The following is a 72089-nucleotide window of genomic DNA, read 5'->3' as shown; positions in this document are numbered from 1 at the left end:
TGAACTTTAAGAATCAAGTTGTTGTTAGGAAGTTATGAAATCATGTAAACGAAGACAATGTTTTATGTCTGCTCTATTAACTTTCACTTCACCTTATTTTCTCACAAAATCTGAATTTTGTCACAGCATCAGTATTTGCATATGCTCTCACTTGCTTATTGACGAGGACTTCAGGACTAGACTGAGGCAATTTTCAAAGCTACCTTATGATAACATTGCATACATTTTCATTTCAATGTAGAAGGCTAGGTAGTTCTCCAAATTTCTTGAAAAAGGGTTTAAGAAAGGTATTTTTGTTCAAACTCTTATAAGATATTGATGTAACAAGTCAAATAATAGTGAAGAGAAAAATGCTAAATACAGGAAGAAAAATTCGTTCTTTTTTTTTCTTTTGAGTTTTATTTTATTATTCTTTTTTTGGTGTTGTTGTTTTGTTTTGTTTTTAAGGTTTTATTTATTTATTTCACAGAGCGGGAGAGTACAAGCAGGGAGAGCAGCAGGCAGAGTGGGAGGGAGAAGCAGGCTCTCTGCTGAGTCAGGAGCCAGATGTGGGACCCGATCCCAGGATCCTGGGATCATGACCTGAGTCGAAAGCAGCTGCTTAACAAACTGAGCCACTCAGGCATCCCAGGTACCTCGACTTATAAAGTCTCATCTATATAAGATGTCTGAATCAAATTATAAAAAATCTTAATTCCCCTAGCAAAAGTCTCTGCATGTATTTTATTATTCTTAATTTAATTTTATTTTTTCAGTATTTCAAGATTCATTGTTTATGCATCACACCCAGTGCTCCATGTAATACATGCTTTCCTTAATACCCACCACTAGGCTCACCCAACCTCCAACCCCTGTCCCCAAAAAAACCTGTTTGTTTCTCAGAGTCCACAGTCTCTCATGGTTTGTTTCCACCCCCGATTTCCCCCAATTCACTTTTCCTTTCCTTCTTCCAATGTCCTCCATGTTATTCCTTATGCTCCCCAAGTAAGTGAAACCATATGATAATTGACTCTCTCTGCTTGACTTATTTCACTTAGCATAATCTCCTCCAGTCCTGTCCATGTTGATACAAAAGTTGGATATTTATCCTCCATGATGGAGGCATAATATTCCATTATATATATGGACCATATCTTCTTTATCCATTTGTCTGTTGAAGGGCGTCTTGGCTCCCTCCACAGTTTGGCAATTGTGGCCATCGCTGCTATGAACACTGGTGTACAGGTGGCCCTTCTTTCCACTATATCTGTATCTTTGGGGTAAATAATCAGTAAATAATCAGTAAATAATTGCAGGGTCATAAGGTAGTTCTATTTTTAATTTCTTAAGGAATCTCCACACTGTTTTCCAATGTGGCTGTACCAACTTCCATTCCCACGAACAGTGTAAGAGGGTTTCTCTTACTCCATATCCTCTCTAGCAGTTGTTTTTTACTGTCTTGTTAATTTTGGCCATTCTAATTGGTATGAGGTATTAACTCAATGTGGTTTTGATTTTAATCTCCCTGATGGTTAATGATGATGAATATTTTTTCATGTGTCTGTTAGTCATTTGTATGTTTTCTTTGGAGAAGTGTCTGTTCGTGTCTTCTGCCCCAAACTACTAGAACTCATACAGCAATTCAGTAATGTGACAGCATACAAAATCAATGCACAGAAATCAGTTGTTTTCTTATACACTAACAATGAAAATACAGAAAGGAAAATTAGAGAACTGATTCCATTTACTATAGCACCAACAACCATAAGATACCTGGGAATAAACTCAACCAAAGAGGTAAAGGATCTATACTTGAGGAACTACAGAACACTCATGAAAGAAACTGAAGAAGACACAAAAAGATGGAAGAGCATTCCATGCTCATGGATTGGAAAAATAAACATTGTTAAAATGTCTATACTGCCTAGAGCAATCTATACTTTCAATGCCATCCCAATCAAAATTCCGCCTGCATTTTTCAAAGATCTGGAACAAACAATCCTAAAACTTGTATGGAACTAGAAAAGACCCTGAATTGCTAAGGAAATGTTGAAAAAGAAAAACAAAACTGGGGGCATCATGTTGCCTGATTTCAAGCTCTATTACAAAGTTGTGGTCACCAAGACAGCATGGTACTGCCACAAAAAAAATACACATAGACCAGTGGAACAGAGTAGAGAGTCCAGATATGGATCCACAATTCTATGGTTAGCCAATCCTCGACAAAGCTTGAAAAAATATCCAGTGGAAAAAATATAGTCTTTTCAATAAATGGTGCTGGGAAAATTGGACAGCTATGTATAGAAGAATGAACTTGACCATTCTCTTACACCATACACAAAGATAAACTCGAAATGGATAAAAAACCTCAACATGAGGCAGGAATCCATCACAATCCTAGAGGAGAATATAGGCAGTAACCTCTTCGACATTGGCCACAGCAACTTCTTTCAAGATATGTCTGCAAAGGCAAAGGAAACAAAAGCAAAAATGAACTTTGGGGAATTCATCAAGATCAAAATATTCTGGGGCGCCTGGGTGGCTCCGTGGGTTAAAGCCTCTGCCTTTGGCTCAAGTCATGGTCTCAGGGTCCTGGGATCGAGCCCCGCATCAGGCTCCCTGGGAGCCTGCTTCCTCCTCTCTCTCTGCCCACTTGTGATCTCTGTCTGTCAAATAAATAAATAAAAATCTTAAAAAAAAATCTCAGAAAAAATATTGACAATACCAGGGAAATGTCTGTTATTAACCATGTTTTTTGAGTACATGTGTATTAAGAAAACAAGAGAAAAAAAGACTAATGGAACAACAACAACAACAACAACAAAAACAAGAGAAAGGATGGAAGGAAAGAAAAGTGGTTATAGTAGTAATTCAATATTTTCAATATATCAGTTTTTGTCATTTTGTCACAAGCTATATATATATATATATATATATATGTAGTTTATGTATATGTTTTCAACATATCAGTGTTTGTCATTTTGTCACAAGTTATATATATATATAGTTTATATATCACCAAGATTCAATGGGGACTTTAAATTTGGAGGGCTTAAAATAAGATTTTTAGGTTCAAGACTAGTATGAAGCGCTCATGAACATCTACACATAGTCCTTTTTAATTCCAGTGTGTGTACAAATGCATACCTTTCCCTACATATACATGCATCAATCTGCTATTACACTGTGCTATGATCATATTGATGGTGTTATTGAAGCCAGACTTGTAGGCTCATTGGAGACAAAACATGGTAACTCTGCAACTTGTATGCATTTATTTTGATGCTTCCCACTATAACTGACATTATGATGCTTATAAAGATTGAATGTATGATTTTTGTCAATAGTGATACTTGCAGGCAATTTTCCATTTCAAATAAATACTGGATTTTGCCATTCTGTCATTTGTTTTTGTCATCATTATTGTGATTTTGATCATCAATATTTTTATTTTCATTTCAAACCCACATGTACAGTGAATATTAATCATTCTTCTTTTTAATGATTTTCGCTTTATGGATAGAAATTACTATAAGAAAATAATCCTTTCTCCGAGAAGTATCAGTCTTAACTTTGTTTGAACTGACTTTGTCCTTGACTTAATCTTGTTCTTTATGACCATGTTGGTTGAAATAATACATCCCACCACTATATTAAATAGTGAAGTCCGCTATCAAAACGTCTCAAACGAATAAAGATAATTTTTCATATACTCAGGTAGATCTAGGAGATTTTGTTTTATTGAATGCACCTAGTTCTTTCAAAATAATCTGGAGAATCTGAATGTTTTTCTCATAAGTAGGGTTGTTAAAGACATATCTAAATGTTATGTAATTTTTTAACTCATCAGAAGTTTGTTTTTATTAAATTTGGTATAATGTCCTAATGTATTATTCGCTCTCATTTGCCTTTTATTAAACAGGGATTCTTTTGAGTATAGGCAGTTTTCAAGGTGTGCGATCAATTTGTTTTAAGCAAATACTAAATACCTGCAGGAGCTTTCATCTCCCTCAACAAAATTTTTATTGCAATTTGCTTTTAAGTGGAATACTAATAGCAACTAAACAAAACACTCGGTGTCTGGGGAGAATAATGAAAATGTTGTTGATGTATTTAAGAATGTGATTTCCATCCTCACTGCTCCAGGTTTTTAACAAAGCAATTTCTATATAGAACAAATTGTCTTTCTCTAATGATCTTACTTTGTAAGTGAAGTTCTAAATAATTTCACTGTGTCATCATTCTCTATTGTTCTTTCTCTCTTTTTTTTTTCTTTCAAAAATGGGATCTGCTCCTTAAAGTGATATTTCATCTGCTATGGACAGGAGATACAGGCACCTTTTAATATATTGATATTCATCCGTTAGTGTTGAGTCCTACCTGAACATGAGGGAATAGGCTGGATGGCTCCTCTCTAGTACCCAAAAGAATACAGTTGGAATTTTCAAAAAGTCAAATTGATTTTTTGTTGTTTATGTTGTGGGTGTTAAGCACTGGAGGTTAAATGTAAACATGTCACAATATGAATCCTAGAATGAGAAATGAACCCTTTTTATTATTTTCTGTAAGGCATTTTGCAATTAGTACACCAAAATCTCCACAGTGTCATCTTTCAACAGTATGAGATCTAATTTTTCATTACTTTGCACTGATCAATAAATTATTTTATCCTTCAGTAGTGCCTATTGAAAGTTCTTTGTGCAAAACCATTTACAGTACATTAATGAAATTGTGAAAGATACAAAATAAACATTTCTCCAGAATGTTGCCTCTTCCATCCCCATCAAAGCTGCTTCACATAACACTTATACATATGCACACTCATTTTTGAGTGAAAATTTCAAATATATTAAACATTACATTATCTTTGAAGAACCAAAGGCATAATGTACTTTTAAAGTTTATAGAACCCAACATTTTTACATTGCTTGACCATTGTATCTTTTTTTGTCTAATTCAGAGTGACATAAATTCCTTTAAAACGCTGTTCTAGGTAATGGGGAGCAATCGATGATTTGGGAATTCATGAGAACAAGGACTATATCTGTGTCTATCACACTATCTAGTATAGTGCCTTGCATATTATAGATAGTCAATACACATTGTTTGAATAAATGAATGAGAGGAATAACCAGATCTCAGATTTGCTTCCAGAAGATTAACCTTTCAATAATGTATACAACAGAGTGAGGAAAATTAGAAGTGTGAAACTGTATAGGAAACTATTTTGACAGTTATGATAGTTGAGATCATTATAATAAGTGTCTTGCTTATTCTTAATGCAATGCCTACTCTGTTTATATGCATAAGTTTCATAACTCCATTAATAACAATGCAGATAAATTTATTTCCTGAGTTTTAGTTTTTCTATTCATACTTTAACAAACACATTTGGCATCCTGTTCTGATATCTTAGGTACTGTTTTCTGGGGGCTCTGAGTTCATATATCATCTCTGTTATTTTAAACTTCTCCATCAATACCACCAATGAACCATACCTAATGCCACAGACAAAACAAGATCACCAAAGAGCATTTACTCAATCACTGTCAAAGCCATTCTTTTTTTTTTTTTTTTTTTTAAGATTTTATTTATTTGACAGAGAGAGATCAGAAGTAGACAGAGAGGCAGGCAGAGAGAGAGAAGGAAGCAGGCTCCCTGAGGAGCAGAGAGCCTGATGCGGAGCTCGATCCCAGGACCCTGGGATCATGACCTGAGCTGAAGGCAGAGGCTTTAACCCACTGAGCCACCCAGGCGCCCCTCAAAGCCATTCTTACTGGAACTTGTTTTTGCTTCAATAGACAGGTGAGACAATCCTGACTAAATACTAAATTGCAAGTTAATGTGGAAAAATTGGAGGCCAAATAGAATGAAAAAAAATTGCCAAAGTAGAAGTACAAATTAAGCCAAATACCTAATGTTGTGTCATTTTCCTGCTTTAACTATCTTAGAAGTCTGTTGAAATCAATTAATTTCTTCAAAATACAGCTCAAATGATGTACTTGCATGGTGACTAACATAACATAATAACAATTAAAAAAAAAAAAGATTTCTTTCCAAATATCTACTACCGCAATGTACCTTTCCCTCAACTTTTGATTAATTTACTCAATCTTTCCTGCACACCTACCAAAAGTCAGTCACTATTCTGCATACTGGAGATAAAGCAGTGAACAAAACAGAGCAAAAATCTAATACCATGGAAACTGCATTCTAATATGAGAGGCAGACAATAAGCAATTAAGGAAATTTTATCAAGTAGTGGTAGGAACTATGGAGAAAAAATAAAAGCAGAGTACGAAGGTAAACCTTAATATAGAAGCCATGCCTCTTTGTGTAGTAATCATTTGTGTTTATGTCAGCAACATCATGGATAGACCGTAATAAAAGTCTGACTCAATGTTTTTTTTGTTTGACTGCTGATAGCTTTAAACCTCACATCCCTTCCTCCCCTCTGTTCCACATCTGGGCAAGCTCATAAAGAAGCACATTCTTTCCTTTGGCACCAGTGGGAGTTTCAAATCATGCAAGCCCCTACCAGCGTGCAGGAATCCCATCACCCTTAACCATCACAGAAACCCCAAGCCTGTCTCTTTCCCTGCTCCTGCAAGCTCCTTTTTGGACCAGCTTGGGAAGACTGTTCTGCTCTCCCCAGGAAGCTTTATTACCCTTTGTGTGTGGTATCATCAGTCTTGACATCCAAATCAAACTTTCAGTAAGGGTCCATACTGATTTTACAAAATGGTTGCAACACTTGTAGACACAGATGAGGTGAAATATGAGCCAAGATCCTGAAGCATGAGGTATCCTGGTGTTTGGGTGAACTAAGCATTCAGTCTTACCGGAATAAATATTATAAAGTGGTGGAAGATGAGACTGGAAAGAAGGCATAATATGCATGACTAAGGTATGACAGACTTCCTGATGAGCACCTTGGCCAGGATAGCAAGGTTGACAGGAGCACAGGATTTGGAGTGAGAGAACCCTAGAATGGAATCTAGATAAGTGACATTGGGAGACACAACTAATCTCATTGAGACTCAATTCATCTCTAACAGGTTACAGTGCATCCAAGCTTGTAGGCACAACATCATTTCTCCACAATACTGTCAGAATGGTTTTCCAAAATGCACAGACTTTTATGCAAATCTCTATTTAAAGCATTCAAATACTTCTCATAGCTTTCGGGAAAGTATTCAAGCACTATGTCTTAGCTGATTACCCAAACCGATCTCTTCCTGATACCTCATTTATTGACCAGAGTCATATTAAACTTTTTGAACCTACTAGACTGTGCTGTGTTCTCTTACACAATCAGTACTAATGCACCAGCTGATCCTTTGTCTAATATCTAAAACAGTCCTTATTTGCTCTTGAAGTCACCGCTACAGTGACCTTTTTTTTTTTTTTTAATTCTTCTTAGAGCACTCCACTCTCAGTCTGAGCTGCTCTTTCTTTATGCTGACACACGGCTTTTCATCATATTGTTTTTCATACTGTGTTAGAATGGATCAACTTGTCCTAAGAAGTAACTACCTTATTTTAAAACTGTATATATATTTTTTTTATTTCTCTCTCTTCCTAGTGCCTGACGTATAGTAAGTGGTAAATACAGTTTTGATAAATGAATGAACGGATGAATAAGCAATTCTGAAGTAACAAAATCAGATTTTGTTAGCAACAGGATGTGAAAAATGAAAGACACATAGAAGAACCTTTTTCTTTTGAGTGTTCCAGAGTGGAAGACGCCAGGAATCAGCTTAGGTGATATTCTATGTTAGATATAACAGATAGACTAATTGGAATTCAGGGCTTTAGCTCAAAGGTGAGGTCAGATACAAACTTGTGGCTTTGAGAATCAAGAGTTTATATGTATTTGGTATTTTAGGAATAACCAAGAAAATCTGCACGGAAAATAGAATGACTGTAAGCCATAGGAAATGTAGATATAAATATAAAAGCAAAGAGTGTCCAGTAAATTTGCCTGAGAAGAAATAGTATTATTGTGTGATTATTAATTTATTGTTTGTTTCTTCTTCAGACTAGTAAGAGGGTTCCCCAGTGCCGGGACAAGGTTAGGTACAGAGTAGAATACACAGTAAATATTTGTAAAGTGAGTAATTTTCTAGCGAGGTGAGAGAAAAGCTAGGAGATCATGTTGTAGGAACTAAGTTTTATATGCTGAGAAATTTTATTCATTTTTATGGTAAAATTAGTTGATAATGATGCTTAAATAGTATACACGAAATCTAAATCACTTTTAATGTGAAATTTATAATAAACTAGTTTCTTGATCTATTTGGCATGACCCAATTAATATAAGTGGTTTTCCCCTTCCTCTTCTCTAATGGCTAAATATAATGGTTATTTTAGCACTTTTGGCTCTCTCTTTCCTCTGGCCTTCAATTTTATTAAGAGAATTATACCTTATTATTTATGTGAAGTTGTTCTCTAAAATTTTGAAGATTTTATTTATTTATTTGAGAGAGATAGAACAGAGCAAGGAGGAGAGAAAGCACCAGTGAAGAGAAGAGGGAGAGGGAGAAGCAGACTCCCTGCTGAGCAGGGAGCTGGAGGTGGGGGTGGGTGCTTGATCCCAGAACCCTGGGATCATGACCTGAGCCAAAGGCAGATGCTTGACTGACTGAGCCACCCAGGTATCCTTATTCTCTAATTTTTTTTTTTTAATTTATATTCTGTATCTTAGTCATCGGTGATTCAGATGAAGCGTATTTATTGTGTATAAGCTGTATTTAACAAACAATAAAACATCAACATTCACTCATTTATTTTATTTTTTTTTAAGATTTTATTTATTTATCTGACAGAGAGAGATCACAAGTAGGCAGAGAGGCAGGCAGAGAGAGAGGAAGCAGTCTCCCTACTGAGCAGAGAGCCCGATGAGGGGCTCGATCCCAGGACCCTGGGATCATGACCTGAGCAAAAGGCAGAGGCTTTAACCCACTGAGCCACCCAGGTGCCCCCAACATTCATTTATTATTATAAATAGTCTCTGAGAAACAAAGTAATACTTGTCACTAGTCCAATAGATGTCTTAAGATTATTTTTTTTTAAGTGGCATTACATAATCTTTCAAAACAGGTATAGTTGTACTCTTCTCATGCACTTTATTTTTATTTTATTTTATTTTTCAGTGTTCCAAAATTCATTGTTTATGCACCACACCCAGTGCTCCATGCATTTTAAATTTCTATGAATATGGTTACTGTTATGGACTGAATGTTTATGTCTTCCCAAAATTTGTATGTTGAAACCTTGTTCCCTAGGGTGATACTAAGAGGAGGCAGAAACTTTGGGAGGTAATTAGGCTTAAATGAAGTAATGAGGCTTCTCCCCTTATGAATGGGATTTGCACCTTTAGAAAAATCATGAGAAAGTCTGCTTTTGGGGGGCTTTCAGCTATGTGGGGGCCCAATGAGAAGACAGCCATCTACAAACCAGGAAGCAGGTCCTCATCAGACATCAGATATGCTGGTGCCTTGATCTTGGACTTCTCATCCTTCAGAAATCTGAGTAATAAATATTTGTTTCCAAAGCCACCCAGTCTCTGGTCATTTGTTTTTATAGCCTGAACTAAGACAGTTACCTAATACAAACCTAGTCAACACCTCCCCTTTTCAGGTAAGGTGATTAGGCATCAGTTTGCCAGGATACATTTGAGTTCATTAAAACAAACAAACAAAAACAGCACTAGATAAACATGATAATTTTATCACGTACAGTATTTCAGTAAACACCTTGGAATTTATTCATGCCTCCAGTGTTTTGATAAATTGTTTTATTTGAGTAGACAATCTTATTTTCATATATTATCTAAAATATAATCCTCCTATCATTTAGGTGTTCAGTTTCCTACCTAGAAATTCATTACTATGCATAAATCTGAAATATTTTCATTGGAAATATTTTTCATTATCTGTCAGAGCAAGGAAACAATGGAGGATAGTCAACATTTACTTTACTAACATTTTCATTAATTTAGTTAATTAATCTTTAATAAAATAGAAACATTTAGTATTTAAAATTTTTAATAGGTAAGTAAGAGAACGAGTAAATTTTAGTCAACATTTACTTTATCATCATAAATTTTAGTGAATATTTTAATTAATAAATGTTACTCTCTTATTGAGTGTTTATTTTATGCTAAGAGCAATATGAGGAATGTAGAATATTTGATCTCTTTAAATCCTCACAAATGTCCCATAAGTAAAGAATTGCTATCATTTTTCTGATGAGGGAACTGAAGCCTAGAAAATTAAACATGCTTATTTGCCCAGCTCCTGTGATGGAACTGGGATTGGTACAAAGCTCAGTAAGTGCAGGCATCATTTCTGTTGGTTATTTGAATGTTTGTTTTGTTAACTTTTGGTTCACATACCTGTCTTAGAAGCTGATCCTGACACAAGGATTTGATAGATAGTAGATTATTTTGGAAGGGTGTTGCAATATGAACCTTAGACCTGGAAAACAGGGCTTTCCTCTAGTTTGGTGCCTCAAGGTCTTTTGGGCATTGGAGTGCTTTTCTCATTTTTTTCTCAAGTCACCCTCTGGTAGCTGGCAGTAGCCTGTAATAGTAGTGTTTATATGGGTAAAGTGCCACAGGTGCAAACTGCTTGGTGGCCAAAAATGTTTTCCTTGAACTTCTAAGTCTTCTTGGCACTGGAAGTTGACTGTTTTGGTGGGGTGTACTGAACTCCTCCAATTGTGAATCACCTGGGAGAGGAGCCCTGTCTGTCCTTTTGGCGAGTTTTCCAACTTTCAACTCTGCTTGTGTGATTGGTCAAATGTTCTGAGGTGCTCTGTGACTCCTTCACATAGTTGTCCCAGGGTCCTGGGTTCAGGAGGACAGCGTGGTGAATGGATTGATCCTGCTGACCAACATGGTATTTCTTTCCTGCTATAGAATGAGATTGGATGGCCAAAAGAGTAATTATATGCTAGTTTTCAGTGACTCTCACTTATATAGGACACAAGTTGATTTAGAACCCTTGTTAACCATAGTCCACTGTTAACTCTTGAGCTTCAGGTGGATGTGAACCCAAATGTCAGCTGTTACATGAAGGTCTCTGAGAATGATGTCACTTCTGAGGTTGGTGAGGGTGGCAATAAATATGTTTACCCTCTGAACCTCCTGTCGTGGGCTCTAAGAAGAGTGATACCACTTCCTCTGTAAGTTTCTTGCCATGGCTCAGACAATCAATTCATCAGGATTGGCTATTCCTCTCTCTTTTGGGGGCTTTAAACATATTTCAACCAAATGGGACTTTTCAGTTAATCTCTTCTTTTTTCTCTAGTCAATGTGGTGACATTATCCTCTTCCTGAGCAGTTTTAAACTATGATGAACTAGGGGTAGATATTCTTTTATGAATGGGACAACTCTTCTCGATCCATTCATGGGCCCCTTGGCTATCCTTCCCTGTAGTAGCTGTATGTGGAAGGAAAGGGAGTGAGCAAATTTAAGCTCTAGAAGAAGAGAGATCTTTTTGTTTCATTCAGTCCTATTTCTTCAATACTCAGAACACTGTTGAGCACATGGTAGTAGTTTAATAAATATTCATTGAATAAACAAATCTGATGAATCCTACTTGACCTGTCTTCAATTTACATTAATCCCACTTTATGAAATATTTTCTCTCCTGTCCTCTGCTACATTTATCCTTTTATGTTTTGTTCTTTGTACTGCGTAGATACTGGCTTGTCCGTGGTTCCATTCCTCATTTCTTAGTCTAGACACTCTCTTTAAATGGGCTCACTTCCTGATCTGTCTACATTACTTAGCATCTATAAGACGACAACTCTGAAATGTGTTTTTCTAGCTTAAAACTTCATTCTAATGTGTGGGTAGTATATAATGGATATCTCCACCTAGATATCAGACAGTATGTCATCTCAATACATTCAAACTCAACTCATTACATTTCTATCCATAACTGCTAATTTTCCTATGTTGCCTTCCTCAAATATCAGGTCAACAAAGCCTTTAACCTATAAATAAAGAGGAGACATTACAGTATATCTCATTAGCAGACTTAAAGTGAGATCAAGGAATATGCAATGAAAAACTTCTAATGTGATTAAAAAAATAGTCTTCTCAATATTATGAAGGAAAGAGTAGACTTGTCACATATGACATTTTCCTCTGGTACCCTGGCTCTAAATTTGAACTGAAAACTTGAAAAAGATAAGAAAGGGTAAGATTTAAATTGAAATGCCCAATGGAAGGAAGACCAATAATTCAGGGCTACTGAATTCATTTTATTATGTGATATAATTTGCTCTTTTCTCATTTTATCTCAGAAGTATATTTTCACAGTCCAGGAACAATTTAAAATACTCAATTGAATTTGATTTGATTCAATTAAACAAATAGTTATCTTCCAGGTACTTTCCTATTGCATGTGAATAGTACAGTAATCAAGACAGACATCGCTTTTATACTCATTGAAAAAGCTAGTAGTAGAGATGATTTAACATTATTCGTTCTGTGAGTTCAAACAGTGTAGCCAGCAAACTTCTCTCTCCCCCTTTTACCTATGTTTATTTTTTTATGACCATTCATGAAATAGTCAATATGACCCAGGAAGAAAGTGTTTTGATCACTTGCTCATGCCCAGAAACTGGAGTTGGCATCAATCCTACACAGATCACATAGACAGAGTGTAGATGAGGAATATATAGTTTCCAAAAGGAAGAGAGAGCATCTGTTATCAGGAGTAGCAATACTGTATTGGTGGGGGGGAGCACAATATATCTGCTCTGTTCTAACACTTCTATGGGTACCCAGAACCTTCCTTCCCATGAACTTCCCATAAATTCCATTTAAAAAATATTCTCTTTTAACCTAATGCAACTCTCCTATATATAGTTGAAAACTTACTCATCTTGTCCCCAGAGGAAGACGACACATGCCTGCCCAGTTTCACATCCAGGATGATTAGCATTCCTTTCATTCAGTTCCAGATGGAGCTCATCACAGTCCAGTAATCTGTGGAGAAATGATAAATCTTATAAACTCTCACACATCCAAAACACAGTGGTGCAGGATAATGCCAATAAAAGTTGCTATTGGGGGTATGGTACAGGAAAAAGTATCACCGTGTTCTTTCCGGTCAAGTATAACAGTCCCAAAGAGGAGTGAGTTCTGAGGAAGCCAGCTTGGTTGTCTGACCAAGAGTCTGTTCTCAGGAGTTGTCTCAAACTACTGACGATGTGTAAAATAAATCTGTGGAAGATTTTCCTTCAGGTCTGCTTCACTTTATTATATTCTTCCAATTTATTTGGAGGACTGAGGATTTTCAATGAGAATCAATAAACCTTGTGACAGATGTAGATTTGTCCTTTGTCTTGCAATATAAGTTTTCAATTAATGTTAGGTTGAATTGAAGGACTGGCAGCTTGAATCCTGAAAATTCTCTTTCCATCAGAAGGTATAATCCATGGTTATAGGGATTTTTGTTTGCTTTATTCACTAATGTATCAACCAGACCAGTAATATTACAGTAGTTTGATAAATATGTGTTAGATGAAAGAATTAGTTCTTTCTTTCTCTTGTTCTACAAATTCTATCACTTCTCACTAAATAGCCTTTGAATTGTTCATTTCTCTCTGTCTCCCTTTTTCACCCTATTCTCATTCACTATCATCTGCTGTTTGAAATCCTGTGTCAGCTTACTAAACAATCCCTTTTCCACAAATCTTGCTCAACTCCATTCCACTTTATACACAACAGCAAAGCTGTAGTTTTAAAACATGGATCAGACCACATTGATCCTGTTTTTATGGGGTTTCCCAGTATGTTTAAAATCAAGTTTAAAATTCCTATCATGTCCAGTTCCGTTTTTCCTCTCTGTACCTCTGCCCTCCCATTCCCCTGAGCTCTCTCTCTCTTGTTCTCAAGGTTGCAGCCCTTCTGAACTTCTTCTGGTTTACTAAATATTCTGCAATCTTTCAAATTTGTTCCTTTCATTTGCTATTCATTCTGTCTAAAATATCTCTCCTGACCTACTCCCACCTCTCCTCCCTTTACCCAGCAAATTCCTAGTTGTTCTAATCATCAGGAAGATCTTGACAAGCTTTAAGTTAAATTCCCTTGGTAACAAACCCTTAAACTCAATTTAATAACACCCATCGCTCTTATAATTACTTGCTGAATGTCTGCATGGCGGACATCTGTTGTGTTAGCCCGCACAGCACTACTTCTGGTACAGAATCCTCCTTTCCTTTTGGGAGTCATCCATTCTACTGACATTTTCATTGCTGGTATTTTATGCAGGGTGTCCTGCACCCTGTGACTGGGCAGGGCACATGGCTCAAACCTGGCTTTGGATCTTTGCTTTTCCCTCTACTTTGTAGTTTCACAGCAGAAATAGGTCTCTGCCTCAGGACAAGAGAGATAATTTGACCCCCTTCTCTCTAAGCAGCTTCCAAAAATGGTTTTATAAAAAGGAGACAGTTATTATTAATATTTTTAAATCAGAGGCTTTTGAGGGAAGAATTTGAGAGATTCCTGGGTGCCACAAAATGGAGTAGTATGCTTGTAAAATAAATTCAGATTTTTGAAATTTCATTTTTAATCGACTCCTCTTTTTAGCTTCTACTTGATAAAGTTTTAGAAAATAATTGGGATCCCATCTCCTTGCAGCATCCTCTTGCATTTAAATTGTTAGGGTATAAAGTGGTACTGAACAAATAGTAATTACTTAGTACATATTTTAAATTAAGAAAAACCAAATGAATGAACAATTTAGCATGTTTTTCTTTTTTATAGTTTCTTAGATACAGAGCAAGAAAACTCATTTTAGAGATTATTTTTCCATTCAGACAACATGAGGATATTTTTGTTAAGATCCTAAAAAATATATCCACCATAGGGAAAGATTAGAATATTTTGAGATATGAGAAGTATCCATTTAACTGTTATAATCACTATCTTTATTTTCCAGGCCAGAACATATTAATGATAGATTTTGTAGAATGGATATGATAAGCTAGATGGTTTTAAAGTCATCATTAATTTCATGGTTTCTCATTTATCACAGTAAGTTTTTATATCCTATTTCCCATATTCTGTCATAAATGCCAATTCACTTAATCAATTTTGCTACTATGTAAAAATCTGGTTCTATCACAGATATCTGTATGTTGTATTCAAATGTCAGATTGCATGGTATTTTTGAAATATACAGTACACAGGTCAAAAAGGATAGAATGCTTAGAAATCCATTTCTAAACCTCCCTTTCAAATACACAGGAATATGATCAAATAGGACAAAATATAAAGTTCCATAACAGCTCTAAAAATATAAGTGACAATCAAATATTTTTCAAAATCAAAGATGTTTTTAAACCAATTACATCACTGATTGGAACAGATTTTTTTAATAAATGTCATCAATGTTTTCCATATGTTCCATTTCTTAAAAAAATTCGTACATGTAACATTATTCACTAGTAAACTTAAGATTCTGTCTAATGATAGTACCTATGTTGCTCAAGAAACAAGGGAGCCAAGTCCTCCACAACTTTCCTTGGCTTTTTCTTCTTGGTCAGACAGAAATATAATTTAGAGATACTCTAATCCATACAAGCACTGAAGAAAATTCCTCATTGTCAGATTTTTAAAAAGTTACAAACACTCCAAATTATTCTCACCTTTAGAAGAAATGGAAACAGGAAATTATCCCCATAGAGTCATTTGGTTCAATAAATAATCTAATATCTCAGATATAACCGATATCATCTGTTTATACTCCATACCATCCCTAGCTTTTTAAGCTCTTCTGAAATTCTGAAACTTATATTTCCAAGACTGACTTGTCAGCAGAATTTTGGTTTAGGCTACACTAATTGAGAGACATTAGGGAGAATTGGAAGATATAAAAGAAGTATTATGCTTCCAGAGCAGTAGCAGATAGGACCAAGGGAAAACCTCAGACACAATGTTTATAGAGGTTTAGAGTTGTGATCTTAGGCCTTTGCTCTGATGCTCATGTAACTGAAATTTTTGATGCTAAGGCTCTAGTGCTTACTGATTTCATCAAGGCCAACAGTGATTCTCAGTGTCCACCCTCTAGTGTTGCCAATGGCTCTGGAAACATATAATTCCCTGTATTGAATACCTATTGGTTAAATGTCTACAGTCATTTGTTTCACTGGACAAATCTAACTAATGTGTACGTGTGCGTGTGTTTGTATACATATTTAAACATCTGCCCATATGTGTACATACACAGAGTGAAGATATCAGAGAAAAAGCCAACATTTCAAGCAGATCAGGATAGGGTATCAGTGAACATTAAGGCCATTAAGTACCATTTGGAAGAGACCAAGTTTCCCAGGGATCGGAGAGAGATTGGCCCAATCAATACCTATGATAAGATACTATGTGCCATGCACTCCTCTTCCCTCTTTCTCCTCTTTATGTGCTAACATACCTGCTTAATTGTTAAATTAACTAAATCGCTTAATTGATTTTGTGATCACAAAATGTATTGAATAAAAATAAATGTGTGTTTATAAATGGTCTATAGCTTTTTTTGTTATGTCTTCCAACATCCTAAACTCTGTCTTTGATATTACCCTGTTGAAGCTTTAATTTTTAGTGAGAGCACTTGAACATATCTACTTGAATTTAGCACATATACAGTGCATTAAAAACAAAACAAAACACCAGAGGTACGACAGATGAGAAAAAACGTATAAAATTATCAAGGCAGTATGATCATATCAAACAATTTTGAACTGAAAGAAATAATTCCAAATTATGTTGTCTCTGCAGGGAAAACGTAGGTTTATTTTTTTTTTCTTTTAAATATTCTATATTATTCAAAAAACTGGAGAGTTTTCAGTTCCACTTCAATTTAAAATATTGTAATATTGTGTACATGAAATGCCTATTTCATGTCTAATTGCATAACAATTTCACAATTTAAGTATATTTAATAAATGTCTTTGATACAGTTCTAAGATCCCGTAATTATAGGTTGAGTTATAATGGAAAATGTGCCAAAGTCAGGCGTGGAATGAGGCTTGAAGTTACTGTGTTCTGCCTGATGCTACAGGGTTAGGCTTGAGTTAAGAAAATTTGAATAGCATGAGTTAGGTAAAGTATTATACATGGGCAAAGATGACATAAAACAACTGTAGTAAAAGTATATTAAGGTTACCATTGTGAATACTAAACTACAATATTAAATGCGTATATTAAAATAGAGCTAAAGAGACAATAGGGTAATACCTACTTCGTGGAGTACTTTCAAATGCCAGTTCATTTTTAAAATTTTTAACTTTAATTTTTTTTTTAAAGATTTTATTTATTTATTTGACAGAGAGAGATCACAAGTAGATGGAGAGGCAGGCAGAGAGAGAGAGAGGGAAGCAGGATCTCCGCTGAGCAGAGAACCCGATGTGGGACTCGATCCCAGGACCCTGAGATCATGACCTGAGCCAAAGGCAGCGGCTTAACCCACTGAGCCACCCAGGCGCCCTAACTTTAATTTTTTAATTAAATGTTTAACTTTAATTTTTTAATTTTTTAAATTTTAACTTAATTCTTAATTTTTTTCATTTTTAAGATTTTTGAAGTTACTGTTATTTTAATAAAAGTGATTACTTTAATAAGTATGAGTAACTATGAGTCTTTAAGAGAGAATTTGATTTTCATAAACATCTTTAAAATCAGTTTATCAATTTCATAGCCAAGAACTAAAATTAGTTACAATATTACCTATGGATACCCATGGTCAAGGCATGTAAGCTACTTTACTTATTTTTTTAAAGATTTATTTATTTATTTATTTGGCAGAGATCAGAAATAGGCAGAGAGAGAGAGAGGGAAGCAGGCTTCCTGCTGAGCAGACAGCCGGATGTGGGGCTCTGTCCCAGGACCCTGAGATCATGACCTGAGCCGAAGGTAGAGGCTTAACCCACTGAGCCACCCAGGCACCCCATGTAAGCTACTTTAAATTTAGAGATTATAATTTTTAAATAAGAAAGAAATTATAGAGCAGTAAAATTTATATTTTAGAAAGCTTCTCTTTCTTATTAATAGCCTATGTCATGTTCGATTTTTATTTCCTTATAGGTGAACTCTGAGTACTCATAATCCTGAAACCAAGTTCCCTGCAGTTTGGAGTCAGCTTTTCTGGCAGCTTCAAACAATGGGCAGTGCCTCATGAGTGAGAACAGAGTATGAGTTTGCTAGGGCTGCCACAACAAAGTACCACTTACTGGGTGGGTTCAGTTACAGAAATTTATTTTCTCACAGCTCTGGAGACTAAAATTCCAAAATCAAGGTGTCAGCAAGGCTGTTTCCTTCTGTGGCCTCTCTCCTTGGCTTGTAGACAGCCACCTTCTGACCACTGTGTCCTATCAAGGTCTTTCCTCCTCCCGTGTCATAATAGTCCTTTCTTATGGGAACACCAGCTAGATTGGATTCGGGCCCACCCTAATGGTCTCATTTTAAATTAATTACCTCTTTAAAGGACCCATCTCCAAATACAGTAGCATTCTAAGATACTGGAAGTTAGTACTAACATATAGATTGTGGGATGGTACAATTCTGTCCGTAACATAGGCAGCACTGCATGATCAGATTTGCCTATCTCAGTTTTTTTTCTATTTCCTGGATTTTTACTAAAGCTTCAATAAAATCTTGAGGGAAAAGAAAAAGGGGGTCTTATGTATACATATATGGATATGTACTAAAACAGTTAACCTTGAACATAAGCAGAGCTCATATGCTTTCTACAAGTTTGGTCCTTATGTTACCATCAATACTTTATTAGTAAAAATTAGCAATGAAGGTTAATTCACTCACATCAGATTCCTGGTTATATCCCTATCCCTCACCATTCACAAAATATTATGTTAAATTGTCTTTTACAAGTATTACGTTGCCTTTTACAAATTTAAAGTATTAATTTCTAGGTCTTCATATTTTGGGTTTCTGTGGGTCTCAGATTCCTATCTTTGTCAGTTTATTTGTTTCGTCACTGTAGGATAAGGGATTTTATTTTAATTAGCAATCCATGCTGCTATAGATGGTGTTGATCTTTTTAATGCTGTTTTTGCACCTGTGTAATTATGGTAATAACAAAGCTGTTCAGTGGATTCTTCTCCTCTTTTCCTTGTCAAAGAATAAGGCTACCATTGATCTATGTTTTGGGGACAGTCCTGTGCTTTTGCTGGAAAACACTAGGCTTTAAGTATGTTAATTAGTAAGCTGTCCTCACCAGTTAGAAAGAGATAAAAACTCTCTCTCTCTCTCTTTTTTTTTTTTTAACATTTATTTTTTCAAAGTATTTCAACTGCTACTACATGGTGAGTCAAAAAAGTTAGATCTACTAGCTGGCAGAAAATTTCTCCTTCCTCTCCTCTTATGTAATGTGTAACATGTATGATATTATGTATTACTATATACTATAATAAATGTTTAATGTTTTTGTTATTTCCTTAGTAGTCATGGCCACAGGACTCCTGTGATAATAAAATGAAGACTGAAACCCATCTAGTTCAAAGAAATTGAGAAGAATTTACTGACTTCATGGAGGTCACCAACATGGTAGACAAACTACATAGTATTGCATTTAGGGTGCTTTTTTTTTTTCTTCCATGTTTTCATTTAAATTCCAGTTAGTTAACATGCAGTGTAATACTAGTTTCAGGTGTAGAATTCAGTGACTCATCACTTACATGCAATAGCATTTAGGGTGTTTTTTGACAAAAATACAGTCTCCGCTGGAAGGTTTAGTTGAGTAATTCCAATTTCTCTGCTCTGCATAAGCATTTCCATTGGTCTTTTGGCTACTCTTCTCCCTGCTCCAATTTGAGGTGGAGGGAGTTAATTCATTCACAAGTACCAGCTGTTGGTTTCCATTTCTCAAGTGGACGGAGGAAATTTTGGCATCATGTGGAAGAGATCTATCTATATGTATGTCTTTTCTCACTTATCCTGAATCAGTGTGAGTTGGTGACCTGGGTAAGACTTAACTTCTCTGGAAAGTCCAACACTTCCTTGGATGAGCTGTTCGTTTACCTGTTGGCCAGCACATGGCGTTCTCACACTGAGGTATGGTCTACAGCTGCAGTCAGGAATAAAGTGAACATTTCTTTCTCTTTTGGTTGGTGACTTTGGCTTCTTTATTTGGTTCAGAAATTAAGAGGAATGTTATGTATTGAATCTCTCAAACTTTAACTCCTTTAAAACTTCATTGTCTTTGAGAACATCTTTATCAATGTTTTTCCATCAACACAACAGCTCAAAGAGTGCTAGGTATAGTGAGTGCTGGGGAGGGTTTATCTGATAAAAGAAGGGAAGCAGAAGCAGTTAGTTATATAAGATGTGTATGTCCAGTTCAGAAATATTGTTCCCGAGAGGTTCCAACCAGTCAGTGTAACGACTTGTTTATTGTTGCTTTCTGGTGATTCAGAGACTGCTAAGATCCCTGGAGAAGTTTGTGATGGAGATGGCTGTTCTCAAAATCTTAATAGAAAGGCATCACTTAGACTAACATACCTTGCATTAAGTAATAAGAAACACACACACACACACACACATTGCATAAATCCTATAGATTATATAAAAGACAAAAGGTAAAGGTAAACCTTCTGTGAGAAAAGTTTATGAGATTTTCACCAAATCCATCCATCCTTAGATAAGGGAAGTCATGATGTTGGTGAACCTAGAATGCGGTATAATGTGGAGACTCCTGTGGCCAAGGCAGGATACGTGTTAGTGTTTTAAACTGGATGAATATAATCACCTTAACTCTATTTGAGTGAATGCTATTCAAGCTTACCTTAATACTCTCAATTTCCTATACTTAACCATAAATTTAATTCTATCTTGAAACTTCTCTACTGAGTATGGGTCTGGTACATGGAAAGTGCTTGATAGATGTTGAAACGAAGGAAAGAAAGGGGCAGGAAAGAGAGAGGAAAGGAGGAAAGCATAGTAGATTTTTATATGTATCTCTTTCCTTCCCTTCTGAGTTGCATAACACAAAAATTAGCTGAAAAGGTTTATAAACTTAAGTGAGAGTTTGAAACCTCTTCAAATGCATACAATAATTATTTGCCCTTAAATCAAGCATATTCCCATAGACCTCAATAATCATTAGAGATTGCATTTTTGAGATCTGGTAGTTATTACAGCTGAAGAACATATGAAAAATATTTTAATATTAATTTGCCATATATGTTTTCTTCTTCACAGTTTAACATGCCATAACATCTTAAAGTGGGTATATCTTTTTAAACGTTGAAGAAAACCGAGTGAGTTTTCATTTTGGCTGTCAATATAATACATATTTCAGCAACACATTAGGAGATTCTTTCTCCGTGAATTATCCCTAGAGATTAAAAATAAAAATACGGTGGCGTAGAAAAGCTGCCAAAGCACATTCTATGACTGTTCCTGGCTCCCGCTCTATTTTTTTTCCTATCCAAATGAAGCATCTTTTTGCCAGAAAGATACAGGTGTGGAAGTAGATCTCTCAGTCTGTGAACTCTTGGGTTTACATCTGAAGGATATATCCTATTTTAGAATATGTATTGATGGTTCATTAAAAAAAAAAAAAAGGAAAAACAGAAGTGGATGTTCTTCTGAAAATGAAAAAGAAAGGAAGCAGATGACACCCTTTTGCATTATAGAAAATGTCAGTGGGATATAGCTGAAATATAGCTACTCAGTTATGCTCAAATATTTGTGATGCAATATTGGGTGCAGTGATCCAGATACACATGTTGGGTGTTGAAAATAGATCTTAAATACAATCTGCAAAACCTGCACAATATTATACTAGTTCATAGTGATGTTTGGAAAAATCAATGTTTATAAGTGACTTGTGTTTTATGTTTTGCCAAGTATAATTAATGTGATGTTATAGTATTTTTGATGAACAGTCTAAAAACATTTTATTCCTGTGAAAAGAAGGGATGATTATAGTAGATCCTGGCAGAGGGAATGTGAAAATAATCATATCGGAATCGCAAGATCATTTTAGGCTTGGTTGGAAATGTGTTCTTATTTGTGGAAAAACATAGCAATTAAATTGTTCAATAGCTAATATCAGATTCATTAAATGTGATTATTTTTGATTCGACGGTCTTCTCCAATGAATTGCTTTATAAACAATATGTCTGACCATATATTAAATTCAGCATTGCCATACTTATGACTGCTATAGGCCAAGTATTACAGAAAGTAACATGTGGGATCCCAAATGGTCCATGGGATGAAATGATGTCTTTTTAAAATCTTTAGTTTGAAGATATTTTGCTGGTTCAAAAACAAAGACAAATAGGTTTTTATCTCTCTACTGTTTATTCACATGAGGTCATGGCCTTTATTTGACATTCAAGTCCCACTGCTTTTAGTGCCCAACTTATATTTTCATTTTTTATCATCCACTCATTCTCAAGCACATAGTTCTTTTCATCTTTACGATCATTATATTTTCAGCAGTGTAGAGACTAGGTCAGGTATATACATCTATTAACTGTACAAAAAATATTAATGCATATAATATCACAGCAGAGAAACCATAAAAACAGATAGAGGAGGAATTTACTCTTACCTGAGGGGATCAGAAAGTATACTTAGTGGAAATAATATTAGAATTGAGCTTGAAGGAAAATTTTATTTTGACCATCAAAAATCTTGGCAAAATAATATCTCTGACAGAGGAAAAGAGGCTGGATAAAGATGGAAAAGTGAAAATCATATTCTAGTTTGAAGTAAATTTCTGGGTTTTTTTGGGGGGGGGCGACAGAGGGCCGACTGGGAGATTAAATTGAAAATACAAGATCAAGATAGTGGAAGTGTGTTTGTTGCCAAGATAAATAGGTTGTCTCAGCAAAAAATAGTGGGAAGAAAAAAAGTTATAACTGTCTTTCATTTTAAAGGAAAGTAGCTCAGTAAACTAAAATCACATATTTAAAATTGTCAAAAGTATTTATAGAGCTAATTGTGTTTGAACATATTTTTCCAGGAAAGGTCTATCTAAAAGCCAACCAAATATGTAAAATGTTTATTAGAGTTGTATTTTAACAATAGCCAGTTGTCCAACTAACCTGTTTATGTTTCTTGCTGGAGTAGAATACAAAAAATAAATAAATAAAAGAAGAAGAGTTCATTGCAAGGAAAAAATACAGTAACTGTTTTTCTTGAGTGTAAATATGTTAAATTATATAGGCATGGTACCATCATAAGGGGAATTATGTGATACAGAAGAACAGAACTGAGAGTTAGGAAACGAGAGTTATTGTTAAAGTTCTGCCATTATACAGCTAAGTTAGCTTCATTATCCTCATTTTTATTATATATAAAATATTGACTTCAGTTTTCAATGACTATTTTTGAATATACATATTTAAGTAAAGATACTTTTACATACAAGAGTACTTTTTCTGTTTGCTTTTGCCACAGTGAAACTTAGCATTGAAGTATGCTAACATAAAAGTTTTTTACTGAACCTTAAGAATTATATAGATCATTGGTATTTTCAGTTTAACTAAAGTGAAAGCAAATTATGGGGCGCCTGGGTGGCTCAGTGGGTTAAAGCCTCTGCCTTTGGCTCAGGTCATGGTCTCAGGGTCCTGGGATCGAGCCCTACCTTGGGCTCTCTTCTCAACGGGGAGCCGGCTTCCTCCTCTCTCTGCCTACTTGTGATCTCTGTCTGTCAAATAAGCAAATAAAATCTTAAAAAAAAAATGAAGTGAAAGCAAATTAGCAAATTTTCATCATTTCAGAGCCTTCTATCTCAAAGACTGGACATAATTCATTTTATTCCCTCTAAAGAAAGTCACGTCTAAACTAAGAAGTAATTAGAGTTTATAAAGCCCAAATATAACCTGTTATACATTTATATGGGTATTTTATTAAAATATTTATTATCTTCAGATATACTTATTAGGATAATTTATTGATATATCATCATTCCTTTTCCTGAATATGAGCCATATTTTCCTTCTCCACCCCCAAGAAGCTTTTTTGATTGGATTTGGGTTACTCTGACCTAAGTAATTTTTTCCTGGCATGATTTGTGGTGCTGAAATGGAGAATTTATAGGGTCCTGGGGAAGATCCCCCAAATCGTTTTGCATTTTGGGACTTGAATCAGCCAGAGTCCCAAGTGGAAAGATATGACAGACAATTGAGGATAATTCTCACAGGATTTCTTGTCAGTGGCTAATCATGAAGGTGTGGATAAGGATGCAGGGACACCTCAAGGGACAGTGCAGAGACACAGGGCCGAGTAGTGCTTCTCAAACTCTCAATTCTATTCAGTTTTTACTTTCAGCCTCTGCGATGTTCTTACCCTCTTTATTTCAAACTAACTGTAAGAACTCTACCTTACACAGTGTCTGCATTGATTCTGCCTTTAATAAATGGTTATTTGAATTGAACCAGATTAATAACACACATAAATCAAAACAGCTCGATTAAAGCCTAACTCACTTGAGGCTTAGTTTAACATATGTAAGATTTTTCTTCTAATAGTTGAAAAGATAGAACAATATTATTGCTTTATTCTGCTAAGACACAGAGAAAAATGTTGCCTTAGAGGATGTTTAAAATGTGTTTGCACATTTAGCATTCAAATAACCATCATAATATGGAGAATCTGTTGCTGAATCATCAGATAGATACATAATGGATATATAAGACATCTTTTAAGGGGAGACAGTGAAATCTCCACTGTTATACCCCAGGATTACTATTCCTAATTAGAAACACTCTGACTTATAAGTACAAAACAACAGGCTTGGCCTTCAAGCACTGTAAGGAATGTGGTTATTTGTCTAATGCCAAGAGAAAATTTACCCATAATTAAATTTTATATTAACTATGTTGATAAAGTAGTTCTTTTTGTTTTCAAATGAAATCCCTTCCAAATTCACCCCAGCTCTCATCAGACACGTACTGTTTGTTCTGCTGTCCATTTAGTGAAGTAGATACGGCCTAGACATTTGGTGTTCAAAGTCATCCAATGTCTTTCCAACTATCTAATCTAGTTTTATGATTCATTAGCTTCCACTGAAGTCACTTTGCCTCTGTCTTTATTGAAAGATATAACTGGAAATGCTGTTGATATAATTCTGAATGTTTATTTGTATCAACTAATGTTTTATAACATTCAGTTAATTGATATTGGGTAAATATATGCCTTGATTACATATTTACATTCATTTTCTCATATGACATAGAGTTATTTTTATTCTTAAATATGTTTTTGTGAAATTGATAATTTGATACACATTCATGCTTAATAAAAGCTCAATGCAATGGGGATTTGATGTGGAACTTGATAGATTCTTTCAATTTGAGGACATATGGCACAATGCCATTCTGTGATCTCTTACATGCTGGTGTAGACTGTCTGGACTAGTTCATATATTCTAGACATTGGAAGGGAACTGAAAAGTGATGTAGCTCATTGTTGGTGAAAAAAGTTTCCAAGTGTAACCAAATACCTGTACTTTATCAGTGAAAGAGTCATAGAGTCCCTAATAGCTTTGAAACTTGATTTAAATTATGTTAAAGGAGTTAAAGGAGATTTTTGGCAGTGGAGTCCATGGTCAGGCATAGAGCAAAGTGAGATATGAAGGAAGCAAAACATAAAAATAGAAGAGTGTATCATTTTCTCACTGCTCTCAATTTACCTTTTCCAATTAAAATTCCTTTTTTATGAAACATCTTCACATTTCTATCCTTCTTTTTCTTCATTTTCACATTGCTGAGTATCCTTGTGTTTTCTAGTTTGTCTCAGTTTTTGAATCTTTTTCTTAGGAAATGATTTCATATCATTTTTTTTTCTCATATGAAAGGCTTTCTCCCAATTAAAGGAATTATAGGATGGGGAAAGATTGTTGGAGAAGCACTAAGATCTTCTCACAGCTTTTAAAATCACAACGTGTGGGACAGGTGTTTGCTGCACTAATGAGGAAAAGTGGCCTTACTCTTGATGTGTGAAAAGCTCTAAGGACAAGACCAGCATACGTGCAGCAATTATCTCTCCCTCCCCAGACAGTGGAGAGAGTAGTGGAGGCTTTTGAAACAGGCAATTTCAATACCAGATACTGAGGAATTACTTCTGACCACAGTAACACTTTAAATATAACACTTTAAAAAGAGTGTTGACACATTTATTACCTGTATCAGAAATGATTGATCATTTGGGATGTTGAAGAAGTTTGCTTGGGGAACAGAGCAAGTGTGAAATATTAGAGTACTTGGAACCTACAACAGGTAAAGGCAGAAATCAGTATTTATTTCACTGTAACAGGTGGTTAACAGAGGGTGGTCAGACAAGAAGTGGGAGTCTGTAAAAAGAGTAACTGATTGACATGAGGGTCCGAGGGCTCCAGAAAGAAGAAACAGGAAGCCAAAGACAATCAAGGTGAAGGAATGATGCGAAGAGGGATACAAATTGAGACTGCATATCCTCACAAAACTCAGAAAATGATCTGCTATTTAAGCTCATTTTTTCTGAATTTCATAATCACAAGAGTATTAGACACTTCCCCATAATCTTTAGTTTTTTACTTCCTCTATGAACAGGAATGCTTAAGAAAATTATGGTCTTTATAAATATCATTCCAAAAGCAGCATTTTGCAGAACCTGTAAGGTTAATAAGGTGGCAAGGTCTCCAACTCATGTGAGGGTGTTTCAGTGGATGGGTTGAAGCTATTAACGGTGTTTGGATTCCTCTGTAAAGAGAAGAGATCATCTAGGTTATATTCTCCTGTCACTGAAATATTCTTTGGTGGATTACTGTTATGGCTGTGCCTTTATAATAACATTACTAACTGCGGGGGGTGGGGGGCCCGCATGGCTTTCCCAATGCCTAAATAGGAGAATTGCATACATTTCGTTTTCTGTTAGTAATGAGAAAAGTATACTACAACGAGGCAAATATACTAGACCAATACTTTACACATAGCTAGCCTTCCGTAGATATTATTGAATTCATTTAAATTGTTCTAGAGATGGATTAAACACACACACACATGCACACATACACATTCCCAAGAAGAGAATTTTCTTTTTATAAATCTGGTCCTTTATCACTAAATGTAATGCATATAATTTAGGCTTAAGTGAAATATCTAGAATATACAGTAAACTGCTCCTCCACTCTTTCTTGCTATTCTTATTTTCTATTTAATAGATGGAAAAACTGAAGCCAAGAAACTTAAATAATTCTCTAAATGTCTTACAGTTATTTAGAGTCATGGGCTAAATCCCTTTCTTTCAAGCTAATTTCCCTTTCTACTTTTACTACAATACCTCAGTCAGTATACAAGCAAATAAATAAATAAATAAATAAATAAATAAATAAATAAATAAATTTTGTCATTATTTATTACCATATTTTTTTCAAATGGTTTGCAAGTTGATGCAATAATAGTTTTTTCCCCTCTTAAACACATAAGCATATATATTCTCATTTTTTAAAAGATTTTATTTATTTATTTGACACAGAGAGAGAAATCACAAATAGGCAGAGAGGCAGGCAGAGAGCAGGGGGAGCAGGCGCCCTGCAGAGCAGAGAGCCAGATTCGGGGCTCAATCCCAGGACCCTGAGATCATGACCTGAGCCGAAGGCAGAGGCTTAAGCCATTGAGCCACCCAGGTACCCCTATTCTTGTTTTAATTTGAGACATGTTCTTTAGTATGGATTAATAGCATTAATTATTTATTTAGTGGGCATAGTCAAGGTTAACAACATACATACCATTTCTAAATACTTTTGGAAGTATTTGATGATAGGTATGGTCTAAGTTTATGACATTGGACATAAAGGTATTAAATATCATGAGTTACCTTTTCTGGTGGATTTGAGGATGGTGATATGGGAGAGAGAAGTGGTAAGAGGTAAGTTTTTCGCAAGAACAGTCCTACTACTATGCAAGGGCTGACTTCATTTCCAGAGTACCTTCCATGTAAGAAGTCACTATTTCTGCCCAAGAGCTTATGAATCCTTTCCCATAGCCACAGCTCGTAGAAGCAGGTTCTTACACAGAGTAAATGTGTCCTCCATAGACATATAAAACAGGAAGGTGCTGTAGTGACAGAGACAGGGCTTCTTTTTTTCTTCTTCCATTCTTAGAGTCAGTAACTATATCAGGAACTAACTGTGGTTGACAATGAAGGCTGTGAGAGACATACACGTCCTGGAGTCTGGTAAGATCAGAACATAGTGGCATCAAAACAGACGGGGGACAGTGCTGTGACCGTAACTGCTAGAAGAACCTGCCCCTCAAATTCCCAGGGATTTAAGACATGGTGATTTTGGTTTGTTAATTATTTTTAATGTGTTACATTAGTTTAGAGTATTTAATAATTAAGCCAATCAGAGAATTTCAGACAATCACACTTTTTAAATCTTATTCATAAGGATTAAGAGTTAGCCCTAGTTTCTTAGTAAAGGGTAACTGAAAGCACATCAAGATCCACTGAAAATCATTTTTTATTTGTGGCATTTATCTCTATGACATATATTTCTATGAAGTTCACGATGTTAGGTCCTTGTATTTGTTAAAGATTGACTGCTCCATGTCTTGTATAGGACTTGACATCTGAGAGTCTCTAACATAATGAATGAATGAATGATGAATGAATTACCGGGGCCAGAGTTACTCTTTCTTAATTAACCCTCAGGTTAAAGAAATCTCTAACCTTTAACATATTGTTAAATATATATAACTTATTTGGTAAACCCCATTACTGTTGTTATATTTAAATAAAGGAATACCAGGATGTGCAATTTCTGATAAAAAGAGATAATTATAAAAATAAATAAATTATGAAAATAATTTTATTTGTTTAGTATAAATACATTCCCAATACTGTATGTACTATACTTTTAAAATGTTGTTTATCTGAACTTCAAATTTAACTGGACATGTTGTATTTTATCTGGCAATCAGATTATTAGATTATTAGATTAAGATTTGGTTGGGGGGCACCTGGGTGGTTCAGTTGATTAAACATCTGCCTTAGGCTCAGGTCATGATCCCAGGGTCCTGGGATTGAGCTTCACGTCAGGCTCCCTGGAGCTTGCTTTTCCCTCTCCCTCTGCTGCTCCCCCTGCTTGTGCTCTCTTGGTTGCTCTCTCACTCTCTCTCTCTCAAATAAATAAATAAAACCTTCAAAAAAATGATTTTTTGTAGTATTAAAGTCAGGTAAGTAAAATCCTTTGTGGTATGCTGCCTTTGAAAAGACATATTTCTATCCGAATTTATTACGTGTCTTAGTCTATCACTCAGACATTGAGATACTTTCATAGATATTTTTAGACTGTGGAGGGGTTTTAACATTATTATGAATACTTGCTTTTCTCATCCGTTGATTTTCTGGTGCTTAATATGCTATTAATTATCATATCATTTTATAAAAGAATTGTTCTTTTTGTAACAAGAAAGACCATCAGGTTCAATGTATCTGTTTCCCAATGGAGCACACTTCATTACAAAGGAGTAAAGGGATTTATTTACAAGAGTTTACAGGTCTAGATAGTGAAAACCGAGTTTTTTACTCTATTTCAGTGAACTGTTCAACTCACTTCAAATAGTGATTGCCTGAATAAACAAATACAGTTAGGCTGAAATTAAAAAAAAAAAGTTTAATTAGTCCAATCAGATTCTTATCAAATATAGGGAGAAAAAAAGAGAAACAAAAATGTGTTTGGCTTGACCTATGTTCCAGAGTACGTGTTTCCTAATTTAATCTTCTCAAAATCCTGTGAATTAATATTAGCCCAATTTTATAAGTTTCTCAAGAGGATGAGAAAGTATCATTTCGAAGTTTTGAGAAATCATCCCCAAACACATTGTTCAAGTCCAGGTTTGTCTCTACCCCAAAACTGTCCTTTCCTCTCCTCAGAAGTTGGCATTCTAACATATCATCAGCTAAGAAAGTGTCAGGTTGTGTGGAGGTATACAATGAACTGAAATTACAGGTATTTTTCTGAATAGTTTCAGATGAAGAAAATATATAGAATTTGGCAGGGAAGACACCAGGAGACATCGTTGCACCAAGGAGACCTCATTTACTTCAAACAAAACAGCGCAGCTTTCCCTGACTGTTTACACCCTACTACTACTATTAGTTTTGGAAGCGACTTCCCAAGCAATTTAATTTTCTTTCCATGGGTGCAAAAGATTGTTCTACATATTATCTTTTTAAGTCACCATTTGACCCAAAGAGTTAGCACCATTCATTTTTAAGTCTTTCCTTTGAAGTTCTTTGTCTTTGCAAAGAGCAAATAAGACCATGTCACTTCCTGCTTAAAATTTTTTAGGATTTTTTAAGTGTTAGTGACAAAGTCACTTCCTGAAAGTCAACACTAACCATTTCCCACAGCTCAGACTGAAGCTTCTACACTTATGCCTATCCCTTTGGCATGGATGGCAATTGCTGGGTTTATCAAAGCTGTCTGCCTCCCACACTAAGTTTATTGAAGGAAGATACTGGCATGTTCATCATTGTGTTTTTAACATCTTGCATGATCCTAGTGCTTAGAAAGTGCTCAGATTAGTCCGTGAATGAATACTAAAAGTGTTCCAGTTAACAAAGTTTTTATGCATAGACATGCCTAGTTTTTAAAACTTCTTTTATGTGTTTCAACTAATAGGGAATAGTACTGTTCGGACTTTGCTTTTAATTCCCAGCTGAGCATTAGCTTTATATATTTATTTTATTTTATTTTATTTTTTTATTTCTCTAAGGTGGTTTCATCCTTGACATGCATTCTCTTATTTTTCTCTTAGTGTTTTTATATATATCTGAGTAGAAAAGAGTTATTAATGAAGCATCATAAGGATTAGCACTTCAAATAAAAGTTATTTTACATTTCTTAGATATTTCTAGGCTATTTTTAACAACCAGCAAGCTCTTCTTGGGTCATTTCATTACATAGTCACATGAACCATCAATTTTGAAATTTGCTTTAGATGCTTTTACTATTTAGAAATAATCTCACAATGAGAGATTGTTTAATGATAATGTGACGCCAAGTATATTGCACATATAAGATAAGTGGAACATTTGAACAAAAATGTTAAATATTCTCTTTTGTACCTTGTATCCCTTACAAAAACAGCTGATGAATTCAGAGTTAACATCTTCTTTATAGGCAAGTAAGAATCAACACCGGTGTTGCTGTAAAATGGCATTTATCTTTGTTTATGGTTTAGTTTTTCACACTCTGTGATATTTAAAAGGAATAATACTAAAAGTAAAAAGTTAAACTATATATGACTTTTTAAAGAATTGCAATAGCACATCACACAATAGTGCATCTCAAAACACAATGTGGCTATTTACAACCAGAGCCTAATATTGAATGTGATGGGCCATAAAATACAAGTACAAATCTTAGTGGATAAATGTACAGTCTCCTCAGTTCTCAGTTTCCACTTTGAAAAATTAGTGGCTGTTCAGAAATCTGGTTCCCTTCCAGGAGTGGGAGTTTTCAATTATTAGAGGATAGATCAAATCCTGTGATAATTTAGCATCAGCACATTTCTGATTGAAGGGTCTCTCCCATAAAGCATCTGACAAGGTCAAGAGGTTTCATTCCTTGCTGTTTACTCACAATTGATTTCTTTCCTCACTTTGCATTTTCAAGCAATTAATATTTTTCCTGTACTAAATGTATTCTACTCCTTGTTTTCCCCCATCAAATTCTCTATTTCACGAGTGAAGAAGTGGGAAAATTAAAAAAAAAAAAAAGAAAATATGAGAGAAATAAGTTGAAGTGAAAAAGAAAATAAAAAATGTTTCCTGTTTAAGAAAAAACACTTTTGTTTCATTTATCTGAATTAGTTGGGCAACATTCTAAAAAATTACTAATGCAATTTCCTCCGCTCTCATTAATTCAGGTATGTTTCTCATTTTTAATTACCTAAAGACTTTTTGAGTTATAACTTTGAAGCCACCTCTAATCATCTAGTCTATTATTTTAGAAATCCTTTAAAGATCACGTACCCTTAGACTCCAGCAAACATTAACATCTGGAGGTGAAAGATCTAGTGGATGAAATATCTATGAGACAAATTATAAGGGCATGTAATTAAGTAATTAATGGGAGTTGGTGGTTTTCATTCTGTCTGTCTTGTAGATAGACAGATCTAGAGAGAATGAGAGGTAAAGTGAGAGAATGGAGAAAAAGAAAGTGAGAGATACATACCCATGGATCAAAGCACAGAGAAATTCTGACTAGAATGGAAATTACATGCAATCTGTTCATCCTTATTTCAATCTGAGAAAATGATTTTCATTTAGTATGATGAGAAATTTGAGGATCTCGAATCTGCATATGACAAAAAGCAAGTAGGTTATTTTGTCCCAATATTTCCTCCTATGTAGAGAAAGTATTAGAAATAAAGCCAACATATGAGAATCTCTGTTCATTCTGACATTTTTCTATAAAAATTCCTGTGATGGACTGGTGGCAGAACTGACTTCCATGTTAAAAAGAAAAACCAAAAACCTAAATATATATTTTCTTTTAAATTAATGTTTTCTTCCAATTATCCAATGCTGATGTTTCATATGTTCAATGTTACATCAAACTTTTATTAAATATGGGAAACATTTTTATTAAAATAATTATATTTTATTCAGGGTGGTGATTCACCTAAAGTACATTTTAAAAAATACTATGGCAGATTATTTCTGAACTTTAACGTAACAGAGCTGGCTCATTTTTATTTTCCCCAACACTTGAAATGGTTGGTCCTGACTCCAGATAAATAAAAGGAAATTTATATATTAAGGAAAACTTTGTCAGCACCAGTTTCTATGGGATGCCACATTTATCATCTAATCTGATAGATTACTGACAAACAAAGTAATAATTCTTTACATTTTTACAGAGATCAGGATAGAAAACTTCTCCTTAGTGGAATCTATACACATCACTCAAATGCTCTGTTCTCATTTTCTCAAATTCACTCAGACCAAGCATTCCTTCTCCACTCTGAGAATAACTGTTGTTTCCACTGACTTAAATAGTTACTGTTGCATATAAAGCATCTATTGTTTATCATGGGAGTTGAGTTGAAAAATGTTGATTGGGAGATAATCCACATTGGGATAAGAATAGAGGAAACCATTCAACCACACACACACACACACACACACACCCCAATATTATTCTTTAATCTAACTATCATCTAAGGGGCTACGTACCTTAGACATCCCACAGTACTATAAAGTCAGGATTATCATGCTCAAATTAACCTTTCTGGGGCGGAGTCAGGGGAAAACAAAGTCCGGAGATTCTGGATGCTTTTCTAGATTCTGCAGTTTTAACTATTTCAATACAATCTTTTGCTGAAAAAAATCCTCCCAGTTCCTTTTCTCAGGACCTACCCAGTAAAAGAGAGAACACAAAGCATTTCTAAAGAGATTGGGTGTTGCAGAAAAGAGAAAAGCAACTGCACAGAAGGTAGAAACTACTTAGGCAAGCAAATGATTGGATCAATGCCTGGGACTGTGAGGGCCTGCTGGAAGTTAATATGAATGAGATGTTATGCTTCATTGACTAAGTTTACCTAATTCTTCTACACATCAATATTGCTTTTTATGATGCAGTTGCCTAACTTTGTTGCAATTTGCTATCTAATCTATAACGCTATTATTACCTTCAACAGTGATTGGGAAAGCAGCAGGAGCATGCTCTGATTAAACCTTAATTATTAGACCACCTTTGCTATATGCACTGTGAGAATGTATGATCTCTACCGCCCATATCGCTGCCAGCATCTTACTCAAAGCAGCAGCTAAACACACCACATCTGTTTAAAAGCCAAGCTATGTTAGTTTTCATAATGAACTGAAAAATCAGAGGTTTTTTTGTCCCCTCTTACCTTAGTGTAAAGAGAAGCCTTTAGTTAACCACTAATATATTACACAATGCCACAGAAAGTAGGAACTTCAGAAGTGAAAAATGTTCTGGTTTGTTTATTTTAGGATATAGCTAAAAGCTTGATTTTGTATTCTGTCAGTTTCTATAGTTAAAAGCTGCATTAATGTGGCTGAAATACTTTGAAGTAAGTGGAGATAAAACAAATCAGCAGGTATTTAAACTGAGGGTTATGAGGTGGAAAAATCACCACTTTCCCTTCAGGTAGAGGCCTGAAGATATATCTTTGTTAATGAGGTTTCATGCTGTCTTACTGGATCCTTAATCATTTAAAATGCAAATCCCAAAGAATGAAGTAAGAGCTATCATATATATGAGAAAGTGACTGATTTTTTTAAATAAATGATTATACCATCTGCTTCCCTCATCATTCTACTAACTGTGAAATTCCACCTGTGAAATTACATGAACTTGTAAACTATAAACAACACAAGAAGTCAGCAAATGGAGTATCACTTTTCTTGGATTCCCTGCCTTCTCTCCTCAGTTTAAAGTGTTTGTTCATATGGCCAGGCACAGGGAAATGTAAAAATTATCTCTTCTGAACAACTGACATTCTGTTACCAATGATTGTTATAAGATTTTCATCATAGTGATTTCTGAATGAACTAGAAGGACATTTATAAAGAATTATTTCCAAGTGACCTACTTTAGATATTTTGAATACTCAAAACAAAGAGCCTAGCCATGCCTGAAAATTTTTTCTGGTAATTCTGTGTGAAATCAGGAATTCAGGAAGAGATCTTTGTTTATGTTTTCAGAGAGTTTTTTTCAAGGAGAACTCAGGGTTGACTTACACTCTACTTTCAAAGTGTCCTGCCTGTGATGTATTTGAGGAACTTCTTGGTTTCTTTTCTGTCTTGTTTTTTAATTCTACTCCTAGTTCAGTTCATGACACAGTCTCTTTCTCTCCTGTCACTCTTAACAATTACTTTTAGGTCTGTTTTGAGTCTTCACTTACCTTCCTTGTGCCCTTATCTTCAACTCTGGAACCACCATCTTTTCTGTAGTCATTCTGACCTCAGCAAGGGCTGAGAAGACCATCTTCACTTTCATTGAAAATACCTTAGTTTCTCTCAATATCACTAACCCACATTAAACAACAAAGCAAAATGATATGAAGCAAGAAATAAACTAGACAAGAAAACCATTGCTAAAGCTGTGAAAGAAAGAAAGAAATACCGAGTCTACACAGGAATATCCTTCTGGATGTACTAGCCTTATTATCTGACCATGAAGTCCAACTTCTCTGTTCTGAGAAACGTGATTTCTTCAGGAGTGTTTTTTTGGTCTTAGAATCCTAAATCCTTTAGGACTTATGCTTGATCTATCATAAGTCCTTAATATATATTTGTAGAATAATTGAACTATTGAATTTTCATTAAATTTTTTACTATGCTTGTCCCAATATGACATATTAAGTCTTTTTTTAACTTATCATGACTTAAAATAAGTTAATGAACTCCCTAAGAGAAAGATTACTTGTTAGTAACTAATTCCTTTTGGCCAAGTGTATAGCTGTTTTCTAAGTCTTTAGAGAATAGAATAGTCAAAAAGCTATTTGGAATCAGGTAGGATACATATTGTTGAATTGTTCAAACAAAATCAAAGAATGGTAAAAATTGAGGCTGAATAATGTCAGTTTGACTGAGGTCATGAAAGGCCTTGTATTCCAGGATGACTTTGGAGTTCATTTTGATGAAAATCGACATTTATTAAAACATTGGAAATACAGAAATTTCTATCGCATTTGCAATTTTAAACAATCATTTATAATGCACTGTGGGAGAAAGAGTTGGCAGGGGCTGTGCTGAAGGCAGGTTAAAAAGCTATTTGGGTCATGATGGTGAGAAAAATGACTATGTATATGTGGCCATAAGTGTCAGTGAAGGGAAGAATATCTTAAGGAAACAGCTGAAGAGAGAATTTGATTTAACATTCTGAGAATGTAAATAATAAAATTATGCCTAGCTTTTCAAAAAAATAAAAAAAAGTCTCCAAAATTTCCCATTTACAGTGTTGTCCTACATATAATGTTTAGCTTCTAAGTCTTAGCCTAATACCTAAATAGGTATTCAATCAAGGCAACTCACAGTGTTTTCTTTTATTGGTTTTTAAATCACATTATATTTGCATTCAGTATTCTTCTTTGCAAACTGGCTTTCATCATTCTGGGTGAATGACAATAAAATAAATCTGACTCCCTCCCAAAGTGAGATATATATATATATATATATATATACACACACACACATTATTTCAAGTTTCCATATCATGCAATCTAATTTTAAAAACACTAAAATTATACATGTAGGTTATTCTGTACACTTTGATATTATTATCTAAAATCCAATGTTTTAAGTAATTGTATAAAGTAGTAATTATTTGTGTTTGTGTATGTGTGTGTACATATTGGGGTTTTATTCTACTTTTCATCAGTGTTCCTGACTTGAAATGGGAAGGTCTGCTTTTCTATTTATTTATTTTTTAAGTCTTCATAAGAAATATCTTATGTCTTAAAAATTAATGTGATAAATCTCTTGTAATATGACAAATAGTAACCTGTTTTAAGTACTTCTAAGAAAAAGAAGATGGAATGAATTAGTGCAAATGTACAATTATGTAGTTTATAAAATGCCATTTTAAAGGCTGGCTGTGCATTGATTTTTGTCATATAATCCCCAATACCATTTCCCCCATAAATTCGAAAACTTGAACTCTGATTCATAATGAAAGCTCAGAATTCTACAAAGTGGGTTATGTGAAGTAATAAGAAAAGCCCTATGTATGAATTATTTCTTAGTTAGAAAATTGCAAAACTGCTTCAAGCTACTTTCTATAGGATGTCAGGGGAAGGAAAAAGTAGGAAAAAGACTGATATAAAGTTGTTTTCATGTTTTCAATAAATAGAAATTGTTTCATTCTCTAGCATGATTCATGAATGTATGTATTAAATTAGTAGTAACTTACTGTCTACTCAGCATATGTCCTGGTGTGAGCATTATGGGAGCATAAACAGAGACAATGTCTCTCCTCATTAACTGGTAACATAGAAGAGGACACAAAATACTTATTGAACAAGAGAGATTGTCACATGCCATAAGAGACCCTGAAATATGTATGTCTTTAAAATTTCAGAGGAAAAACATCATTTTGGGTTAGGATGATGGCGAAAGAAACCTAAAGGAGGTAAGTAACATTTGAGCTGATTTGTGAAGGATGAACACAGTCATCAGTAGGAGATGGAAAAGAAAAAAAAAAAAAAAACAGCTTTCCAGTTAAATGGACAACATGAAAAATAAGTGTTGGTGGAAGAAGGTGGGGAAAAAAATCAGAAATGATGTGATGGCAACATAATACTTGAACTTTGCAAATGCTATAAAATGACAAGGAAAATGGAAAGATGGGAGAGTTACGGTGCCAAGGGTGACTTTCAGGGATAAATAATGAAGTGAGACTAAAGAAATCGAGGTACACATGGGAAACCATTAAAAATAGTAACTAAAAATAGTAATAGAAAGCTGAACACAGAAGTGAAAGAACTAGAATTATGTTTTAGGATGATTTTGTGAGAATAAGGAGAGAAATCAGAGGTCAAAAATAAGTTAGAAATTTATCGTAGTATCTAGATGAGAAATCTAGATCTAAACAATAATGGTGATGTTGTAAATTTTTATGAAGAAAGTACCACCTTTTGGGTGGATAATTTCAGTAGAGTCTACAATGAAGAATGTGTTGCTTTATATTTTCTACCGTGAAGAAGAGAACAGAATTGAGAATGCCAAATCTATGGAGGACCTGTATCTTACTGTGTGTTGAGAGTTGTTACTTCACATAAAGTTTTGCTGGGGAATTCTCCGTGCCAACAGGTCTCCATGTAATGCAGTTTGTATTAAAGTGTCATACATCCTGAGTGGCAAAGTGAAGCCAGTGTAGGAAAGATGCAATATTCATTCAATATTTTCAAATCATCCCCATTATTTAGCATTTTTCATAGGTGACTTGAAATATATTAATTACCAAAATACCAAATTTGAAAATCATTGTTTTCATATTTACCTAAGAGTTTTCAGGTATTGTATTTAAATTAACACAAACTGAGATGTTTTCTGAGGACCATAATGTTATCATGAAATGGTCAAAATAAAGTTCTTGGAACAGAAATTACGTGGTAATCTCTGCCTTCTATAAGTCACTTCCTATAGGCCACAAATATTAAGTATAAAAAGAAACACATCTAATTCTTCCAAAAATCTTTTTTTTTTTAAAGATTTTATTTATTTATTTGTCAGAGAGAGAGGGAGAGAGAGCAAGCACAGGCAGACAGAATGGCAGGCAGAGGCAGAGGGAGAAGCAGGCTCCCCGATGAGCAAGGAGCCCGATGTGGGACTCGATCCCAGGACGCTGGGATCATGACCTGAGCCGAAGGCAGCTGCTTAACCAACTGAGCCACCCAAGCGTCCCTCTTCCAAAAATCTATGCAAAATTATAGTACCATTCGTAGGCAACGCTTGAGATATTTACTTTCTATTGTTAATGTAAAATTATCGTCATGTGTTAAGATATTTATAATGGGCATCTCAACTTATTTTAGATGTCTTCAATTTGGAGATTTTCTAATGCTTAAAAACTGCATTTTAAAAACTCCTTTGCAACTAGGGTTCTAGATATGAGTCAGTTTTCACCCATTAAATGTGCTTTCAAAAGCTTTGGAAGTCAAAGCCAAGAAAGGCTTTCTTCCTTCCACTCTGGCTACCTCATTTCATTAGGAAGGCCATGGTTCTCTTGCTTCAGGATCCACTGCTCATTCTTTAGCTTTCCAGAGAAGTAGCAGCCTCTTGATCTTACTATTTACTTCATAGGTTACGACTGTGGTGTCTCATTTCAGTTTTCTGCCCAAGGCTTCTCTAGTAGTGGAGAAGGCTTTATGGCTCACCCTGGAACAGCCTTGTTTCAGAGTAGGCTAGTTCTAGGTTTGAACACTAAATGATATAGCCTATATTATATATATATGTTTTTAAAGAGTTTATTTATTTATTTATTTGACAGAGATCACAAGTAGGGAGAGAGGTAGGCGGAGAGAAAGAGGGAAGCAGGCTCCCCATTGGAGCAGAGAGCCCAATGTGGGGCTCGATCCCAGGACCCTGAGATCAGGACCTGAGCCAAAGGACAAGGCTTTAACCCACTGAGCCACCCAGGCGCCCCTAGCCTATATTATATTGAAATCATATCAGTATGATTATCTCCAACTTTATCTCTTGACATTTTCTGAATTTGTATAAGAAAAAAAAAATCTGAGGCAGTAATTTGCCTCAGAATAAGTAATTACAGGGTTTGGAAAAGGAACCTCTTAAGAGTACTTTGTCTGAAACAAGGTTGCAAGATAGTTTTTAAAAGCACCTTTAATTCTACCAGATGTGCATTTTTGTGTGGATGGCCATCTTTGTGTGTCCTTGCTTTGGGGCTCAGAGTTTTCTGGGTTTTTTTGTACTCCTTCCCCAAATTCCATTTCACTCTTCTCCCCTTTCCTTTATCACTGTGTTTTCTCCTATTCCTATTATTTTCCAGTCACCCTTTCCCCCCATCACAATTCTCCTTCACTGTACTCCAATCAGCAATTTTATGGAGCACTGAGATAACAGGTTCTTCTGGTTCAAGGTCTGAAAGAGCTGTCAGAATGACCGATATTCTCTAAATGGATCCTCAAATTTTACTGATTTGTAGGGAGCCCAAATCACTGCTTTCTCTGAAGGTTCGTCTCCTCTAATAGAATAAAATGTTGAGATGGTGTTCAGTCTTTCAGGTGTGTGTAAAAGAGCTTTATATAAACACAAAGATGGCAATAATGATTGCTTTAAAGAACCTAGGAAGAAGTAATATAGAGGCGGTTATCTAGACCTAACTGAACAGCAGAAGCCTCGTCCAAAAGTTCAGGAGGCAAGTGAAATGGTCCTGCTTGCTTACGGAACTCACTGATTAGCTTCAGGAGAGGGGTCGGGACACTATGGCTATTTTCTCCTATTGCTGCATAAGACCTGTGGCGAGGCAGAAGAAAGGGATAATGAGATCAGTGGAGAAACCTAACAACATAGACTTGTCAGATGAAAAGATGTGCCTTGAAGTTTTCTAATATGCGTTCTAGTTTATACAGTGTTTTGAGTTAGAAAATTTACCATGTAAACTTAAGACCTAGGGAGAAAATCTTCCATATAAATGTTGGTAAGATAATGTGCAAAACTCAGAGTCTTATCCTGTTACTTTTGAATGATATATTTTTATTCCCATTACTAGAACGGTGTGTTATATCACAGTTATGGTATTAAAAGACAAGAGAAAGAGGTGATAACATATGATATGCAAATTAATGATAAACATCCTTGAGAGGCAGTAAAAAGGCCTTTTCTGATTTACTTAGTATTGCAAATTTTGTCTATTTTTATCAATGTGATCAAGCTAGTACTTGAGATATGTGCATGCTAATTTTAATTCTCAATATCTTTTAATCCACATTAATATTTAATGATTAATTATAGATTATATAATTCCTAATAGGAGACAATCATTCTATACTTTGAATAAATATTTTCAATTAAAATAAGTAGAAAATATTCGGACAAAAATATTATGCATCTTCGGAGGAACCAACATCTGGCAAACACATGATATAATATCCCTTTAGCTCTGGACATCACGGGCAGGTTTAAACCTTTAGCATAAATTCTCTGGAGCAAGAACACAGAAGACGAAAAAGTTAATGGGATTATTGCATCAAACTGAATATTTTTATTTTCCTTTCTCTTCATTCTTTTCTCTTGTTACCAGTAATGAAACACTGGTGTTCACTGCAATCCTTCAAGCCTTTAGTTTGCAGTCCCCAGAGCTGGTTCAACCATTTGCCTGTGGGAAACCTCTGCACCTCCAGCTGGAAATGATCATGCTAATAATAACACTTAGTACTAATTGAACAAATCCATAGCTTTCTTATTTTTCCTTCTTTCAACTGTCTCTGTGATGTTTTCTGATGGACAGCATTTTTTAAAATTAAGAGCTTCTTTTGATATTTTATTGGCAAGCAATAAAGTGTGCCTATTTAAATTAAATAATCTAATAAATTTTGACATATGCATGTAGGGAAAAACCATCGACAGAATCAAGGTAACTAACATATCCATCAGCCTACATTTTTGTCATGGCCTTGGTAATTCCCCTCTGTCCACTTTATTCCCAAGCGACCACTGAATTAATTTCTTTCACTGGAGATTAGGTTTCTTTTTGTAGAAATGTATATAGGAGACCTGTAGAGTACGTATACTTAAAAAAATTTTTTTTGGTTTGATTGCTTCACTCAGCATAATTATTTAGAGAACTATGTAGCATGTATCAAGAACTCACTAGTTTTTATTTCTGAGTGATATTCTATCAAACTAATATACCAAACTTTGTTTATTCATTCACCTGTTATTGGATGTCTGGTTATTTCCTGTTTGGGCTAATACAAACAAATCTGCTAGTACTTGATATGATCAATGTTTTCAACTTTTAACAATCCTAATACAATGGGTAGTAGTATGTCACTGTGGCTTTAATTTTAGTTTTATTATTCTAAGATTTTATTTATTTGTGGAAGAAAGTGGGATCGATAGAGATAGCACAAGCTGCGGGGGCGGGCAGGCAGAGGGAGAAGCAGACTCCCCACTGAGTGGGAGCTGAAGACACAGGGCTCAATCCTAGGACACTGGGATCATGACCTGAGCCGAAGGCAGACCCCTAAAAATCTGAGCAACCCGGGTACCGTAATTTTAGTTTTCTAATAACTAATGATGAACATCTTTATATATCTTATTTGGTAAAGTTTGTTCAAAACTTATGTCCTTTGTAAAAAGAAAATGGTTACCTTTTTAAACAGATATTTTTAGTTTATATATATAATCATCAATATATTATATATATATTGATATAATATACATATCGTGCTGAGTATTTTATATATATATAAAATATATATTTTATATATATATATTGATTTACAAATATTTTCTCCCACTCTGTGGCTTGTCTCTCATTACTTTAACCATGTTTATAGAAAAGTAGACATTTTTAATCTTAGGTCAGACTGATCTATTACTTTATTTTTATTTTTTTTAAAGATTTTATTTATTTAATTGACAGACAGAGGTCACAAGTAGGCAGAGAGGCAGGCAGAGAGAGAGGAAGGGAAGCAGGCTCCCTGCCGAGCAGAGAGCCCGATGCGATGCGGGGCTCGATCCCAGGACCCTGGGATCATGACCTGAGCTGAAGGCAGAGGCTTTAACACACTGAGCCACCCATGCGCCCCTGATCTATTACTTTAAAGGGTTGTGCTTTTTGGTCATATCTAAGAAATCTTCGTCTGACTTAAAGTCACATAAGTTTTCTCAGTTTTTTTTTTTTTCCTAGAAGTGTTACAGTTTGAGATTTTACATTTACATCAATAGTCGACTTTTTAATTTTTTAAATATAGATTGATACATGGATTGAAGTTTATTTTTGAATATGAAAATCCAATTAATCCAAGACATTTGTGAAAAGGAATCAAGTATGGGATTTTGTCAAACGCTTTTTTGTGGGGCGCCATGACCTGAACTGGAGGCAGACATTAAAGGACTAAGCCACACAGGTGCCCTTCAAAATATTTTCTAATTTTCCTTTTGATTTCTTCTCAAGTGATGGATTATTTAGAAGTATTTTATCTGGTTTCTAAATATTTGGAGATTTTTAAAGTGTATCTTTAAAGTATCTTTCTGAGATTACTAGCTGATTTAATTTCATTATCGTCAAAGACTATATCCTATAGGGCTTAAATCTTCTAAAAGTTTATTGGGACATACTTTATGACCCAGAATATGGTCCATTAAGATGGGACCATAAATGTTCTATGTGTATTTGAGAAGCATATGTATTTTATTGTTGTAGAACAGAGCACTCTATAAATGTTGGTCAAATTAAGTTTGATAGTGTTGAAAAAAAACTATAATAACCGTATCTCTTTTCCTTTTTTAAAAATTTTATTTTATTTTTTTTTCAGTTTTCCAAAATTCATAGTTTATGCACCACACCCAGTGCTCCATGCAGTACTTTCTCTTTCTTGTTCCATCGTTATTGAGAGAAGGGTATTGAAATATCTTATATATTTTGATTTATCTATTTCTCCTTGTAGTTCCATCAGTATCTACTTTAGGTATTTTGAAGCCTTGCTATTCAGTGCACACATTTAAGATTTGCTGTACTCTCGGGGCACCTGGGTGGCTCAGTGGGTTAAAGCCTCTGCCTTCAGCCCAGGTCACGATCCCAGCATCCTGGGATCGAGCCCCACATTGGGCTCTCTGCTCAGTGGGGAGCTTGCTTCCTCCTCTCTCTCTGCCTGCCTCTCTGCCTGCTTGTGATCTCTGTCTGTCAAATAAATAAATAAAATCTTAAAAAAAAAAAGATTTGCTGTACTCTTGATAAATTGAGAAAATTATTGTTATTAGAGAGTCTTTAACCTTGGTAGCACTCTTTGTTCTGAAATCACCTTTGCTTTATATTAACATAACCACTCTACTTTCTTTTGACTTGTATTAGTATATTTTTCCTTCTTCTTACATTTAATCTATTTGTGTCTTTATGTTTAGAGTGTGTTTCTTTTTATTTATTTGATTTTTATTGTGGTGAGAACACTTAACACAAGACCAACCATCTTAACAGTTTTAAGTACATGATACAGTATTGTTACCACAGACATAATGGTGCAACAGATCTCTAGAACTTATCCACCTTGCAATAGCCACCACTTTCTATCTGTTAAACAGCAATCCCCCATTCTCCCTTTCTCAGCCTCTGGAAAACACCATTCCATTCCCCTTTAATGCGAGTTTGACGATTTTATATGTCTCATATAAGTGAAAAGTATGCAGTATTTATCCTCCTATGACTAGCTGATTTCACTTGGCATAATGTCTTCCAGTTTCTCCCACATGGAAAGACTTCTTTCTTTTTTAAGTTCAAATATTCGATTGTGTGCATATACCACATTTAAAATAATTTTTATTTGTTTATTTGAGAGAGAGAGAAAAAGAAAGAGAGTGAGAGAGAGCACAAGCAAGGGGAAGGGGAGAGGGAGAAGCAGACTTCCTACCGAGCCAGGACCCTGATTCAGGACTCATCCCAGGACCTCAGGATCATGACCTGAGTCAAGGCAGGTACTTAGTCAACAGAGACCCCCAGGAGTGCCCACATTTTTGAATCCATTCATTCATCAATAAACATTTAGGTTATTTCCATATCTTGGTTATTATGAAAAATGCTATAGTAACCATGGAAGAGCAGCTATCTCTTCAAATTCTGATTTCAATTATTTTAAATATATACCCAGATATGGGATTGGTAGGTCATGTAGTAATTCCATTTCTATTTCTTTTTTATTTTTGAAAAGATTTTATTTACTTATTTGATACAGAGAGAGAGAGAGAGCACAAGTAGGCAGACAGAGGGAGAGGGAGAAGCAGGCTCCCCGCCGAGCAGAGAGCCCTACTCTGGGCTCCATCCCAGGACACTGGGATCATGACCTGAGCTGAAGGCAGACGCTTAACAGATGGAGCCACCCAGATGCCCCAATAATTCTCTTTTTAGTATTTTGAGATGAGAAACTTCCATACTCTTTTTTTTTTTCAGCGTAACAGTATTCATTGTTTTTGCACCACACCCAGTGCTCCATGCAATCTGTGCCCTCTCCAATACCCATCACGTGGTTCCCCCAACCTCCCACCCCCCGCCCCTTCAAAACCCTCAGATTGTTTTTCAGAGTCCATAGTCTCTCATGGTTCACCTCCCCTTCCAATTTCCCCCAACTCCCTTCTCCTAACTCCCCATGTCCTCCATGCTATTTGTTATGCTCCACAAATAAGTGAAACCATATGATAATTGACTCTCTCTGCTTGACTTATTTCACTCAGCATAATCTCTTCCAGTCCCGTCCATGTTGCTACAAAAGTTGGGTATTCATCCTTTCTGATGGAGGCATAATACTCCATAGTGTATATGGACCACATCTTCCATACTCTTTTCCATAGCAGCTGTACCATTTTACATTCCCACCAACAATGTACTGGGCTTTCAATTTCTCCCAATCCTCAGCAACACTTAACTATTTTTGTTCTTTGGGTAATAGCCATCCTAAAAAGAGTGAGGGGACATCTCTTTGTGGTTTTGATTTGTATTTCCCTTATGCATAGTGATATTGATTACCTCCCCATTTACCTGCTATTTGTATATTTTCCTTGGAGAAAGATCTTTTCAAAGTTTTTTTGTCCATTTTTAAGTTGGGTCTTTTTTTTCAGTTATTGAATTGTTTGAATTTCTTATATTTTGGATTTTAAAATCATTTTAGGTATATAGTTTGCAAATATTTTCTTCCATTCAAAACTTTTTTAAAGAAATAGTAAAATTCATTCTAAAATTCATTTGAAACTACAAAAGACCCAGAATAGCCAAAGCAAACTTGAGAGATAAAGTAAAGCTAGAGGCATCACACTTCCTGATTGCAAAATATATTATAAATCCATAATAATTAAAACAGTCCTTCCTTGTCTTGATCCCAGAGTTCTTGAATTTCTTGACTATGTTCCTTAACATTTAAATATTGTCAGCCATTTTTTTTCACGTGTTAATTTTGTTTTCTCTTTCTACATATGCTTGCTCTAGTTGGAAGACTCACATTTTAAATATATTAAACCACTTGAAGTTGTCCCATAGAAATCCCATAGATTTCTATTAATTTTTATTTATTTTAAAATTGTTTTTCTATTCTGTTTAATTTTTAAGTATATTATTGCCCTCTTTATAAGTTCATTAATCATTTCTTCTGCAATGGTTACTAGATATTAATCCTATCTAGATACTTTTTCCTCTTGTACATTGTGATTGGCAAGGGTAGAATTTTAGTTTGGGTTCTTTATATACCTTCTATACTCTACTTAACTTTGTGAACATATGGATAGGGCTACAATAACTGTTTTAATGTACTTGTTGGCTAATTCTAACACTTTTTTAGTTCAGGGTAGGTTTCAATAGATTAATTTTGTATCATTATAAGTGATACTTCCTCATTTATTTGTCTTATTTTTTTATTGTATAAGAGACATTATAATTTTCAGCTTGTTTGGTGCTGGCTTATTTTATATTCCTATACAATTCTTGAGCTTTGTCTGGAATGCTATTAAGTTACTTGGAAACAGTTTGATCTTTTTAGGTCCTGCTTTTAATATTTGTTAGGTGACACCAGAGCAGTGATCTCTGAAGGGTGAGTTATTCCCCCACTACTGAGGCAAGACCCTGTGTATGACCCCATGTTCATGTGTCCTGAGGATTTTCAATATAGTTGCTGGGAACAGACACTATTCAAAGTCCTGCATGAATACCAAATATTCTGACCTAAAACCTGTTTGAGTGCTATTTTCCTTAATATGCTGATCAGTAGGCAGCTAAATACTCATGGGGGAACTCTCCAATTTTATGAAATTATTTTCTCTGGACTGTTCTCTCTTCTGTAGTCTTTTTTAGTGATCACAAGCCATCTTGGTTTTTCCATATACCCAACTCTGTCTCCAAAAATCAGGGAGTACATTGGAGTCTGTCTGGTTTCAGGCTCCTTGGACCAAACCTATAAACCATTTTGGCCTATATGTTTGAATGGCCACAGAGGCTTATCTTATTTGTTTCTTATCTCTCAAGGATTATTAAATTTACCTAAACACCAGTGGCCTTAGAACTATTATTTCATATTGCCTGTCCTTGTTGTTGCTTTAAGCAGAAAGTAAATCTGACCCCATTTACTTCATCTTAAAGAGAAGTAGAACTACTACCTATAGGTTTTTGACCTTTGCAGTTCTCGAGATCAGAGAGTATTAGAAACGATGGCATTTCTCTCATCTCCTCAACATTCAGCTATTATCTGTTCTAATGCATTTTGAACCATGACTTACATTTCCGAAGGACATATTTAATCCCAGTAGGATGGGTAAAAGTGATAGTTCACAGTCCTTAAGTTAACAGGTTCTTTTCTAAATATATAATTTTCATTATTAATTATTAATAATTATTATCAATGATACAGTAATGACAGCATCATCCCTCTCATTAGGCATGTCTGTAGCTGGGTCATCACTGACAACTCTTTTCCATCATCTTTATTCATTGATTACAAAGTTCAGTCAACTTACATCATAATTTTTTTTTAAATCTTTTGACTCAATATCTACAACCAAAATCTGGCATCATTTGTAGGCTGGATTGTAATATTTGTCCTCTTATCCATTCTTGTTCTTCTACTGTCTGTTCCTCAGGCTATAATTAAAGGCAAATTTTTGACACAAATAATTAATCATATTAGCACCTTGTTTTAAAAACATTATTGATTTCCTATACTCAGGAAATATGTTAAAATTCTCAATAAGACCCATAAAACTCTTATTTTTAAAATTAATTTAATTTTAATTTTAGTATAAAGACTCAATTAATTAACATGATATATTCTCCTTATTATCCTTATTACTAATCACAACTGTAATTTTACATTACTTTGTATGATTATTTGATTAATGTTTATCTTCTCCACAGTCTTATAAACAAAACATTTGTTTATATTCCAATTCCTGAAACTTATCATGGTGCTTGACACATTTTAATAATAACTAAAGATGTGTTGATTGAATTCTATAACTTACTATACTTATGCAATTATAATATAAATGTACTATTAATATAATAATAGAGCTATTTTAAATATTTCACATGCTACTGTGCTAAATATTTTACATAGATCATCTCATTTGATACTTAAATTTGCTCAGTGAACTATTTTATATATATATAGTGTATATATATATATAAAGAAGAAAAAGCTTCAGAGACGTTAAGGAACTTGCTCAAATAGCCAACAGAAAGCAAGGTGGAATTTAAATGAAGATTTGTCTGGTTCAAAGATGTTCAGACTCTGTTACTATACTGTATTGTCTATTTCTCCTGTAAAAAGTCTGAGTAAACTAACACAGCTTTTGCAATTAAAACATGAATCATTTTCCATAGACCTCTAGCTCATTTCTGGGCAAAGTTCTTAAGTGCATTTATTCTGCTATCATCCTGTAGGTGACAATCCACCTCACTGAAAGATGTATAGGAATCATGTAACGTGACATTTCTGACAGTTTTCCCAAAGCACAACAAATCAGAGTATAATGAGGGAATGATGAGAACAGGGTATTTGATTAACAATTCAAAGCCAGTGCCCAGCTTCAACTATATGCGGACCTCCAGAATTTTAAATAGAAGTAAAAAGCAACTTGAAATTATTCAGTGTCAGTGTGGTATAAGGCTAAGGGATGCTATGACATATGGTTCTTCCAGATATGTCATTTATTAAATGAATGACCTTTATAGTGACAGAGGTAATATTGCCTCTCCTCATCCACTCACAAGGTTGGGTGTATCAAATGGTAAATAAAATAATCTTTAGAAAATGTTCTACAGTTGCTGTTGTGTTCTAATTTTTATTGGAACACCCTTAGGGAAAATAGACATCCATTTCAGAAACACAGAGTAAGGTCATGTAAGAAAGAAAAAATCTCTAAAGGGCTACATCCTAATTTACTAATAATAATCCTAGTACCTTGCAGAAGTTTCTTCCTGCAAGTTTTTCTGATAAACGGAAGGATTTCTTTAGCTTGCCCATAATATACTGTTTCTGCCAGGATGACCATAATCTAAGTGTACTCTTGAGGTCCAAATCTGCCACTGTTAACTTCAGGAAATTCTAATTCAAGACATTGTTTGCCAACTATGTTTGTATTTTGGTTTGTTAGTGAACTTCCATGTTGCCAAAACATACTGATAAAACCTTGACAACTCATGGAGCTGAGGCTCTGCCTGCCTTCCTGCTCCTGCTCTGGGAGAAAACTGCTGTAACTGCCATTAATGCAGAATATTATGAAAGCTGTAACAGGTTTGTGCTGCCACTTAATTCTCCTCTGGTCTCCTTCCAACACAGGATATGCAACCAAAGAAAATAGTGAAATGGAAAATATCCTGTTAACAAATGAGCAAGTTTCTGATTTCCCAGTAGAAAGATAGAGTATAATAAAAGCTAGATTAGAAAACATGGCTTTGATTTGATATTAAAGTGGGACCTCCTGCTTCTTATTTTAAAAAGAATAATGGATTTGGATTCATTTGCTCAGATATGCCTATATATTGTGAGATAAGACTGGCTCTACTGGGACACCTGGGTGGCTCAGTTGGTTAAAAGTCTGCCTTCAGCTCAGGTCATGATCTCAGGATCCAGTCCTGAATCGGGCTCCCTGCTCAATGAGGAGTCTGCTTCTTCCCCTCCCTCTGCCACTCCCCTCTGCTCATGTTCTCTCTCCCTCTCAAATAAATAAATAAAATAAATAAAATCTTTGTTTGTTTGTTTGTTTGTTTGTTTGTTTTAAAAGAGAAGACAGGCTCTGCCGGGCAAACCCCCAGGCTGGCCAGCTGCGTGGATGACATTACTCACCTTACTTCAGAAGGGAGAGAAAGTACTTGGAGGAACAAAAGCTGACAAAATAAGTTATGCCAGGTGTGCTTTGCCTTACATGGAAGTAAAGAAGTTAAGGTCGGTAAAAGCATATTTTATGCATTAGCTTTACTACATATTGATAGAATTCTCACCGTTAGTGAAAGGAAGTAGAGCTGGGCTTTCATCAATAACACTAGCAACGCACATAACAGGAGGGACAAATGAGAAGATTAAAACAAGGATTACCCTCCAAATCTTATTTATGGTTAGAATGTCATCCATAGGCCAGGACTACAACATGACGATATTGAGAGGGATGCAGACATTCCCTACTACACTATTACAGAGTTGAGTACTTGAGGATTAGGAGAGGAAATTCCTTCTCTTTGACTATACTCAATAAGGGATATTTCATTGTAAAACTTCCTGGGGAATATAAAGGTTTATAGTAAGAGGAAAACAACTCTTTGAATTCCCACACACATATACATGCAGTTGGGCTGGATTTGGTTCTAGAGTCAGGTATACGTTTGCCAGAAATGGTTACTTTATTTGATAATTTGAGACCCAATGCTAGATTGAAAGCAATATAGTGTCTAGACTACCCCATCTCCTAAATAACTACTAACTCAAATACACTTATTTTTAAATGCTTCATGAATCTATTTTTATAATCTGTCTTGCACAGGTGTGTGGGGAGAATGTGAAGTGATATGATCATTATCAAGATCTTATACATTTGCTTTCAAGCTGGAACATTCATCTTCTCCTACTCCTAGACAATGGTACACCATTGGACTCAGATTGAAATTTGTAACATTGGTTCCCATGGTTCTCAGACTTTCAGGTTTAGACTGCAACTACACTTCACTAACTTTCTTGGGCCCCCAGCTTATAGACAGTAAATCATGGGACTTCTCAGCCTTCATAATTATGCGAATGAATCTCTCACAGTAAATATTTATCTATCATCTTTCTATCACCTATCTATCTATCATCTATCGGTCTCTATATCTCTATATAACTAGGTATCTATATTATTGTTTCTGTTTCTCTAGAGAACCCTAGCTAACACATTTGGAAAACTAAAGCTTAGAGAAAAAAAAAAAAGACTTGGCTAAAATAATATAACTAATGAGTGAAACTCTAGACCCAAGGACAATAGACACTATTTACCTTTATCAGGACATTGATGCCTTCACCGGGCATGACAAAACCAATTCCACTTACCAACAATCTCTAATTCTAAATTTCTTTTTAACAGTTTTTAAAAAGGTCTTTTATAGTTACAAAACTGTAAAATAATCATATTATATGTATGTAACACAGAGCCAGTTATAAGGACACATGTATATACTTTGAGCACTCAGGATTATGGCTGATAAGAAATATCTTTTTTTTTCCATTCAAAACCTGTGTTTGGCTTTCAAGCAATGGAAGATTATACATGCCTGTTATTCTTGCTTTAGACCTGGAACTAATTTCAAGGATGTGACAAATGGATCTCACAGCTTGAAAGTTGCTATGTCTAGCATTAGACATAAAAATTTTGAAGAGAATTTATTGTCCAAGAAAATAGGAAAATTTGGACTATTGCAAACTAAGTAGAGATGTTAGGAGTAGCAGTAACTTCTCTTATTTAAAAAAGAAGAAGCAGTGGTATATTAGGACCTTATTGGTGTTATTTTTATTTTAAATATTTTATTTGGGTTTTGAGTCATATCATACTGCCTGGTACTTTTCCTTAAATGAAACATAGGTAAACACTTAGGGGCAAGTTTGGATACTGTGTGTAAAGCAATAAACAAATGTTTTTTTCAGTGGTACAGTTGACTGTTAGAGAGAACTATAATATGTCAAACAGAAGAGAACCTCCATTCTAAATTAAAATGTTGTCTAGGGGTGCCTGGGTGGCTCAGTCAGTTAAGCATCTAACTGTCAATTTTGGTTCAAATCATGATCTCAGGTCATGAGACTGAGCCTTGCATCAGACTCTGTACTGAGTGTGGAGTCTGCTTAAGATTCTTTCTCTCCTTCCTCTGCCCTTCCCCCCACTCAGGTGTGCTCTTTCTTTCTCCCTCTTAAAAAAAAAAAATATATATATATATATATATATATATATATATATATATATATATTAGTCAATATGTGTGGCCACTCCAGTAACTCACAAAACTATCTATGGCTATACTAGGTAACATTGATTAGTGGTCAGTTTACTATAAAAACCCTAGGAATTAACACAGAATTAAGAAGTTTGAAGATTTAATAAGAGTGTGGCTTTACTTATATGCCTTATTGAGTGCTGGGTACTATACTAAACACCATCTGAATTAATTCATGCAAAACTCTGGTGCCACAAAGTTTGCATATTGCATATTTGTGCTAAAAATGTGACTAATCTACTAATGCCTTTCTTTGATATGAAAGCTCTTTGTCAGTAGTGAGCAAACTGAAATGGCTGTATGGGAGGCTTAGAAACAGCTGAGTGAAGGCTGCAAGTTAGTTTGTAGCAGAAAAAAACATCAATGTTAAAGTCAGAATTTCAATAGACAAAGACTGAGGCATAAACCGTAGCCTTTGTTTTTCTTATTTCAGTACACGCTCTGCTCTCAGACCCAAAGACCTATCAAATACTGAAGAGTTAGTCTCCTATAAGACAACTTCTCTGGATGGTGTATCAAATTATTGTTGGATGCCCAACCAGCTATGGGAATTGACACTTTAATTCCAGCTAGAAGAAATACCAGAACCAAGGTGAATGCATTTATCCACATGATGAATTGCAGATATTGTTTCAAGAAACTAAGCAGAAGACAGGACCAATGTAACTTGAGACAGAGAGAGAATCTTGTGAGTGGTCCTGTAGAGATTATGAATTAACAGCACTTAGAAATGATGATTTCTGCTAAAGAATGATCATTAAACCTGCCTGAGATAAGAATTGGCACTGGTAGACTAACACTTAGATTACTTAAAATTTTAAATGGCCCTTTTCCTCCATAAAAATCTTTAAACATATAACTTCTTTCTTGTTAATATCAATGATGTTATCCCTGAAAAAGAAAACTAGAACAATGGTTCTTAACTAAGGACAATTTCTCTCCCAAAGGACATTTGGCAATGTCTGGAGATATTTTTGGTTGTCACGCCTGAGGAGTGGGTGCTGCTGGCATCTAGTGGGTGAAGAACAAGGTTGGTGCTAAACATTTTATAGTAGACAGTACAAATCCCTCATGAAAGGATTATTCAGCCCCAGATGCCAATATTACCTAGGCACTAAAGTAAAATGTATAGTATTTACATGTCATTACTGCCATGATCCACTTTATTTTTAAGTATCTGCTGGCATCTTTTAGGTAATTAATAGCTAAATTGATAAAACAAGCTGCTTTGTAAACATTTTAAAAATGTTTTGTGTAAATGTTTTAATTTCTTTATACACACACATAGACACATACACACACTTCCATTTAGCAGAGTTGGAATTTGTGTTTGAATATTCATTTTATATTCTATCAAGCCCATTAAACTATAAGCTTTTAAAAGTTTGAGCTGTCTTGTTCATATTCTCAAGTCTTAACAAAAGTCTTTTTTTCCCAAGATTAAATATGGATAAAATAGACAAATTACAAGGGTTTATGTTTTGTGGATGTTGTGTTCAGATGGAAATAAACTGATAGGAAGCTAATGAAATAAGTAATATAGCATGATGGTTTAGCTCATGATTTATACTTCCTTGGTTTAATCATATTTCCTCTACCCAACCAGCTGTGTGAGATGTTGGCCAAATTACAAAATGCCTCTATGGCTCAGTTTGCTCACACAGAAATGAAGATAATAGTTCCTATTATCGAGGTCGGTATAAGAATTAACTGAGTAATACATTTCAAAAACTCGTAACTATACCTGGGCACATAAATTTATTTGTTGCTATCTGCTTTCATTTTTCTTCCCAAATTCTTTTACAGGGTGATAAAATTTGGCAGAGTCCAGAACATTTGTCTGAACTCAGTGTTTCTCCCTGTATCTAAAAGAAAGAAAAAACATGGAACTTTATTTTTCTTTGTACGGATTGTAAATCAGAGTTCATGGTCATTGTATATTTCTTCCAGATCTGAGGCAAATAATGAAGAGATCAAGATTTCCTGAAGGTTGAGCAGGATGACGCTAGTAAATTCTCTTAGAAAGGGGCTAGGTATGTCTATAATTTAGCTGGGGGTTATTGTGGAAGGACCTACTAGATCCAGCTAGCTGACTAAAAGTGACATATAGGTAAACTGCTCTTATAAGTTGATTTTCATTATTCTTATTGCTTGGAGAACTAGGGAATCTTGGGATGTGAAATTCTTCCATGTACATCAGTAATGGAATAATTCTCTACCAAGCATTCTACCAGTTCCCAGAAAGGAATTCATCACATATTCTACTTATCACTCATTTGCCACTGAGAAAGGAATCATAAAATAATGCACTGAGCCTCACTGAACTCAAAAATCATGATCAGGAAGAGAAATAATTACAGTTCATTAAGTGAAGATGTTAACATGAACAATGAAGACAAATGTTCAAGGCAGACATTCAGAACAAGTCTCTCCCTGAAGCACATTAAATTATAAAGACAAGATTCAATTGCAAGAAAATGAAAAACAAACAACAACAACAAAATAATGAAAAAGCTAAAAAATATTCACAAAGTTTCTCTGAAACAAAATTTTAAGGTCAATAGATCAACTGAAAAACAGGATTTTTCCTATTAAGAATAGCAATGTTATTGAGGAAGATTAAATAAATATATATTAACAGTGTTTTTTCTTTCTGTCTGTAATATATATGGAAATGAAATTCATGAGGGAAAAATAAAAGATAAGGAGAACAGGTGAAGGAAATCTCATATGCAAATAACTGAGATGATAATTGAACATAGGAGAATTGCCCTAAGCTTAAAAAAGACTTTATTTTTGAAAAATTCAATAACTTCTAGAAAACTTAATTGTAAAGACTTACACTTAGACATAATAGCAATATCCCTACTTTTCAGGGTAAATAGATATCTTAACCAAACTTCAGGCCCAAAGAAAACTTTACTTACAGATATTTTATCTACTACTCCAGAAGCCAATGACAGGAAGAATATCTACAGACTACTGAGAGAAAATGATATCAATGCCAGAATCCTCTACTAAGTCACTACATCTATGGACTATCACCATCAAAGTGCTACATATTTAGACATACAAGAATTCAGAAACTATTTACTCCTGTGTACTCCAACCAAATATCAGTTGAATCATCATAGATATCTCAAGATATGGAAAATACATTAGGTGAACAGTTGTCAGCAAAAGTCTTAAAACTATTTATGCTTAAATAAAATAAGGCAACTAATTAAGTAATAGGTAGGAGGGACAAGATGGCAGAGAAGAGAACCTGTTTCAACTGGTCCCCTAAAGTGAGCTAAATATCTACTAGAACACTGCACAACCATGAAATCAGCCTGAGATATAAGATTATACACTTCTGGATCTCAAGGGGGGAAGAAGGCAGTGGAGAGGTAAAGCAGAGTGGCAACAATCGGACTCATATAGGAGGATAAAAAGAAGGGGGTGGGAGCCACCAGAAGTGACCCATTGGAAAGTAATGCCCCAATATGAAAGTGCCCTGTGATTGGGGACCAGCAATAACTTGGAGACTGGTTAAAAACACTCAAAAAGAGCCAAGATCTTAAGGGGCAACTGGTGGAATTGGGTGGTCATGGACATGGACCTAAGCCCATAGTCGCAGGACAGATACTGCTGGTGACCCCCCAGGCCAGAGAGAGCCTGGTGGAGCCTCCCATCCATGGTCCCTGAGCCCACGGCTTTCTGCTGCTTGCACCACTGCTCAGGCTGGGCACATCCCCGTCAGAGCCTGAAACGGCCAGGTGTGGGCACTGGCCCACAGTCTCTGGGTGCACAGACTTCCACACCCTGCACAGTGGCAGAGTCTGAGTGCATCCAGCCCACACCTGAGAGAAACCAGTGTAGTCTCAGATCAGGGTCCCTTGGCCCACAGCCTTACATGACCTGCACCTCCCCAGGTGCAAATGCATGGTGTGTGGGCGTGGACCCCAGACAGCAGTCCCGGCAATGGCAGTCACCTGGGTTTGGGCTCACCCAGACCAGTAGAGCGATACTGGTTTAGTCACCAGTTTAGTCATGGGGGTGCAGAGATAAGTGAGGGCCTCAGGGGGCCACTGGGGCAGTGGCTGAGGGTGCGCACCACCTGTGGAGGCTGTGGTCTTCAGTGGAGTTTGCAGAGGCAGAGTCTGTGGGTTCTGGACCACCCAGAGGGGAGCAGACTGAGGCTTCTCTCTGAGGTGAAGGTCTGGGTACAGACAGGTTGCTTTCCACTAAACCCCTGAAAAGGCGGCAAAAAGTTGCTCAAGAACAAAATCCTCCAGAGAACAATAGCCTGAAAAACCAGTTTCCACAGAGCCAGGCTCCTTGATACAAGGCAGGGCAACTCAGCACAAGCAGCACTGACTGAAAAACAATGAGGCAGGCCCCTCCCCCAGAAGAAAACCCAAAAGAACAAGAGGACAACCGCCACAGGATCCCCACAGAAATGTAAAACCATAACATCAGGGGAAAACAATATATTAAGCTCCTGTATTACCCCCAAACCTGTATATTTCATAGATACAACTTTTCTTTCTTTTTTTTCTTTTTTTAAAAATTCATTCTCATGATTCTTGTTCTTTTCATTTTTTTCAACCTACTTATCATTATAACTAGAGGTTTAATACAACATATTCCATAATAACTTTGTAACTTGAACTTTTTTCATACATATAACTGTGTTTCTTTCTCTTTTCTTTTCTTCTTCTTCTTCTTTTTTTAATACATATAAATATAAGCTTCAAGGTAATCCTTTTTCCCTATTCAATACTACCCCATATATAAACCAGTTTTAATTTCCCTGTATCTCTGCAAAGTTGAATCATTTAACAAAGATAACAAGATTCACCCAGGAAGAACTGAGATAAGCTTCCTCACCCCCATCAAGGGTTTATAACCATCCTCCCATCTTACTTTTCTCTTAGTGTTTCTGTGTATTTTTTTGTTTGTTTTGTTTTGTTTTTGTACTATATAAATCTTACTCATGGGGTTCATTTTTGCTGGGTTTTTCTTTTTATTTATTTTTTTTCTTGTCTTTTACTTTTGTTGGTCTTTTTGTTTGTTCGTTTTTGTTTATGTACCTTATAAATCTTACTTTTGGGGCTCATTTTGGCTGGATTTTCTCTCTCTCTCTTTCTCTTTTTCCCTCTTTCTCTCTCTCTCTTGCTCTCTCTCTCTTTTTTTTCTTTCTTTCTTTTTGGTGGTGACTTCTGATTGCTCCAAAACTTTCCAGGGTGCACCTTGCTAGATCATGGTTAATATACTCAGCTATACATCCCCTCAACCACCTCTTACCAAGATGACTAGAAGGAGGAACAATTCAGAGGAAAAATTCAGAGACTGTACACTTTGCCACAGAACTATTGCCACAGAACTATTGGATATGGACATAAACAGTATGTTCAAAAGGGAATTCAGGGTAACAATTATCCAGGCAACAGCTAGGTTGGAGAAGACCATTAGTGGCAACATAGAAACTCTAAGGGCAGAAGTGAGGGCTGCTCTGGCACTACTAAAAAATGCTATCAATGAAATCCAATCTAATTTAAATACTCTAACAGCTAGGGTAATTGAGACAGAAGATTGAATTAGTGACTTAGAAGACAAACTGATAGAAAAAAAGTATCAGGAGGAGGCCTGGAACAAACATCTTAGAAGCCATGAAAATAGAATTAGGGAAATAAATGATACTATGAAATTTTCCAATGTCAGAATTATTAGGATCCCTGAGGGGATGGAGAAAGAGAAAAGACTAGAAGATAGAGTTGAAAAAATTCTGCGTGAAAATTTCTCTAGTCTGGGGAATGGAACAAGTGGTCATGTCCTAGAGGCAGAAAGGACATCCCCCAAGATCAATGAATCTAAAAAGACCTCCAGACACTTAATTGTGAAATTCATGAATCATAATTTTAGAAAAGAGGTCCTAAGGACAGCTAGGAGGAAGAGATTCCTTACATACAGAGGAAGGTCCATCAGAATAACACCCGACCTGTCCACAGAAACCTGGCAGCCAGAAAGGGCTGGCAAGACATATTCAGGGCACTAAATGAGAAGACCATATAGCCAAGAATACTTTATCCAGCAAGGCTGACATTCAAAATGGATGAAGAGATAAAGAGCTTCCAAGACTGGCAAGGTTTAAAAGAGTATGTGATCACAAAGCTGGCACCACAAGAAATATTAAGGGGGGTTCTGTAAGAGAAGATAGAATCCAAGAGTGACATAAAACAGAAATTTACAGAGACAATTTATAGAAACAAGGACTTCTCAGATAACATGATGCCAATAAAACTTATCTTTCAATAATCACTCAATGTGCATGGCCTAAATGCTCCCATAAAAAGGCACAGGGTTGCAGACTGGATAAAATGATAGGACCTGTCCATAAGCTGTCTACAAGAGACGAATTTGGAGCCAAAAAATACATCCAGACTGAAGATGAAGGGATGGAGAAGCATTTTTCATGTCAACAGACCTCAAAATAAAGCTGGGCTAGTGATTCTCATATCAGATAAATTAGATTTTAAGCTAAAGACTGTAGTTGGAGATAGAGAAGGACACTATATGATTCTTAAAGGGTCTATCCACCAAGAAGATCTAACAATTGTAAATATTTATGCCCCTGACATGGGAGCAGCCAACTACATAAGCCAACTGTTAATCAAAATGAAGAGTCATATTGACATGAACACATTAATTGTAGGGGATCTTAACAAGCCACTCTCAGCAATAGACAGATCACCCAAGCAGAAAATCAATAAAGAAACAAGAGCTTTGAATGAGCATTGGACCAGATGGACCTCATAGGTATATACAGAACATTCCACCTTAAAACAACAGAATACTCATTCTTCTCAAGTGCACAAGGAACTTTCTCCAGAATAGACCATATACTGGGTCATAAATCACAGCTCAACTGGTCCCAAAATATTGAGATTATTCTCTGCATATTCTCAGACCACAATGCGTTGAAACTGGAACTCAACCACAAGAAAAAGTTTGGAAAGAATATAAACACTTGGAAGCTAAAGACCACCCTGCTCAGAATGTTTGGATCAACCAGGAAATCAAAGAATAACTTAAACAATTCATGGAAACCAATGAGAAAGAAGACAATTCCATCCAAAACCTATGGGATAAGGCAAAGGCAGTCCTAAGGGGGAAATACATAGTCATCCAAGACTCACTCAAAAAAATGGAAAAATCCAGAATACACCAACTCTCTTTACACATTAAAGAACTGGAAAATCAACAACAAATTAAGCCAACCCCATGCACAAGAAGGGAAATAATCAAGATTAGAGTAGAGATCAATGAGATAGAAACTAGAGATACAGGGGAACCTGGATGGCTCAGTGGGTTAAAGCCTCTGCTTTCAGCTCAGGTCATGATCCCAGGGTCCTGGGATCGAGCCCCGCATCAGGCTCTTTGCTGAGCAGGGAGCCTGCTTCCCCCCTCTCTCTGCCTGTCTCTCTGCCTACTTGTGATCTCTGTAAAATAAATAAATAAAATCTTAAAAAAAAAAAAAGAAACTAGAGATACAGTAAAACACATCAATGAAACTAGAAGCTGGTTCTTTGAAAGAATCAATAAGATCAATAAACCATTGGTCAAATTAATCCAAATGAAAAGAGAGAAGATCCAAATTAATAAAATTATGAATGAAAATGGAGAGATCATGACTAACACCAAGGAAATAGAAACAATCATCAGAAATTATTATCAAAAGATATATGCCAATAAGCTAAGCAACCTAGAAGAAATGGATGCATTCCTGGAAACGTATAAACTTCCAAAACTGAATCAGGAAGAAATTGAGAACCTGGATAAACCAGTATCTAGCAGCAAGATTGAAGCAGTGATCTAAAACCTCCCCCCAAAAAACAGGAGCCCAGGACCTGACAGATTTCCTGGAGAATTCTACCAAACATTCAAAGAAGAAATAATACCTATCCTCCTTAAGCTGTTTCAAAAAATAGAAACAGAAGGAAAACTTCCAGACTCTTTTTATGAAGCAGGCATTGACCTGATCCCCAAACCAGGCAAAGACCTCACCAAAAAGGCGAATTTCAGACCAATATCCCTGATGAATTGGATGCCAAGATTCTCAACAAGATCCTAGCTAATAGGATCCAACAGTACACTAAAAAGATTATCCACCATGATGGTGGGATTTATCCCTGGGATGCAAGGGTGGCTCAACATTCCAAGTCAATCAATGTGATAGAAAAATCAATAAGAGAAGAAAGAAGAACCACTTGGCCCTCTCAATTGATGCAGAAGAAGCATTTGACAAGATACAGCATCTGTTCCTGGTTAAAACAATTCAAAGTCTAGGGATTGAGGGAACATTCCTCAACTTCACAAAATCTATCTATGAAAAACCCACAGTGGATATCATCCTCAATGGGGAAAAACTGACAGCCTCCCCTTTGAGGTCGGGAACACTACAAGGATGCTCACTCTTTCGACTGTTGTTCAACATAATGCTAGAAGTCCTAGCAACAGCAATCAGACAACAAAAGTAACTAAAATGTATTCTAATTGGCAAAGAAGAAGTCAAACTCTCCCTGTGCAGATGATATGATACTTTATATGGAAAACCCAAAAGACTCCATCCCCAGACTACTAGAACTCATACAGCAATTCAGTTATGTGGCTGGATACAAAATCAATGCCCAGAAATCAGTTGTTTTCTTATACACGAACAATGAAAATATAGAAAGGGACATTAGAGAATTGATTCCATTTACTATAGCACCAAGAGCCATAAGATACCTGGGAATAAACCTAACCAAAGAGGTAAAGGATCTGTACTCGAGGAACTACAGAACACTCATGAAAGAAATTAAAGAAGACACAAAAAGATGGAAAAACTTTCCATGCTCATGGATTGGAAGAAAGAACATTGTTAAAATGTCTATGCTGCCCAGAGTAATCTACACTTTCAATGTCATCCTGATCAAAATTACACTGGCATTTTTCAAGGTGCTGGAACAAACAATCCTAAAATTTGTATGGAACCAGAAGAGATCCTGAGTTACTAAGGAAATATTGAAAGAGAAAAACAAAGGTTGGGGCATCATGTTGTCTGATTTCAAGCTTTCTTACAACTCTGTGATCACCAAGACAGCATGGTACTGGCACAAATACAGACACATACACCAATGGAACAGAGTAGAGAATCCAGTTATGGACCCACAACTCTATGGTAACTAATCTTTGACAAAGCAGGAAAAAAATATCCAGTGGAAAAAAGAAAGTCTCTTCAATTAATGGTGCTGGGAAAATTGGACAGCTATGTATAAAAGAATGAAACTTGACCATTCTCTTATACCACACATAAAGACGAACTCCAAATGGATAAAAGACCTCAACATGAGGCAGGAATCTATCAAAATCCTAGAGGAGAACATAGGCAGTAACCTCTTCAACATCAGCCACATCAACTTCTTTCAGGAGATTTGTCCAAATGTAAAGGAAACAAAAGCAAAAATGAACTTTTGGGACTTCATCAAGTTCAAAAGCTTCTGCATGGCAAAGGAAACAGTCAACAAATCAAAGAGGCAACCCATGGAGTGGGAGAAGATATTCGCAAATGACACTATAGATAAATGGCTAATATCTAAGATCTATAAAGAACTCCTCAAGATCAACACCTCAAAAACAGATAATCACATCAAAAAATGGACAGAAGACATGAACAGACACTTCCCTGAAGATGATATACAAATGACTAACAGACACATGAAAAAATGTTCATCATCATTAGTCATCAGGGAGATTTCAAAATCACATTGAGATACCACCTTACATCACTTAGAATGGCCAAAATTAACGGGAGAGTAAAAACAAGTGTTGGAGAGGATGTGGAGAAAGGGAACCCTCTTACACTGTTGGTGAGAATGCAAGTTGGTGTGGCCACTATGGAAAACAGTGTGGAGATTCCTTAAGAAATTAAAGTAGAACTACCCTATGACCCTGCAATTGCACTACTGGGTATTTAGCCCAAAAGTGAAAAGAAGGGCCATCTGTACCCCAAAGTTCATAGTAGCAATGGCCAGAATTGCCAAACAGTGGAAAGAGCAAAGATATCCTTCACAGATGAAGGGATAAAGAAGATATGATTCATATATACAATGGTATATTATACTTCCACCAGAAAGGATGAATATTCAACTTTTGTATCAACATGGATGGGACTGGAGGAGATTATGCTGAGTGAAATAAGTAAGAGAGAGTCAATTATCATATGGTTTCACTTACTTGTGGAGCATAAGGAATAATATGGAGGACATTAGGAGAAGGAAAGGAAAAGTGAATTCGGGGAAATCGGAGGGGGAGACGAAGCAAGAAAGACTGTGGTCTCTGAGAAAAAAACTGAGGATATTGGAAGGGAGGGGTTTGGGGGGGAATGGGTGAGCTTGGTGGTAGGTATTAAGGAGGGGAGGTATTGCATGGAGCACTAGGTGTGCTGCATAAACAATCAGTCTTAGAATTTAATAAAATTAAATTTAAAAAACTAATGATATGCTATATGTTGGCTAGTTGAACTTAATAAAGCAACCTGTAAAAATTAAGTAATACTTACTGAAACAAAAGATGAAATATTTACGAAAAATACATAATAGCCCTAAAGTAAGGCATTTTATATTTTGATGATAAAATCAGGGAAGTAAAAGCAATCTAAATAAGGATTTCATGTTGGAAAAGGATAAGACAGGAAAGTATTTAAAATGTTTTATTCTGATGGGAATGCTGTTGGTGAATAAATCATTTGGGTGAGAGTATAATTTGAAAGACTGAAGTCATATGGCTTGATTTATTATTGATAAGGAAGGGAAGGATCAGGAAAAATTGAAAAGCAGAATAGAACTTAAGGACTAGGAAAGATATAAGATGAATTTGCTGAAATGTAATCAGGCTGTAGATATAACTGAGAATTTCAAAATCAAATGTCAGCTCTTATACTAAATGTGGATAGGCTAAATGCCTTGACAATATGTAGACATTGTGGATGGGTAACTGGGTGATGAACATTAAGGAGGGCATGTGATGTAATGACCACTGGGTATTATATATAAGACTGATAACTCACACTGACTTTTACATCTGAAACCAGTAATATATTATATGTAAATTAATTGAATGTACATTTTTTAAAAAAGTAAAAAAAAAAAAAAAAGCAGACATTGTTAGATTGGGTGTCCTGGGTAGTGTGCCATTTGCCTTTGTGGCCCCTGAGCAAAATTTAAAGAGCCACAGTGAGGCAAGTCCTGATTAGAATGTGAACAGACTCCTTTTCCAGGGAGTTTCTAACTTTGTATAAGACTGCAGTCACCAGCCTATTCCTGAATTATTTGAGGCCTAAAGGCCTAAAGGAAACTGGCTATTGGAACTTGATTATATTATAATATATCAGCTTGAATTTAGTCCTTGATGCCCTTTCTGAAATATAAGAAAGAACGTAATTCCCTTGGCGATTTATTAGATTAAGTAAATTATGAGCCTGTGCTTAAACCCCCTGAGGGATGAATATTTAACTGCTCTCTATTTTTAGCTATGGGATTTCTCCTGCCAATGGCTTTCAGGATGGTAGGAAATGGTTTCTTCATTTTTGGTTCATATTTTGTGAACCAGAGTTTCCACAAAAAAACAAAACAAAACAAAACAAATGAAAAAAACTATTTGAGTCCAAACTCTAGAATTATAAAATCAGCCCATTATAAGATTAGTTTATTGAATAAAATACAATCAGCTAAATATCATTTATAAGAAACTAAAAAACAAAAGCAAACTAAACTTAAACCATGAAACCTAAGGCTTAAAAAAATATATGCCAGCCAAATGAAAATAAATACATTATGCACATCAATATAAATATCAGATAAATTAGAGCTAAGAGCCAAAGGTATTACATGAGAGAATGAAGGACACATATACACTAATTAATTTCAAAATCCACAAAGACATTAAAGATATATGATTCAATCACAAGAAGCCACATAGATTAATAAAAAAATAGTTCCAATTGCAAAAACAACTTCAAAAAAGAAGAAATGCAGTAGCTGATTTAATATATCCTCTTTGGGACACCTTGGTGGCTCAGTCAGTTAAGCAGCTGCCTGTAGCTCAGGTAAGAAACCCAGGGTCATGGGACGTAGACCTGAATTGTGCTCCCTCCTGAGCAGGGAGTCTGCTTCTCCCTCTCCCTCTGCCTTCCAGCTCACCCCTCACCTCATGCTTGTGCTCTCTTTCTCTCTCTCTTGCTCATGCACATGCAGGAACATGCTGTCTCTCTCATATAAATAAATAAAATCTTTAAAAAATATATAGATACCCTTTTCACAGTGGGTCTAGGAAACAAGCCAAATATACAGAACCAAATATATAGCAATAATAGATGATTTAAATACTGTGTTATCAAAAAGCTTAAATGTTTATTTACAATCATTAGATATATGTAATTTTGTTATCTATAGAGAATTCAATTTTTTTTCTTTAATCATAAATTACTTACATAAACCTATATACCTTATTACAAAGATAATCGTATACACTTCGAAAAGGGTAGATATTTTATAGGTTTACTTAAATGAAAACTAAACATCAATAGAAACATGCTCAAAGAAAATATATGTATTCAAGAATTAATTATTCTCTGAAATAACCACAGGATACCAGAAAGTATCACAAATGGAAAGTAATTCCAAATCAACAAAATATAATGAAAAACAGAACTATTTAGTAAGCCTATGGAACTCAAAAATGCATTTAGAGAAATAGTTACCACTGTAAAACTTATTATAACATCTGATGAAAATTAGGTGAATTAAATATTTAAATCAACAAATTTAACCACAAACTATTAAAAATCAAAGGATTAGAAAATTAAGTTATTATGGATGAAATATGAAAAAAATTTAAAAAAAGAGGACAATGATAAAATCAAATTCATTTTAAAAAATTTTTATTTTATTTATTTATTTATTTGACAGACAGAGATCACAAGTAGGTAGAGGCAGGCAGAAAGAGGGAGGAGGAAGCAGACTCTCCGCAGAGCAGAGCGCCCCATGCGGAGCTCGATCCCAGGACCCCGGGATCATGACCTGAGCCGAAGGCAGAGGCTTTAACCCACTGAGGCACCCAGGCACCCCCAAATTCATTTTTTAAAAGACCAAAATATCTTTGGCATGTTGTTTTGTTGTTTAAGCCTCTGTTAATTTTCTTTTTTTTTTTTAATTTTATTTTTTATAAACATATAATATATTTTTATCCCCAGGGGTACAGGTCTGTGAATCATCAGGTTTACACACTTCACAGCACTCACCATAGCATATACCCTCCCCAATGTCCATAACCCCACTCCCCATCTCCTAAACCCCCTCCCCACATCAACCCTCAGTTTGTTTTGTGAGATTAAGAGTCACTTATGGTTTGTCTGCCTCCCAATCCCATCTTGTTTCATTTACTTTTCTTCTACCCCTTAACCTCCCATGTTGCATCTCCACTCCCTCATATCAGGGAGATCATATGATAGTTGTCTTTCTCCGATTGACTTATTTCGCAAAGCATGATACCCTCTACTTCCATCCACGTCATCGCAAATGGCAAGATTTCATTTCTTTTGATGGCTGCATAGTATTCCATTGTGTATATATACCACATCTTCTTTATCCATTCGTCTGTTGATGGACCTCTACGTTCTTTCCATAGTTTGGCTATTGTAGACATTACTGCTATAAACATTCGGGTGCACGTGCCCCTTCGGATCACTATGTTTGTATCTTTAGGGTAAATGCCCAGCAGTGCAATTGCTGGGTCATAGGGTAGTTCTATTTTCAACATTTTGAGGAACCTCCATGCTGTTTTCCGGAGTGGTTGCACCAGCTTGCATTCCCACCAACAGCGTAGAAGGGTTCCCCTTTCTCCGCATCCTCGCCAGCACCTGTCATTTCCTGACTTGTTAATTTTAGCCATTCTGACTGGTGTGAGGTGATATCTCATGGTGGTTTTGATTTGTATTTCCCTGATGCCGAGTGATGTGGAGCACTTTTTCATGTGTCTGTTAGCCATCTGGATGTCTTCTTTGCAGAAATGTCTGTTCATGTCCTCTGCCCATTTCTTGATTGGATTATTTGTTCTTTGGGTGTTGAGTTTGCTAAGTTCTTTATAGATTTTGGACACTAGCCCTTTATCTGATATGTCATTGGCAAATATCTTCTCCCATTCTGTCAGTTGTCTTTTGGTTTTGTTCACTGTTTCCTTTGCTGTGCAAAAGCTTTTGATCTTGATAAAATCCCAAAAGTTCATTTTTGCCCTTGCTTCCCTTGCCTTTGGTGATGTTCTTAGGAAGATGTTGCTGCGGCTGAGGTCGAAGAGGTTGCTGCCTGTGTTCTCCTCGAGGATTTTGATGGATTCCTTTCTCACATTGAGATCCTTCATCCATTTTGAGTCTATTTTCATGTGTGGTGTAAGGAAATGATCCAATTTCATTTTTCTGCATGTGGCTGTCCAATTTTCCCAACACCATTTATTGAAGAGGCTGTCTTTTTTCCATTGGACATTCTTTCCTGCCTTGTCAAAGATGAGTTGACCATAGAGTTGAGGGTCCATTTCTGGGCTCTCTATTCTGTTCCATTGATCTATGTGTCTGTTTTTGTGCCAGTACCATGCTGTCTTGATGATGACAGCTTTGTAATAGAGCTTGAAGTCCGGAATTGTGATGCCACCGACTTTGGCTTTCTTTTTCAATATTCCTTTGGCTATTCGAGGTCTTTTCTGGTTCCATATAAATTTTAGGATTATTTGTTCCATTTCTTTGAAAAAAATGGATGGTACTTTGATAGGAATTGCATTAAATGTGTAGATTGCTTTAGGGAGCATAGACATTTTCACAATATTTATTCTTCCAATCCAGGAGCATGGAACATTTTTCCATTTCTTTGTGTCTTCCTCAATTTCTTTCATGAGTACTTTATAGTTTTCTGAGTATAGATTCTTAGTCTCTTTGGTTAGGTTTATTCCTAGGTATCTTATAGTTTTGGGTGCAATGGTAAATGGGATGGACTCCTTAATTTCTCTTTCTTCTGTCTTGTTGTTGGTGTAGAGAAATGCAACTGATTTCTGTGCATTGATTTTATATCCTGACACTTTACTGAATTCCTGTACAAGTTCTAGCAGTTTTGGAGTGGAGTCTTTTGGGTTTTCCACATAGAGTATCATATCATCTGCGAAGAGTGATAGTTTGACTTCTTCTTTGCCGATTTGGATGCCTTTAATTTCCTTTTGTTGTCTGATTGCTGAGGCTAGGACTTCTAGTACGATGTTGAATAGCAGTGGTGATAACGGACATCCCTGCCGTGTTCCTGACCTTAGCGGAAAAGCTTTCAGTTTTCCTCCATTGAGAATGATATTTGCGGTGGGTTTTTCATAGATGGCTTTGATAATATTGCGGTATGTGCCCTCTATCCCTACACTTTGAAGAGTTTTGATCAGGAAGGGATGCTGTACTTTGTCAAATGCTTTTTCAGCATCTATGGAGAGTATCATATGGTTCTTGTTCTTTCTTTTATTAATGTGTTGTATCACATTGATTGATTTGCGGATGTTGAACTAGCCTTGCAACCCTGGAATAAATCCCACTTGGTCGTGGTGAATAATCCTTTTAATGTACTGTTGAATCCTATTGGCTAGTATTTTGGCGAGAATTTTTGCATCTGTGTTCATCAAGGATATTGGTCTATAGTTCTCTTTTTTGATGGGATCCTTGTCTGGTTTTGGGATCAAGGTGATGCTGGCCTCATAAAATGAGTTTGGAAGTTTTCCTTCCATTTCTATTTTTTGGAACAGTTTCAGGAGAATAGGAATTAGTTCTTCTTTAAATGTTTGGTAGAATTCCCCCGGGAAGCCATCTGGCCCTGGGCTTTTGTTTGTTTGGAGATTTTTGATGACTGTTTCAATCTCCTTACTGCTTATGGGTCTGTTGAGGCTTTCTATTTCTTCCTGGTTCAGTTGTGGTAGTTTATATGTCTCTAGGAATGCATCCATTTCTTCCAGATTGTCCAATTTGTTGGCGTAGAGTTGCTCATAGTATGTTCTTATAGTTGTCTGTATTTCTTTGGTGTTCGTTGTGATCTCTCCTCTTTCATTCATGATTTTATTTATTTGGGTCCTCTCTCTTTTCTTTTTGATAAGTCTGGCCAGGGGTTTATCAATCTTATTAATTCTTTCAAAGAACCAGCTCCTAGTTTCGTTGATTTGTTCTATTGTTTTTTTGGTTTCTATTTCATTGAGTTCTGCTCTGATCTTTATGATTTCTCTTCTCTTGCTGCGTTTAGGGTTTCTATCTTGTTCTTTCTCCAGCTCCTTTAGGTGTAGGGTTAGGTTGTGTACCTGAGACCTTTCTTGTTTCTTGAGAAAGGCTTGTACCGCTATATATTTTCCTCTCAGGACTGCCTTTGTTGTGTCCCACAGATTTTGAACCATTGTGTTTTCATTATCATTTGTTTCCATGAATTTTTTCAATTCTTCTTTAATTTCCTGGTTGACCCATTCATTCTTTAGAAGGATGCTGTTTAGTCTCCATGTATTTGGGTTCTTTCCAAATTTCCTCTTGTGATTGAGTTCTAGCTTCAGAGCATTGTGGTCTGAAAATATGCAGGGAATGATTCCAATCTTTTGATAATGGTTGAGACCTGATTTAGGACCAAGAATGTGATCTATTCTGGAGAATGTTCCATGTGCACTAGAGAAGAATGTGTATTTTGTTGCTTTGGGATGAAAAGTTCTGAATATATCTGTGATGTCCATCTGGTCCAGTGTGTCATTTAAGGCCTTTATTTCCTTGTTGATCTTTTGCTTGGATGATCTGTCCATTTCAGTGAAGGGAGTGTTAAAGTCCCCTACTATTATTGTATTATTGTCGATATGTTTCTTTGATTTTGTTATTAATTGGTTTATATAGTTGGCTGCTCCCACGTTAGGGGCATAGATATTTAAAATTGTTAGGTCTTCTTGTTGGATAGTTCCTTTGAGTATGATATAGTGTCCTTCCTCATCTCTTATTGTAGTCTTTGACTTAAAATCTAATTGATCTGATATATGGATTGCCACTCCTGCTTTCTTCTGATGTCCATTAGCATGGTAAATCCTTTTCCACCCCCTCACTTTAAATCTGGAGGTGTCTTCAGGTTTAAGATGAGTTTCTTGTAGGCAACATATAGATGGGTTTTGTTTTTTTCTCCATTCTGATACCCTGTGTCTTTTGATTGGGGCATTTAGCCCATTAACATTCAGGGTAAGTATTGAGAGATATGAATTTAGTGCCATTGTATTACCTGTAAGGTGACTGTTATTGTATATTGTCTCTGTTTCTTTCTGATCTACTACTTTTAGGGTCTCTCTTTGCTTAGAGGACCCCTTTCAATATTTCCTGTAGAGCTGGTTTGGTATTTGCAAATTCTTTCAGTTTTTGTTTGTCCTGGAAGCTTTTAATCTCTCCTTCTATTTTCAATGATAGCCTAGCTGGATATAGTATTCTTGGCTGCATGTTTTTCTCGTTTAGTACTCTGAATATATCATGCCAGCTCTTTCTGGCCTGCCAGGTCTCTACGGATAAGTCTGCTGCCAATCTAATATTTTTATCATTGTACATTACAGACTTCTTTTCCCGGGCTGCTTTCAGGATCTTCTCTTTGTCACTAAGACTTGTCAATTTTACTATTAGGTGATGGGGTATGGACCTATTCTTATTGATCTTGAGGGGGGTTCTCTGAACCTCCTGGATTTTGATGCTTGTTCCCTTTGCCATATTGGGGAAATTCTCTCCAATAATTCTCTCCAATATACCTTCTGCTCCCCTCTCTGTTTCCTTTTCTTCTGGAATCCCAAATATTCTAATGTTTTTTCATCTTATGGTGTCACTTATCTCTCGAATTCTCCCCTCGTGGTCCAGTAGCTGTTTGTCCCTCTTTTGCTCAGCTTCTTTATTCTCTGTCATTTGGTCCTCTATATCGCTAATTCTTTCTTCTGCCTCATTTATCCTAGCTGTCAGAGCCTCCATTTTTGTTTGCACCTCATTAATAGCTTTTTTTATTTCAACTTGGTTAGATTTTAGTTCTTTTATTTCTCCAGAAAGGGCTTTTATGTCTCCCGAGAGGGTTTCTCTAATATCTTCCATGCCTTTTTCGAGCCCGGCTAGAACCTTGAGAATCATCATTCTGAACTCTGGACCTGACATATTACCAATGTCTGTATTGATTAGGTCCCTAGCCTTTGGTACTGCCTCTTGTTCTTTTTTTTGTGGTGAATTTTTCCACCTTGTCATTTTGTCCAGATAAGAGTATATGAAGGAGCAAGTAAAATACTAAAAGGGTGGCAAGAACCCCAGGAAAATATGCTTTAGCCCAATCAGAAGAGATCCCATATCATGGGGGGGGGGGAGAAAGGGGATAAAAGGAGGTTCAGAAAGAAAGAAAAAAATTTTAAAAAGAAAACAAATATAGAAAAAGTATAAAAAGTAAAATATATATATATATGTATATATATATATATACATATATATATATATATTAGATAAACTATTTAAAAATGTTAAAAAAGAAAAGGGTAAAAGTTAAAAAAATTTAGCAGAAGAAGAAAAAAAAATTGAAAAAGAAAAGAAAAAAAATTAATTTAACTGCAAGGCTAAAGAATCATGGGGAGAAAGCCATGAGTTCCGTGCTTTGCTTTCTCCTCCTCTGGAATTCCGCCGCTCTCCTTGGTATTGAAACTACACTCCTTGGTAGGTGAACTTGGTCCTGCCTGGGTTTCTTGCTGATCTTCTGGGGGAGGGGCCTGTTGTAGTGATTCTCAAGCGTCTTTGCCCCAGGCGGAGTTGCACCGCCCTTACCTGGGGGCCGGGCTGAGTAATCCGCTCGGGTTTGCTTTCCGGAGCTTTTGTTCCCTGAGCGCTTTCCATAGTAGAGTTCCGGAGGACAGGAATGAAGATGGCGGCCTCCCGGTCTCTGGCCCGGAGGAGCCGAGAGCCCGGGGCCCCACTCCTCAGTGCGCCCCCAGAGAACAGCGCCCAATGACTCCCGCCACCCTGGCCTCCGGCCGTGCTCCGAGCTGACCGAGCCTGCGACCGGTTCAAGGTAACCCCGAGCTGAGAGTCACTCCTCGGCTCTGTCTCTGCAGCCGGCTTCCCCGTTCTAATACCTGTGAGCTCTGCGACACTCAGACACCCCCGATCCTTCTGTGACCCTGCGGGACCTGAGGCCACACTGACCCCACATGGGCTTCACCCCAGTTAAGCCTCTGGAGCGATGTCCCTCAGTGGAACAGACTTTTAAAAGTCCCAATTTTGTGCTCCGTTGCTCCACCGCTCGCAGGGAGCCAGCCCCTCCCCCCGCGGTCTATCTTCCCGTCGCTTTGGATTCACTTCTCCGCCAGTCCTACCTTGCAGAAAGTGGTTGATTTTCTGTTTCTAGAGTTGCTGTTCTTCTTCTCTTCGATCTCCCGTTGGATTTGTAGGTGTTTGCAATCTTTAGATAAGCTATCTAGCTGATCTCCCGCTACCTGAATTAGTCTCAGCCTGCTACTTCTCCGCCATCTTGACTCCTCCCCCCAGAAGATTTAATTTTAATTAAATTTATTTCAAGAAGAAAATAATCCTTCAAAAATAATATATAAATGTAATGAAATTCCATTGATAATCCCTGAAGATAGTTTTCTAGATTCTAATATTAATAAGGAAGTTTATAGTTGCATAAACAATAAAATATGAAAAGAAAGAATCATGAAGGACTGATTTGACAAGATATTGAATTTTTCTATAAAAGCACTGTAATTATAATATGATATTGTCACAGGAATAGTGAATTAGATCAATGTAAGAGGATACATACTCCATAAAATTTAATATAAAAATGTTTGCATTTCAATTCAGTGAGGAAAGGGGTTGTAATGATCTCATCTTAATTGATAATCCATCTGAAAGCAAACACACATTTTCTGTTTTTTATTCTACTGCTATAAATGGACAATTCCCAGTATATCAGAGATTTAAATACTAAGTAAATAAATAAATTAATTAATAACAAAAATTTTAGAGAAAATATTCTAATACTTGAAAAAACATGGGATGTTAATCACCCCCCACATTAGAGAGGCACCCCATGGTATTAGAGGAAAGGTATGCATGTTCAGTAGTAGAAAAAAATGTACAAGTACGACAAAATATACATTATGCTGATTCAAAAGGAAAATGATGAATGTTCCAAATATTTGCAACCTATATGAAGTAAAGTTACAAATTCTTACTTTTATTATACCCTAAGAAATAACTGCAAAAAATACAGTCTGGAGAAAAATTCGAAAAATCAAAAATAAGAAATTTACTATGAAATTTAAGGAAAGGTTTTCATCTTTTGTATCTGTAA

This window comes from Lutra lutra, chromosome 2, assembly GCF_902655055.1.
Source record: "Lutra lutra chromosome 2, mLutLut1.2, whole genome shotgun sequence".
In the NCBI taxonomy this organism is placed as follows: Eukaryota; Metazoa; Chordata; class Mammalia; order Carnivora; family Mustelidae; genus Lutra; species Lutra lutra.
The sequence above is the reverse complement of the archived record's forward strand: the minus strand, read 5'-3'. Positions refer to the sequence as shown.